The sequence below is a fragment of the Chinchilla lanigera genome, unplaced genomic scaffold (assembly GCF_000276665.1).
Source record: "Chinchilla lanigera isolate Chin_1 unplaced genomic scaffold, ChiLan1.0 scaffold00021, whole genome shotgun sequence".
In the NCBI taxonomy this organism is placed as follows: Eukaryota; Metazoa; Chordata; class Mammalia; order Rodentia; family Chinchillidae; genus Chinchilla; species Chinchilla lanigera.
This window is the reverse complement of record NW_004955422.1, coordinates 65,775-125,918: the sequence shown is the minus strand read 5'-3', so window position 1 is coordinate 125,918 and position 60,144 is coordinate 65,775. Positions and strand designations below refer to the sequence as shown.

Here is a 60,144-nt window from a genome sequence, read left to right as displayed (position 1 = left end):
AAAATGCTGTTTGAGTAATAATATAGTATTTAGCTCACCTTAGACACTCTATAATGTATATATCTTTCAAAATAATGTATTATGTACCATAAGTATATTCAGTTTTCTCACTTTATAAAACATAACATTAAAAATCAAATCATAAAAGAGATTCCTGTTTATCAAATGAAATAACAGAGCAATAAAAGAAAAACAATAGAGATTTTGTGTCATACATACAATAATGAATTAGTGTACAAGATGCATAAACAACACAAGTAATTTCATAATAATAGGAAATCAAATAAACCTAGCAAAAATATAAATTTATACTTCATAGAAGATTGGAAAAATAGTTTCTAGTACATAGAAAAATATGCTCAACTTCAGAGGAAATAAAATGCAAAGTAAAATCACAATGAGTAGGTAGTCTTGTACCCATTACATTCACAAACATATTAAGCATTCCACAGTATCAGGATTTTACCAATGGATGTAGAGTGAAAGATCTACACTACATTGTTCATGAGAGTGTAATTCAGTACATAGCCTTAGTGAAAGCATTCAATGACCTTTAAAAGAGAATGTATAAATATCTGACTTACCAGAATTTCAGTGAGAAAAGGAAATTCTTATAAAGCATACACTATGTTTCATATTGCAAAGAAAATAATTACCTTGTCTTCCCAATTCTTGATGTTTTGAGATCACAGCAGACTGAGGAAACTGTTGTATACGTACACATTTTCCATGCTCGTTTTTCTTTCATGAAAACAGAATAAGAATACCAAAAACACACATGATAAGCAGTGAGGAGAATCACAAAGATAGGTCGATAAGCTGGACTAGAATGTGTCCTTAAAGTATGTACACTGTAATTGAGCACTAGCATGCATCTGTACATGCTGCTGTACTAATAGAATAACTAACATAAAAATAAAAACTCATTCTGTTGGCTAGGTACATTCATCTCAGTACCAGTTAAATTTCTTTCTCATTAATTTGGGTGACATTAAGCTTTCAAAAGTAGCCTCCGCATATTTCAATTCTTATTTTATCCTTTTCCTCTCATTTCCTTTGCTATTCCTTTCATCTCTTGGTCTCATTCCCATTTGCAAAAGACCTGTCTCCCTATCTCCTTTCATCTATATTTTATTTTGCTATTTATTTATTTATTTGCTTATGTTTTGTGTGTTTGTTATAAGAGAAACCATGCAATCTTCAAGCTGCTGTTTCTTGTTTATTTCACTTAAAATTATGGTCTCAAGGTGCATCTGTTTTCTTATAAATAACTCTAATTTAGCTTTATGGCAGAGTAGTTTTCCTTTGTGTGTAAATACTATTAACATTTTCATCCATTTATCTGTTGAAGGCCATATTGGATGCTTCCAAGAGTTAGCTGTTATGAGGAATGGGATTATTGTGTACAGCAATCAAAAATTGAAAAAGGTACTTCTTAAATGGCTATAAGATCTACGACATGATATAATAAATAATTTTTGTTAGACTTCCAGAAAGATGGTAGGGTGGTGGGTAACAGAGAAAGAGCATTTCTGAGATTTGCTGTCCAGGCACTGGCAAACAGCAATGTGAGGAAGAGAAGGAGAGAAGTGGGTCCCTGGGACCCAGGAAGGATCTGAAGTGAGAACTGAAGCCCACAGGGAGAGCAAAGAAAGAACTTTCAACAAAGAAGGAGGTGGCAGGCAGCATTTTCTCCCTGAGCCTGGACTCACTGCATGGAGAGACAACTTCAACCTGTGGATACATCACTGGCAACCCCAGAGGCCTCAACAGAGGACACACCAGTGGAATGGAACAGCAGACACAGTGGACTGCAGAGGTTAGTGAGTTATTTGGGTTCAGACATACCCCAGGAAAGAATAATTGGCTGGGAGCCATCTTGGAGAGGGATCAACTGAGCTCAGAATTCAAAACAGCTGCAGGTCAGGCAGCAGATCTCAGGTCTGCTGAAAGTCAGGGAGCTGAGTTCAAACCAGGAGTGAACTGACTTAAAGCCAGCAGGAGGCTCACACACTGTTGCAGGCTGCACAAATTTTGTTGCAGTTTCACAGTCAGAAACCAGCCTGAACTTCAGTGGAACTAAAAATAGAGGCTTGCTGGGATTTTCCACCACCTGCCTTAAATATATGACTGGCTTGCTGGGATTAATCAGCTCGGATCTGGACTCTGTCTGTCTACTATGTCTACTAAAGACAGCAGAGATACTTCTTGAAGTGGACTTTTGTTTTTGTCTTTGTGAAACAGGGTTTCACTGTGCAGTTCAGGCTGGCCTTGAACTCACAGCAATCTCCTCGCCTCAGCCTGCCAAGTGCTGGGATCATAGGCATGCACGACCATGCCTGGCAGGAGTGGACATTTGTTCTCTCTTTTTACTTTATTTTTATTTTTTGTTGTTTTGGTTTTTCTTGATTGCTCACTCTTGTTTTTATATGAGCACGACCATGGTTTGTAGTTTTTTCTTGTTGTTGTTCTGTTCTTGTTATTTCTTCCTTCTCTCCTTTCCTCCTGTCTTCTTCACCCATTTCCCAAACTTTGCATTATCTTCTTTTGTCCTCCAACTTCGCTTCTAATCGCTTCCTCTCCTTCTATTTCTCTATTCTTCTCCCCTAACCCCTTTAAAATTTTCTCCCCTGAGGGTAAAGTTGCAATATTGAGGGCTTATTTATTGCATACAAATTTCTGGTTTGTTTTAGATTTTGTTACATAACCACAAATCTAGTTCCTATAGTTAAAGGTGGCAAATCAATAGTTACTACATTTTGTCATTTTCTAGGCTGTGTTTGATGCTGTTATTGTTGATTGTACTACTTTAGCCAAGGTTATATAATTGTTCTAATCAATTATTCTTCCTGGTATACTAAGACTGATATGCCTAAGCATGATAAAAAAATACTGTAGGCCAGTGCCAAAGAACCAGGGTCTAGGCCAAGTAGGCAGCAACTTCTCATCCCCAATAAATTGAAGAGGTAGGATCTTGCAAAATCGAAAAGCCAGCTGCACTTGGAAGATACCTCTGAGAAGTTGTCACCTCCTAAGATGTCTAATTACTAGCAGTGAAGTTACTCATTATAAGCACTTAACAAGCATCAACAGAGGAATTACTCTCTGAAGTGGTAACAGCAGAAGTAAGAAACCAGAAGAATGAGGGTTTAGAAAAAAAATCAAATCAGGAATAATTTCTCAGAGAATCACAGATCATGATCATATTGAAAGACATGCTTACTGACTCTAGAGTAGATATAGATAAAAACACTAGAGGAGCTTAGAAAAATGATGGCAAGCGTGACTGCCCAAGAAAGGTAAGAAATGGACTCCATAAAATATTTGAAAAGATATCCAGGAGACTAAAAACTCCACTGCAACTATACACAGTAGAATGAAGTAATGTGAAGATAGAATATTAGTTATAGAAGATAGGATTGTGATTAGTGATCATGAAAAGAAAGATCCCTTAAAAATAGCAAGGGACCCTGAGAAATCAATCCAGCAACTATTAGACGATGCAAACAGGAATAACAAAAGACTGATTGGTATCACCGAAAAAGCAGGAGTTAGAACAAATAACATAAAAAGTGTTCACAGAAGTCATGGCAGAAAACTTCCTAAGCATAGAAAAAGAATTTGACATACAAATAAGTGAGGCATATGATAAACTCAGATAAAAACAATGATAAAGCATTTAAAAATAATGATAAAAACAATCTGATAAAAATCTAAAAAACAATTATTATTATTATTATTGCTTATTATTATTGTTTTTCAATGTTTCATTGTAAGACTTAACCTTTGACAATTTAATCAGAATTATGAACATAGTTCAGGATATAAAGAATAGCACACTTACAAATCATGAATCCCTTTTTGCAGTATAGATTAAAATCCATATGTTTTAGGAATTACCTATGTTATTGTATGTGAGCACTAACAATATTTACCTTCAAAGAAGGTATTGTGGCTAGAAGCAAGAGAATTTTGTGTACACGACTTGAAGTTGGAGAAAGAGTCTGAGGAGTTTTTAGAAGCCAGCTGTGAGAAAGTTTCCACACATGTCACTCCCAGAACTTCCATCTGATTCAAGGTGTGCCACTGTTGAAGCTATGGACCAAAAAAAATCATACCTGTTGAAGAGTAAAAGAGTGTGTCCAGTGGTCTAATTTTCAAAAACGTTTTCTTATTGTTTATAACAAAAATACTACAAATGGTACTTTATAGTAACTGTTTTATAAAACTCTCTAAATGAAAGTAAGTGAATTTCTTCCTTGAGTATGGATGCCTCTATGTATAAGTACTGACATATTTGCTGGGATAATTTGAAGATTCACCCACAAAAGCCCTAAAAGCATCCAGAGCATAACAGATATTTATTCCATTATTTTCTAGCATACTTAATATGACATGTAATTTTATGCTTTATAATTCAAATATATACCTAAAAGAAATTGTACTTCTTTGCTGAAATATTATACAATATATAATATCCTATACACTTAGGTAAAAATTCATTAGTTTATTTGCTGTGCATGCAATATGTATTACTTGTTCTTTGACAAAATGCAAAATAAACACCTATCAAGTATAATACTAAAACTAAATATAGTTTACATGCACTAAAAAATATCTGTGTTTTCCTGGCTTTATTAGTACAATTTAGATACCTGCCATGAGAATATAAGACATTGCTGCATTTCAGTATGACACAGGAATTTCCAGCTAGTATCCACTGTCAGCTGTTTTATGAGTTCACATTTGGGTCTTGTCCTGAGTTTGGAAAATCAAGGCTTCTTTCACTGAAGATAACTGTAGATGTCTCGTGTAGCTCCATGCGAACATAAAACATGAAAATGTGAGGCTGATCAGTGCATCTAGAAATATTCTAACTGGTTACAGCCTTCATATTTCTGAAAAGTCACCTCACTCCCTCAGTTTCTCAGAGAAGTTTTTAATTGTATAAAGCAGATGCCTAGATGTAAAGAGTTAGGTAACATTTACTATGTAATAGTAGTTGAATATTCTCACTCACTGGAAATACTGCTTCATTGAACAACAAACATTCTGTGCTGGCATGACTGTGTAAATGCGATCTAATCAGCTCATTATTTGGTAGAGGAAGTAAACAAAACATTAGGTAGTGGTAAAATTAGTTACATATTTTTCTCAGTCATAATGAAGAAATAAAAATGAACTTCATTGCAGGATTTATGATATTGTTTATATGCCTATTTTTTATGCTCTGAACCAAACAAAGCAGAGGTTGGAATACAACTTCATGACATTTAAAGACATAAAAATATTTAAATGTAATGTCAACATTTATAACATAAAGTGGTTTAAAATTCTCACTTGCTGGGAAAACATCTTCATAGAAAAAATAAAGCTGCATGGTAATATAACTATGTAAAAAATTGACATAATTAGTGGAAAATTTCATGGAAAAATATATTATTTGATAGCACACATAAACAAAATATTTAACAACCAAAAGTCACTTGTAAGAAAGCTTCACTTTTTAGTCAATTACAGTAAAGCAACACCACCTACAAAAAACGTTTTGCTTTCAGGATGTACAAGCACTTTTAATTACCTGGCCAATGAACTATGTATCTAACAAGGCAAAGGATTCAATTTCTTGGAACAGTCAGTAATGGATGAGTCTTACAAGTAGGAGCAAAACTTTTTTGGTGTTTCAGCCATTCAAGGAGCATGTTGTTAAAACCCCTTCCTTCTTCAACACACATATGTTCCTATAACAGTCCATATCATCCCAGGAACTTGAGAACTAAAAAATTATATAAGCAATGATATAATGAAGAAGCATGACATCTCCATGACCTGATACCAATGATGACGCATCCAGCTGGACAAAATTTCAGTGTCCACAAACCTCTTGTGTCATTCTACTAGAGGGGATAAATCCTCCACTTATATGTGCAGATACAATCTATGACTTTTTTGTGTAATCACTACTTTTAGTAGTTTAGTTTGGTAGAATATTCGGAACAAATGCAAATGGAGTAATATCCCCTGAGCATGTTCTTTCCATAAGTAATCCATATAGAAAACATACTTAGATCTTCCCATGAAAATGTATGGCTGACTGCCAAGTCACCTGAAAACCTCTAATGTGAAAAGAAAAGATTCCGAAGTGCAAGGGTTAATACACAATGAGTGGCGCCAGATGAACTGCTTAGTTAAGGGAAGGAACATTCAAAACAGCAAAAAGGAGGAAACAGCCCCGGTTTCCACCCCTATCCACCCTGCAGCGGACACATTTCCTCTGACTGCGACTGAAATGTGCATTGTGGATCTAGAAGCTACAAATGCAAGCCTGAGAATCTGAGTGGAACCTTCTACAGATGCTTTATTCTGAGGGAAAACAAATTAAATTCTGTCTGCCAAGAGACATGTTCTTTGGAAACCAGCAGGCTTTCTCTTGCAAGCATAACATGTTTAAGAAGAATTGGCATTAAATTTCTAAATTTCTTGTACAATTCAGCTGTGAATCCATCAGGACCTGGGATTTTCTTCATTGGCAAGTTTTTAAAATTACATTTTCAATTTAGCTGCCTGATTTTGAATTATTCAGGATTTTTATATCATCTTCATTCAGTTTTGATAATTCATGTGTATCTAGGAATCTGTCCATTTCATCCTATGAGAGTGTTTTCCATCCTATGAGAGTAAAGATTTTTGAAGTAGGTATTGATAATCTTCTGAATTTCTACAGGATCTGTAGTGATTTCATCACTTTCATTCCTTTTTTAAAATTTTAAAGATAAAACATGAAAACATAATAACAGACACACAGACATTTACAAAATAACCAAAAACAATACAAGCAATGCAGAATTTCAGACAAGGAGAACAACTGGAATGAGGGAAAGGAAAAAAGAAAGAAGGGAAAAATATGTATATATGTATATGCAGAATAGCTAAGATAGTTGTACTACTGATTTCTATTGCTTTATTGAAGGGAACAGTTAATGTTTAATTGTTTGATCAATCTTACATCCCTATATTTGTTTATCTGAGTAACTCTTTCATTCATTATTGCATGGACTTCAGTTTTTTCTTTCCTTTTTAAAATGTTTGGCTAGGTGTTAATCAATTTTATTTATTCTTTCAAAGAACGAACTCTTTGATTCATTAATTCTTTGTATTATTTTCTTAGTTTCCACTGAGTTAATTTATATTCAGATTTTTATAATTTCCTGCCTCCTTTGGGCTTTGGGCTTGCCTTGTTCTTCTTTTTCTAGAAGCTTATATTGCAGCATAAGATTGTTTGTTTGTGCTTGTTCTGTTTTCCTGATGTGGGAATTCACTGTTATATATTTCCCTCTGATGACTGCTTTCATTACATCCCACAGGTTCCTGTAAGTTGTATCTGCATTTGTGTTTGATTGTAAATATTGTTTAATTTTTTGTTTAATTTCATCTGTGACCCATTGGTTGGTTCAGGAGGGTGTTATTTAATTTCCATGTGTTTATGGAGTTTTTGTGATTTCTTTTGTCATGAATATCCTGTTTCACTGCACTATGGTCTGATAGTTTGCATGGGAAAATTTTAATTCCTTTGCATTTACTTAAGCATTTTGTATGTGCTATTACATGGTCTATTTTAGAAAACACCCCATGAGCAGCTGAGAAGAATGTTTATTCTGCTGTTGTTGGGTGGAACACTCTGTAAAGGTCTACTAAGTCCATTTGTTCACAAGTTTAGTTCTGTTATTTCTTTACTGATTTTTAGTCTAGTTGATTTATCTCTTTGTGACAATGGGATGTTAAATTCCCCTGTTATGATTGTATTACTGCTCATTTCATTTTTCATGTCTATTAAAATTTGTCTTATATAGTTGGGTGCTCCTGTATTTAGTGCATAGATATCTATGATTGTTATCTCTTCCTCTTGAAGTTTTCCCCTGACAAGTATGTAGTGACCTTCTTTATCTCTTTTACTCATTCTCAAAGTTCACATTGTCTAAAAAGAGAATAGCTACACCCACTTTTTGCTGGGTTTCTGTTGCATGGAGTATTGTTTTCCATCCTTTGATTTTCAGTGTATCAATTTCCTTTTGAGTTAAATGTATTTCTTGGTACAGCATATTATTGGATTTTGTTTCTTGATCCACTCTGCCAGTCTACTTCTTTTGATGTGTGAATTGAGACCATTTACACTGACCATTATAACTGATATGTATTGGCTTATCTTTGTTATGGTATTTTCCTGCTGTTTGTTCCTCCTTTTCCCCTCTGTTTAATTATTTCCTCTACTTGGTGGTTCCCTTCTGTTGTTGTTCTTGAAAGTGTGGTCATTTTTATCTCTAGAAAGTATATCTAGAGATATACATTTTTTCCTCTAGGAGAAATATCTTTTAGTACTCTTTGTAAGATTGGTTTGGTGCTCATGAATTTATTCAGTTGATCTTTATCATGGAAATATTTTATTTCTCTATTAATTTTGAAGGATAGTCCTGCAGGATACATCAATCTGGGTTGGAGTTGTTTCCTTTCAGGGCCTGAAATACTTCACTCCAAGCTCTTCTTGACTTGATAGTTTGTGTTGAGAAATTTGCCATGATTCTCATTGGCTTTCTTTTATAGGTGATCTGTTTCTTTTGTCTAACAGCTTTTAATATGCTGTTCTTTTGCTGAATTTCTGGGATCTTGATCACTATATGTCTGGTTATAGATTTATTTTGGTTATGGCTAATTGGAGTTCTATATGCCTCACTTAATGTATGGCAGATTCTTTTTCTGTTCTTCGGAAATTTTCTGCTATTACTTCTACAAATAGTCTTTTTATGACATTTGTGTTAATGCCTGCTGTTTCATTGCCACCTATTAATCTTACATTGTTTTTCTGTGCTTTGTCTTGCAGCTGTTGAATTGTTACTTACCTTCCTGGTTTTTTGTTATTTATAAGAGATTCTTTCTTTCATGGTTGTTAGCTACAATGCTGTCTTCAAGGTGTGAAATTCTATCTTCAGCTTCATTCAAGCAGTTTTGCCAGCTTTGATGGAATTTTTAATTTCCTAGATATCTGTTTGAATCTGTTTTATATGTTCTAATTCTTTTGTATGCTGTTCATTCAAGGTTTTCATCATTTTTCTATGCTCTATTTTCTTATCTATGTATTCATTAGATGTGCTGAGCAATTTTTTCACTATTGTTGTCATTTCTGATCTGATGTATTTTTATTTTGGTACAAGGAATCGAACTCAGGACCTTGCACTTGCCAGGCAGGCACATGTGCTGCTGAGCAATATCCCCAGCCATGATCTGAGGTCTTCTATAGCCTGATGGAGTTGTTTCTTTACTTCAGTTGCTATCTTTTCAGAAATTTCAGGTGTATGGCTTCCAAGCTCTTCTGTGTTGATGTCTCCTGGACTTGCTCTGAGTGGGGTGGAGGTCTGAGACTGCATTTTCTCCTTTGTTTTGTCATTTTTAAAGATCTGGTGATTCCCTGGAGCTCAGCCTCTCTTCCACAATGGTGTGGGAGTGGTGGGGCAAGGACCTGAAGGTCCCTGGTGGTCAGTGTGGCTCCTACAATGGTGTGTTGGGGCAGGGTGCAGTTGCCAATGCTTCTGAAGCTTTCTGGGGTTCAGTTGGCTCCCACACCAGTGGGGGAGAGTTGGGCTCACAGTCATTGAGGTGCCTGAAGCTGTCTGGGGCTCAGCTTGTCTCCCACATGAGGTTCCCAAAGCTGTGCGGGGATCAGCCCTGCTTCCATGATGGTGCAGGTATGGGCTGGTGATGGTCACCTAGTTTACCAAATCTGTCCGGGGTTCAATTAGGCTTCCATGAGGGTGCAGGAGTGGCTGGGTTGTGGTCACCTATGTTCTTGAAGCTGTCTGAGGTTCAGCCTGGCTTCCACAAGGGTGTAGGGGTGGGCCTTGACCCCTTTTTTTGTTCTTGTTGCTTTCACTGTCTTCTGCTGCCTTGAACGATGGCCCCAATGCCACCCTCCTTGGAGCCAGCTGATAATGGACTGAAACTTCCACAAACTGTGAACTAAATGAACATTTTCTTCCTTAATTTTGGGTATCAGTTATTTTGTCCTAGCAATGAGAGTAAAGGAAATTAACACAATACTATATGTTTTTATTTTATGTAGAATCCAAAAATATTTTGACTTCATAGTAAAAGAGAGTGGAATGATTGTTACAAAGGGCTAGAATGAGAGGATGAGGAATGATTGATCAAAGAATATAAATTTTCAGTTGGACAGGAGGGTTAAGTTCAAGAGCTCCACTGTATACCATGGTAACTGCAATTAATAATAGTTTATGATACTGTATTCTCAAAACTGGCTAAAAAGAGTAGAGTGTGTTCTTCCCACACACAAAAAATTCCAACCATATAAGGTAATCCATATGAAAACTAGCTCAACTGAACCATTCTACTATTAATCCATATTTCAAACCAGTGTATGCATCATAAATATAGACATTTTCTTAGTCAATTGATAAAATACATTAAAAACCATTTATCAGATCAAATTATACAATACATAAAGGAAATACTTTAAATAAAATAAATTTTCCTACTCATAAAATAAATAATAATATAAAAAGGCAAACCACAGAGAAAACTTTGTGATACACAAATACAATAAATAAAGGATACCTATAAATCCCCAGGAAATTAATAATAATAATAGAAAAGCTATATATAGAATAATTGCCAAAGGACACATTTCTTAGAAAATTGCAAAAAACCATGTCTAATAAATAAATGCAAATATGCTCAAGTTTGGTAGCAATGAGAACAACTAAAATCCCCCAAAAATGTGCAGTCTACTACCCATGATATTCACAGAAATGTCAAACATTTTACAATATCAGTAATGGAAAATATGCAGAGCAACAGAACCATTATTTACTACTAACTACAGCACAACTTATGTACACTACAGCATGAGGGAAAATGCAGTCATTTGTGAAAATAAATACCCTACTTAACACCAAATAATTTCTTTCAGGATGTTCATGGGAAGGCTATTTGAAATATAAACATAGGAATCACTGCAGTAGACCATAGGTTGAGTAGTTACATAATGTGCGATAAATTCACTCATGGAGTAATACAGAGCAGGGAAAAAGATACAACTAGAGCTTCATGCAGCAAGATAATCAAATCTTATAAAATTAACATGATGGATAAAAACATTAGAAAACTATGCCTTGTAGAATATAATTATAAGGTAATAAAATCTAAATGAAATATTTCAAGAAAATATATACTTGTACTTAAATTATTTTTAATTTGCTATGAACAAGAATAGATTAGGATTTCCCCTGAGGGCATAAATGATTGGAATCAGTAAGATACACAGAGACATCCTCAATGACCACCATGCCTGGCCTAAAGCTTTTACTTTCTAACCATGTGTTTTTTTGGAGGTTTTGGCTTGTGGCCCTAAAAAGTTGCTTACCTCTGCATATCCATGTTACACAGTCCTGTGGCCAATACCCCCATTCTAAAGAAGGATACATTTGAGTCATTTGTAGGAAAATGGGTGGATCTTGAGACCATACTACTAAGTGATACAAATCAGCTACAAAAGGTTAAATGTCACATGGTTTCTTTAATAGGAGAGACCCAAATAAAAATAATTTACAGACCAAAATAAAATGGCCATATTAGGAAACTGGAAGGTCAGCTGTATGGATCGGAAGTAGGTCAGGGAAGGAGGGAGAAGCCAGAGCAGGAGAAGACAGGGGAAGAAAATGGTTAGGGGAAGAAAAATGGTTAGGATGTGACATTGCATGCATTGGTTCCTTTGCTGAATACAATCATTACGTTTTGTAAACACATACTAGTAATGATTTTTTTTTTTTTTAGTACTAGGAATCAAACTCAGGACCATGTGCTTGCCAGGCAGGCACTGTACCATGGAGTTATATTGCCAGCCATGATTTTTTTTTAAGTAGAATTTTGTTCATTTTATATTGAGTTAGTACTACAGACAGTTAAATTTTTTATCTATGCTGGAAGCAAAAGCTTTTTCAGCTTTATGATTTGCACATATTTTACCCCATCAGTGACTTGTTTTTATCTTCTCTTCAAAGCATCTGAACAGCAGAATTTGTCCATTTTTATGCAGAAAAATGAAAAATTTCATTCTTTTATCAATCATAGTTTCATTGCAATGTTTCATTGCCAGATAATTTCTGTGGAACACAACAATCACAACAATTTTCTCTGATGTTCCCTTTAGATCTTTTATAACTTTAGGTTTTACATTTAGGTTTACAGGTCATTTTGGTTTAACTTTGCTGATGGTGTGAATTACTGATCAAAGTTCATGTTGTGCAATGGATATCCAATCACTTCAGCACCATTTCCTAAAAAGACTTACTATTCCTCATTAAACTGCCTCTGCATCTTTGAAAAAAATTCATCCAGGATTTGAGTCTTTTCTGGACTGCTTCATGGATCTATACGAATATCCCTTCTCCAGTACTACACTTACTGTTCTGTGTAGAAATCCTCTAATGTGAAATAATCAACTTTGTTCTTTTTCAAAATTGTTGTGTGAATATTCTAGTTATTTTATCTTTTCACAGAATCTTTGGGACAGCTTGTCAATTTGCACAAAAAATCGATGGGTTGTTGTTTCAGATTTCTTTGAATTTATAGATCATTTGTCATGATTTGACATCTAAATGATAGTGAATTTTCACGTGCATGTCTGTGGTATATCTCATATTTTGATTTCCTTTGATTTCCTTCCATGTGTTATTTCTGCACACTACAGTTCATAGTCCTATACAACATCTCCTCCTGGACTTTTTCTCTGAGGTTTTTGACTATAATAATCTTATATTTTATTGATTTACTTAAGCCACCTATTTTATCAGGATTCAGGCTTGTTAGTTGTGATATTTCTAGTGCTGGGTTATTCACTGAATATTTGCATACATGTCAGTTTCTTGCTACATAATTGTAACAGATAACGCCTGGTGATATTTATCTTTTTTGAATGATAACTGTTGTAATGTGTATTCTTGCTGTCCTGAATTTAGTTCTTCAAAACTTTTTTCCTTTTTTTCTTAATTTGCCTAGTATTTGTCCATTTTGTTTGTCCTTTTAAAAAACATTTTGTTTTATTGATTTTTTTCTGTTGTTTTTGTACTAGCTAGTACTATTTTTGTCATTGTAATAATCTGTATTATTTCCTTCTTTCTGTGATGGGCTGATTTTACTATATACTTTGGTTATTTATTTTTTATTTTTTTATTTTTTTATTTTTTGGTTTTGGTTTTTCTCCGGTACCAGGAACTGAACTCACGACCTTGCGCTTGCCAGGCAGGCGCTTTGCCGCTGAGCTAAATCCCCAGCCCCCATACTTTGGTTATTTATATGAATTGTTTTACTACACATTTTTGTTTCAATAAACTTTCCTCTTTATGCTCCTTTTCCTTTGTACTGCTCTGTGTTCATGCTTCATATAGTGTGAATATAAAAAATCAGCAACTTGATAGCAAGAAAAAAGAAATAAATAATAACAAAAGGAAGTGAGTAAAGTATGTCCATAAAAACTTTTGAAAAAAACCATGCAATGGCCATTAGATGTGTGAAAAGGTACACAATATCACTAATTGTCAAGGAAGTCCAAATCAAAAGCACAGGGAGATATTACCTGGCATCTATTGAAATGTGTATTATCAAAAAGACAGAAATAATAAACATTGATGAGAATGGAGAGAAAGAAGGCCTTCTACACTGTTGTAGGAAATCTAAATTCATGCAGTTATTATAGAAGACACAGTGGAGGGTCCCCTCAAAAGTAAAAGTAGAACTACCACCTCAGCCACCAAACCTACCCCTGGGTATTTGTCCAAAAGAGATAAAAATGGATCTCAAAGAGACCTCATTTCCAATCTTGCTGCAGCATTACTCACAATAACCAACAAAAACCCCCAAAGTGTCTATCACTTAATGAATAAATAAAATGTGACACAAGCAATATATAATTATAAATCCATTATCATACAGAATGCATGTCTTATTATATGTAGTTATATTAATTCTGATAATTAATGTATATGTTGTAAAATATAATGTATCAAAAACAAATATTATTTTTCATTAAATAAAAATGATATACCATCTTTTAGGACAAAATAAGTGAATCTGGAGAGTATTATTATGTTATACAAGTCAAAAGCAGCAAGAGGAATAATACCTTATTGCACATATGGAGTAGAAAGTAGTCAAAGTCACAGAAGCAAAGAAGAAAAGGTGCTTGTCACATTCTGAAGAGTGAGGGAAAAGGCAAAGGCTATGAGTAGCCTCAGAACTTTCTGGGTGCTTTTAAAGTCTACAAAGTTTGGATACACAAGATAAAATGATTTCTGTATTCTAATGTTTAGTATGGTCTCTATAGTGATTATGATCAGATAGTGCACCTCAAATTTGCTCAAATAACTGTATTGGACACTTGAAATTTGCTAAAATGATGAAATTTAAATGTTTTAAGCACAAAAATAAGTGACAGAAGAAAATATTCATTATCTGAGGTGATGGATGCACTAATTATTTTAATTGTTATAGTCATTCAGTAATGTATACATATATCAAAACATCAAGTGGTATGCCTCAAGTAGGCGTGGCTCCTATTTTTCAATTATACATCAATAAGGCCAAAGAAAAATTAAAAACAGAAAAAAATTTAATGGTGCTACTCAAATATGATTACTTGTCAATGCAGCTTAACATTTCTTTGTAGCTGTTTTTACCTGCAGAATATATTCTAGTAGAGACTGGCCATTCGATTATTGTGTTTCAAATTCAGGTAAGTTAGTTAATTTGCAAATAATTTGAAAAATTAAGCTCTATTTTTGTTGTAAACTTTTAGTTGAGTTCCTTACTATTGGATATATGTTCCCTGTGATTGAAGTCTTTTGAGATGTATAGCAATATATGTTATAGCCCCTGCACTGTCTACCTTAGTGAATATTTCAGGAACACTTACAGATATGTAGAACAATCTCACATCTGTTTGTTCTTTTCCTTTTCCTGTTCTACTTTACATTCTAATAACTGACCTCTTTGAAATTATGTTAGATACAAGACTTTGTTTTTTGGCGGCAAACCAGGCTTTATCTGTATTTGACTTACATTCTCCTCCTTATTTACAAAGCTTTGTTTCCGTTTCATCCTTCTTTTCTCATTTTTTCTTTTCCATTTCTTCCTCTCCCCCTCGCCCTCTAGGAACTAAATTGCTCTTTTTGAGCATTTTTTCCCATTTCACCATATCTATTGTATGATTTGGTTCTCATTTCCACTTTTAGTTTCTCACACCAGTGAGACAATATGATATTTACATGTGTGTGTCCAATTTATTTCACTTGAGAGTATGGACAAGGTTCATCCATTTAGTAAAAAGCTGTCTCAAGTTTATCCTTTGTGATGGCTGAGTAGTACTCCATTATATAAATACCCACATCTTTATCCATTCATCAGTTGATGAGCATTTAGGCTATTTCCAAGATTTAGCTCTTACAAACTGTGCTGCTATAAACATGAGTGCACATATGTCAGTGGTATGCTATTTTCAATTCTTTTGGGAAGATATTGAAAAGGTGAATATCTGGGTCAAATAGGACCTCTAGTCCTATAGAGATTATGGTCCTCTAGACCTGTACTTTTAATATACCTACTGTGATAAAAACAGCACATTACTGGCAAAGAAACTGACAAGAGGATCAATGGAACAGATTAGAAGATGCAGAAACAACTTCAACACGCTCACCTACCTTATCTTTGACAGAGAAAACAAGCATATTCACTGGGAAAATAAATAGTGCTGGGAAAACTGGATTTCCACATGTTGAAGACTACACGTTTTCATGACTTGTTCTGAAATCAGTGTCTTCATCTCTGATTGTGAGATCAAATGTCAGATGAAAAGGCACAGGTTAAAACTTTTACTCACCAAATTCACTTATATGTAGGGCATGAGTTTTTAAACAATATAATTCTTTTAGAAGTTCTTATTTTTATGTACTATTGGGATTTTCTTAAATATAGTACTATTAGAAATTTTTCTTATTTTTACAAAATATTGGGATTTTTCTTACATGTACACAATATAATTTGATCATTTCATCTTCCTTATAGTTTCTCTTACACTCATAGGTTATGATTTTAGGAGGAACATTTTTTACAGATTTCATTACTGCCAAGACATGGTGATTTGACTTTAAGTTGTTCAATTATGATATTTCCCCAAGAGAGTGTGTCACTACAAAACTTATCCTCTGGCACCTCTGGAGGTGGAGTCTTCCCTCAGCATTGTGAGTAGGGTCCCAAAGAGTTTAATTAAGGAAACTCAGCCTTTGAGATGCAGTGACTGAATGATTCAACAACATGTGTTGTGGTTCCAATACAGATAAAGTGTCCACAGAGCTTTGACCTTGCCTCAGAGAGCCTGTCTACACTGGTACTCATGTGACTGTTTTCTTAGGAATTGTAATGACAGTTGCAAAGCGTGGTAGGATAGGGACTAAATCTTCCCCTGCCCTTCAGTCAACATTAAATGTAAGCCTGTTCTCTGTAGCCAGGCCAGTATACCTGACTGAGAGTCATAATATTTTAAAGGCCCTTTCATTATTTCAGTGTCAGTGAATAAAACATAAATTGCAAATATGCATCTTAACAATTCATGATTCCCCCCCCCAATTTCAGGGTTATTAACCCTAAAAATGCTGTGTTAAACTTTGTTTATTGTTAGGTCAAATTTTGCCAATGGCATCGATTTGGGATTTCGTTGTTTATAATCAAGATTCATATTTCTTGATATTATAGGGCATTCTTGGTATTGATTTTAAAAATTGAAAAAAAATAAGAATAACATTTTTTGGAAAGTTTGATGAAGCCACCTTTCTGAAAGCATGGGAAAAAATGGAACGGAAACATCTCAAGGTGCAGGGGTGGTGCATGTATGATTTTGTCTCTTGTATTCCTAGAGATGCTATGGGTGCATGATGCTGTGATCATTCAGGACCAAGGAGAAAGCACCAAAATCTACAACTTGGAGAGAATGACTGCCCCTTTATGCAGGTAACTCAGAAGGAGTATTTCTTTGTAAGATTCTGAACTAGGCTTTACATTATGAAAGTACAGTACTTTGGTGACATAAAAATTCATAAACATAACAGCTCTATGTGGTTCTGATAATGAATTACATCAGGAGGTCTTTTGTGATAGCTAAAATATATTTACCTTAGCTCCAAACTTTAATACTTTTCTTGGATATTTTGATATTATAAAAATCCCTGGAGGAGTATTTTTCTGTAAGACTTGGAAGCAGGCTTTATGTTGGATATGCACATAAGTATATCTTGATAAGTTTACTTTCTGTAGCATCAGTATTCTTACAAACTAATTTAATGTGTAACTATTTGAGAGATCTTTGGTGTGCAAGTGTTTGTTAATCTCTAGATAGAATCAACAGACTTACCGTCTAAGAATTATTTAGATTGTTAAAAATTAAGTGGTGCAGCAAGTGTAGAAGTTGAATGCATGGCTTTAGAGAACCTAGTTTAGTATTTAAGTGAGCAAGCTGTTCTTTTAGTGAATCCTAACATTGGATCACAGCAGAAGACGCCAGTTGACTAAGGACTTAATAAATAGAAGGATATTATGCAACTGAGTGGGAATGATTGCTTGAAGGCAGTGTAGAGTCAAAGGATAGACCATTTTAACATGGAGAAATACTACATACATGTGCTGACAGAATGGTGTGTGCGAAGGAGGAAAATTGTTGGCATAGGAAATGGAAGGGAAAATTGGAGGAGCTGTGTTCTTAAGAGTTATAAAGAGGATGAAATCTACAGCATGAGCGTAGACATGGGATAGAGCTAGGAAGACAGATGATCCATGTTTATGAAAGGAACCGGGGCAGAATTTATAAAGTCAGAGTGAAGTAATTAACAGAGACTCAGAAAGCGACTGGCATTACTAGGATCACTTTAACAGGAAATGGGGCTAGTGAATGCTGATCCTTCCTATGGTGATGTTTTCTTTGTCTGTTAAATCTTCTTCTCCATTGCCTGTTACTGCTCTGCTCCCAGTCCCTCTTTTTCCCCCGCCTTTTGCTTTTACACCCCTCCTCTCCCCTCTTTCACCCCTCCCTCTCCCTTCCCCTCTCTCTTCTCTTTCCCTTCCCTCCTTTTTGCTCTCCTTCCCTCCCTCCCACTCCCCTCCTCCTCTTCCATGCCTTTTCTATTCTTTTTTCTTCTCTCCTCTCTCATCCTCCTCTCCTGTCATTTCAGTCTTTTGCATAAAACCCCCTGGCTTCTCCCTGCATAAATACCAGTAATGTCATCCATGGTCACAGCAAAACACATATCCTTCCATATTCTCCATGCTTATCTGACCACATATGAGTGGATACATATAGGTTTTAAAATTTTTTTTCTGATAATATCATGTTGTATGTAGTTTTGTGATTATTTATTATTTTACAGTAACTTGTGGAAGTTCTCAGAATAGAGTACTGATATTATTTTTTTTTTTTTTTTTTTTTTTTTTTTTTGGTACTGGGAATCGGGCTCAGGACCTTGTGCTTGCCAGGCAGGCGCTTATGCCACTGAGCTAAATCCCTGGCCCAAGTACTGATATTACTGTAATTAGTTCTTTTAAATATTTATTTGCAATTTCATAGATTTTTGTATTCCATTCAACAATTTCTCTGTTAGCTTCCACCTTAAATTTATTTTTATGTTTTGGTCTAAGGGCATTATAAATAATGCCACAAAACCTGCTGCACATATGTCCTTGTGTATTAGGGCTTTAATATCTGTTTTTTATTTTTGTACCAGGAATCAAACCCAGGGCCTTGTGCTTGCCAGGCAGGCCCCATGCCACTGAGCTACATCCCCGGCTCTAGGGCTTTAATAGCTATGCAATAGATTCCCAAGAGTGAAACAGTTGTGATAAAAAGTATATGTAATTTTACTTCCAAAAGAGATAAAAAAAATTATGTTCCAAAAAATTATAAAGTCTCAGTGGAAGTTAGGATTCTGGTCATTTTTACTAACACTTTTAAATTCATCAGTTTTAAATTATGACATATGTGAAATATCTGTTTTTTTTCATTTTGCTTTTCCTGTTTACAGGTGAACTTGAGCATCCTATCCTATATTTATGGTCATTTTGGGTACACTTTTCCTTTAGTTCCTTGTTTGCGTTATTTTCTCAATTTGCTATTGGCTTGTCTTTTAATTACTAACTTCTTTTTTTTTGGTTTTTCTCCGGTACCTGGAACCGAACTCACGACCTTGCGCATGCCAGGCAGGCGCTTTTGCCGCTGAGCTAAACCCCCAGCCCCAATTACTAACTTCTTAAGAGGCTTTTTCATACTTTAGGTACTAACTCTTTTTATGCCATTTGATTTTAAGTTCTTTCCTTAACTATATTTTTTTATTTTAAAAAGAGTAATAAATGAGAAACAAATAAACAAAAAAATAGAACAGTAGCAGCATACCAGTGTCATGAACATAAACAACCCTTAACTATTTCTGCTATTTAAGGAAACATTATCTACAGTCTTACAAACTGTTGATATTGCAAATGTGGTTGAGAGTTTTATCATTAGTTGATGATATTCTTCTGTCTCAGGTGCAGAGCCATTTCTCCTTATCAGTTGAAGTGTATATAAGTAACTTGTTTTACATAAAGTTTTTAATGTGGGTTCATTTTATGGTACTATGCATGTGTGCAGTATTATAAGCTTGCAGATAAGAAATCAGTCGGGGTAGAGTCATTTTTTCTTAATCAGTCCTTGTTCCAAGTTTCTAGTTTCTTTTTTCAGACCCTAACTCTCTACAAAATCCCTAGGTTGAGCACCATGCTTTTGTCAGTCTTATGTTGTTACAATCTTAGATAGTTCCAGAACATAATAAATCATATTGCCTATTTATAAAATAAAGAAATTCTCCTAAAATTTAATGAGGTCATGGCTAATAATTCTATGTGCAGATAACTTTGTCCTGAGCAGTGACAGAAGAACACACACCAAAGGACGGATGGAACAAAGGAACAATGTGACCGAGTTTGTGCTCTTGGGGCTCACTCAGAGCCTCCAGGGTCGGAAAATACTATTCGCTGTGTTCTTGCTGATCTACCTGGTAACGATGGCAGGCAACCTGCTCATCGTCCTAACTGTGGTGCTCAGCCCAGCCTTGGATGCCCCGATGTTCTTCTTTCTTGGCTACTTATCATTTATGGATGCTGTTTATTCTAACACAGTTATCCCAAATATGATGATAGACTTACTCCATGAAAGGAAAACCATTTCGTTTGAAGCTTGTATGATGCAGCTTTTTTTTGAACACTTCTTTGGTGGTGCTGAGATTTTGCTCCTGGTCATCATGGCCTATGACCGCTATGTAGCCATCTGCAAACCCTTGCATTATTTGACCATCATGAACCAGCGGCTCTGTGTTCAGCTGTTGGTATTGGCCTGGGCTGGAGGTTTTGTGCATGCTCTGTCTCACATTCTTTTTGTTTACAACCTTCCTTTCTGTGGCCCCAATATCATTGACCACTTCATCTGTGACATGTACCCCTTATTAAAACTCGCCTGCACTGACACCTACATTATTGGCCTCACAGTGTTGGCCAATGATGGTGCCATGTGTGTGGTCATCTTTTCACTCTTACTAATCTCCTACGGGGTCATTCTGTGCTCCCTGAAGAACCTGAGTCAGGAAGGGAGGCACAAGGCCTTATCCACCTGTGGCTCCCACATCACGGTGGTCGTCCTCTTCTTTGTTCCTTGCATTTTTGGGTATGTGAGACCTCCCTCTACCTTGCCCATTGATAAATCCTTGACTGTGTTTAACACGGCTATCACTCCTATGTTGAACCCCCTCATCTATACTCTAAGAAATGCAGACATGAAAAATGCCATGAAAAAGCTCTGGATTAGGAAACAACACAAATAGCAGGGAAATGTATTATTTATGTTCCATGAATGGTTGGTTCTTTAGGGGAAGCCACAAATGATTATTTTATTATATTTAATTTTCCTTCAGGTTTAATATCTGTGCACAATGGAAAATATTTATTATGTGGATTCTTTCAATGATCAACATACATTTTACAACGAGCATTTTTAAGGGAAATGTATGACTTTTAGTGTAAAATGTTGCTGTTGAGTCTATAGATTTATGTGTCATAATTAATATTATAATTCTTTATTTAATGAGAAATTTCCTTGTTTCTTACATAAAGCTATTCTTTTTTTCAGAATTCCCAATTGTCACGACAGATATTGAAATAATAAAATAAGAAATAATATATAAATGTATGGTTCCTTCTTTTCTCCACAAGCTCAGAAAAATATTAATATGTATAGCACATTCAAATTTGAACTATATAGTTTTGCTAAGATGCTTTAAATGTATTAATTTGTTCATATTATTTAGCGTGTTATGACTGAATAGAAAGAATGCTTCATTTTAATATTAATCATAGAGAGGCAAGTATAAAGGGAGAGACTAAATGACCAAGGTGATACACAGAAACATACCTAAACATTCCTTATTTTACCAAATAGAAAGCCTATGAGCATCTCAGGTAGACTAACATTGTGTCATATTTTCATAAAAAGATGATATGGAGGAAAGCCATCTGTTATGTTTTTGGTGTTTTTTTTTTGTTTTGGTCTTTTTGAGACAGAGTCTCACAGTGCAGTTCAGGCTGGCCTTCAGCTCACTTTGTAGTCCAGGCTGGCCTCAAACTTGCAATGATCCTCCTGCCTCAGCCTCCTGAGTGCTGGGATTACAGGCCTGCACCACCATGCTGGGCTATTATGGTTGATACATTGTATTAACTTGGGAAGTCTAGAGGTTTGGCTAAGTGACTCAGCAGTTTTGCATCTTGGGGTAAAAAGGACATGTCTTTACCTTTTTGGGATGTTGTTTATTGTGTCAATTTGAGAAGTTTAAAAGGTTAACTATGTGACTCAGCAGGGAGCCAGGGTGCTTATTTTGTATTCATCCTGAGCCTGTGAAAGAGGAAGGCATGCAGAGGGTGTGGTTGTAGAAGACAACCGTCCCCCCCCCCCCGGGGGTCGGGGGCAGCAAGTAGGCTGCATAAAAAAAGGGAATTGAGAAAAGACAGGCTGGTGGTTCTTCGGAGGAGCTCCAGTCTTCCCCTCCAGCTTGGTCATCTCCTGGCTTCCGGTGCAGACTGTTTGGCTTCTGCCTGGGACTCTTCAGCCTTCTGGTGTAGGCTCTCTGATCTTCATCATGGATTCTTCAGTGTTCTGTTGCAGACCCACCAGTCTCCTGATACGGACTTGCACGGACACTGCAGTGAGCTCCAGGCCTTGGACTGGGCTCTTCAATCTCCAGCGTGCAGACATCTTCTGCAGGCTTCTCCATTCAACTCTGTGGCTGACCATTGTAAGCCAAACTTGTAATTTCTTGTACATTTGTATATCTTGTGTTTTATCTGCTTCTCTAGTAAACCCTGACTGATACACCGTCAGAGCAGAGTAGAGCTAACAGTGCACTGGAGACATTGGAGGATGCTCGCCTGGATATGCAGGGACTCAGGAAGAGGAAGAATAAAATGCCCTAATACCGGAAGGCAGCGTGCTGGAGAAGCCCACTGGATGCTAGCACTATCAGCAGCACTTGAAGAGGGAAGCAGGGATGGGCATGCAGTGACTTTGACAGGTGTGACCTGGGGGTAGAGAAGAAAAAAAGGAGGCTCACAGGGTGGGGCCAACATCACCCCCACACTATTACCCCAAGCTCTGCTCCTGCTCCTGCTCTGTCCCAACCTCTGTCTTCCATATCACAAAGTCCAAAGTTCTTTAAGATCCTTTCTACTGTCCATTAAAGCCCGCTCAGCTAGAAGCCCAGTGAGCTCCCTCCTCCTGACTTCTGGATGCTCCCGAGGTCCAGGCAGAAATGCCCTCTCCTTCTGAACTCTAGACACCACTGAATTTGTGGGCTGGAGAGCCTATGACAGGCGTGGACAGAGAGATAAGAATGTGCAGTGTCAGAGAGAAACAGTTGGATCAGTGAGAGTCATGTGGGGTCTCACCTGAGGTAGTGTGTAGAGAATAGATGCAAACAGCTTCAAGCATTACCCTGGGAGGACGAGGACAGGGCTCAAAGAAGCCCCAGCCCAGAGATGAGTGGAGGTTCAAGTGCTTCACCAATCCCATGCTGCCTGACCAACTTTGAAAGAAATGACTGAAGGTGTCAGACAGGAGAAACACCCAGCTTGTGATGCCTACTGGACACAGCTGAAACATAACAGGGCTCTGCCTGTAGAGGGAACCAGAAATCTGTTCAGTCGTTCTTATGGAGAAGGGCCTTTATTTTTGTGTCTTTGTGAGTTTTTCTGGTTGTCTTTTTTCTTTTTCCTTTCACTTTTCATTTGGTATATATATGCAAGTTGATTGTATATGGGAGATGCAGTGTAAGAATTATCAAGTGCTTTATTTTATTTGTTTTGTTTTTGCTCTTCCAGTACCAAGAATCGAACTCACGACCTTGGGCTTGCCAGGCAGGCGCTGTGCCTCTGAGCTAAATCCTCAGCCCCTAGTGCTTTATTTTAAATTCACAAAAACAATAGGCACTAGAGGAAACATAGTAACAAGATGCAGCCCAACACATCTATCACCCCGAAAGCTGATCTCACAGGCACTGGAATAAAGAAGTTACAGGCAAAGAACTCATAAACCAAATGGTTAAGATGTTTGAACAGATCAAAGAAAAAAATAAGCATATCTATAAGATGTCTAGTGAGCTTAAGAGGATGTAACTAAACAGACAAAGATATTAAATAATAAAATATTTAGTGAGCTTAAATAGGTAGGATACAAAAAGTAGACTTGAATCTAACAAGACTATCCAAGTTATAAATGACCAGAAATTATGAAAAGAAACAAGCAGAAATCCACGATACAAAAATCTAATTGAAAATACGGATAGAAGATACAACCAATGTGGCCAGGCATGGTGGTGCACACTTGTAATACTGGCACTTGGAAGGCTGAGGGAGGAAAGATCGCCATGGGTTCGAGGCCAGCCTGGGCTACATATTGAGTTTAGGGCCAGTTTGAACTAGATAGCAAGACCCCATCTCAAAGGGAAAAAAAGATACAATCAATGTGAGGAAATCAGATCTGAGTATCAGATCTTGAAGTAAAGTTTGAGGGAATAAATCACCCTCAAAAATTATTGTACTCAATAGTAGCCTAAAAAGAACAAGATAGCATGAAAGCTCGATTCAACAGCAGATAGATGCCAAAGAAAGAAAAAAAAGAACTGTTGTATGAAAGGAAAGTTCCCAAAGGACTCGAAAGGTATAAGGAAATCATTCACAAAAATTTTAGCAAAATTTCCAAATGTTGGGACAGAATTCAAGTTTCAGGCTTATAAAACCCCACATGCCATGACCAGAAAAGAGTTCCATGACACATCACATTCAAAATTCTAGATTAAGCACAAATAAAAAAATAGAAAAATCTGTTAGAGAAAAAGGGCAAGGAACTTAAAACACAAACCTATCAGAATAATGGAGAATTTCTCACCACAAACCTCAAAAGCCAGAAGACTTGGAGTAACATTTTTCAGGCCAAAAAAGAAAACAATTGGGAATGAACACTTTTATATGCTAAGTGCTGGAGAAATAAAAAACTTCCCATGCCAAAATATTCTAAAAAATTGATAACCACAAAACCCATATTGCAGAAAATACTTTAGAAACACCTAGACAGAGCAAGGGAGGGTTCCACTACCAAAGAACCCAAAGGAAAATAAAAAAATCTAAGTTGGAGAAAAGCTAAGAAAACAGGAAAAAGTGAAGAAACGAGCACTGGAAAAATATTTCAGTGGCAAGATTCAGTAAAAACCTTAAAATAATAGCTGTGTTAGTGGTCTTAACTCCACAATAAAAAAACACACAGGGAGTTTGGGTTAAGAAAACAAGCCCCATCCGAAGATTATTTGCAAGAGACAAAACTCGTCAGAAAGGAAACATACAGACCGCAAGTGAAAGTATAGGATGTAACATACCATGGAACTGAGGTTAAAGTAAGCAGAAGCTGCTATGCTACTTCCTGGAAAAGATTTCAAGCCAAAGCTGATCAGAAGAGACAATGAAGGTCAGTACACACCAGTAAAAGGGAGCAGTGCGACAAGACAATAAAGTAATTAATATACATGAACCAAATATCAGGGCAACTCCTTTCATAAAAGAAAAGCTATTAAAAAGGACAGATAAATACCAGACAACCACACTCCATCTCATAAATAGATCACCTAGACAAAAGTCAACAAATAAATATTATAGAAGGAACATAGTATCGAATAAATGTATTTAACATATATCCAAAGGTGTTTCATTTAAGAATAGAATAAACACTTCTCAGAAGTACATGGAACCTGTTCCAAATAGACTATTTCTTAGGCCATCAACATGTTTAAATAAGTGGCAATTAAAATACCATCCCTTGCACATTATTGGATCAAAGAGAAATAAAATTAGAAATACATAGCCAATGAAATCATAAAAACTATACAAACACATGGAGATTAAATAATATACTCTTTATTAGTCATTGGGTCACAGATAATCAGAGAACTGTAAAAAAATTTCCTTGGAAGACACATCTTTATATTCTCAGTATTGTTCATAGGATAAAAGCTGTTTGGGAGAGACTACTTCACTTGAATTTGTCCCAAATATTTTTTTTTATTTTAAGAAATAAAAGAAGGAAAACATATTAACAAACAGACATCCATTTACAAAACAGCATAAGAACAATACAAACAAAACAGAGTTACAGACAAAGTTGTAGGAAATTAACAATGGTTGTTGTATTACTTATTGATATCTTCAAAGTGATTTCTCAAGAAAACAAATAGAGACATACTAGATTGATGTCCCAAATATTGTAACAAATTAATAATACAATAACACATTAGCACACTCTTCCAGGTGACACCTAGTGGATCAGCCACTCTGTCCAAGCCCTGTATCTTAACATATGAGGGTTCTTTTGTTTTTTTGTTTGTTTTTGTGGACTGCATGAGTCCCCAAGGGTAAATTTCATTTCATTAAGTGTATTTAGTCCATCTTTGTTATTTCAGCATTGCTGACCAAATCCAAAATTTCTTCTGAGACTCATGGCAAACTGTTATCTATAAATCCCTGAAGAAACATCTAGAGGAAAATAAAGTCCTTCTAGCATGCAGTGGCCCAGAGCCAACAGCCACATTCCAAATGATAGGAATAGGAAGAATGAAATGAATCTGACCAAAACAGAACTGAAATCTAGCAGAAAAAAAATTAAGTTCTACACTCCGACATGCAGCATCTGGGTGCATGCTGGTGAGAGAGGACCTCTGCAGCATTTAGGCATCGCTACTCCTGTGGCCTTGTTGCTTGCTCCCAGATGAGCTCTCTTTTGGGCTATTAGCTTGCAGCTTTCTTGTAAGATATTCCATGTTCCTGGTATGTCCTGCTATCTGGATTCTCCTCCACACTTCTATCAGGGGTTTGGCCGGGCTCCTGATCTCCTATGATGAGTATACAGCAAAGGCTTAAACAAAAGAGACAAGTAATATGGTCTGTGGGCAGTCCAGGAAGATGAGAACTCTCTTGGACCTAAAACCAAGACTCCTCTGGATGGATTGGAAGTATTTACTGGCTGCTTCACAATCCAGGGGATGCAATGTTGGGACAGTGGGGTCTGACCTGGAAGCTGCCTCTCCTGCACTGGCTCCTCCCTTCAGCACCTGATTCCTAGGTGCCATGAAGTGAGCAGCTTTCCTCTGTTCAGGGCCTTCCACAGTGCCGTTTCTACCTTTATCCTCATCACTCTGTGTAACTGTGCAAATTTGAAAATCAGTTGCATATCCAAACATGTAAGACATAGTTGTGTACACACTCATACAAACAGAAACTTGACACAATCCAGTGAATCTATGTTTATGTTTGGAAAGAGTTTAAATGACATATGTACTCAGTTTCTATGAAATCATTATAAAGAATAGCAATAAGGATACAGAGTTATTCAGATAGCACGATTTAGCAATGAAAAACACTCATTTTCTCATGGCCTTCGACTTTGATAATGCCAGACTCTTCAGGAGAGCAAGAAGAAGGGTTGCTGGTCATATATTTTCTACTACTTTAGACACAGACAATATTTAACTTTAAGTCTGAGTCGCAGAGACTTTGTCACAAAGATTTTATGACGGAGGTTACAGTCTAATAAAACCATATATTTTGGCAACTTTATTACCAAAAAAATCTTCATTTTTACTAATAGGTTTAAAGTTTCCAAACATAAAATGATGAAAAGCAGTTGAAATCATTAATTCCAATGATTTGATCAGTGCCCACTGTATATTCATACGAAAATATCATGCGGATTACCATAGCTATGCATACCATGTACTTGTTAAAGTTTTGAAGGTCTCAAAAGATAGAAGCATTATCCACACTAATTTGATCAGTACACATTCTATAATAGTAGAGAATGATCATGCTGTACTATGTGCAATTAAAATAATTAAATGTAAATATACATAACTCAAAAATAATGAGATAAGAATGAAAAGAGCATTATTGTCAAAATCTTTGTTAACTGTCTACTCTGCAGGTCTGTATTGCATATTTGTAGTGTATGGATTAAAGATTAGGTTAACTTGATATATGAAAAGCAGAGCCTGGTCCCTTTCAGGAGAACATAAACACTTAAGGATATAACGAAGAACATAATGGAAAATAGCAGAGTCATTATCAGGTGCTCTTTTTTGTTTGTTTGTTTTTTTCCAGTACCGGGAATTGAACTCACAACCTTGTGCTTGCCAGGCAGGTGCTGTGCCACTGAGCTAAAACCCTAGACCCTTTTACCAGGTACTCTAAACTAGAGAAGAAAACTAAGGGATCATCTTTATTTGTAGGAAAACGTGACACCAAACAAAGCTTTTCCCCCAAAACACTCAAAGGATTTCCAGTTGGAAAGAGTAACATTTAGCTGTGTTCCTGCACATCTCCCCTAGTTATTAACATCATTCTTGTGCATTTAACTCCTTGTGATTATATTAAAAAAGATATATTTACCTCTTTAAGCATAAACAGTTAAACAGTGTGAATAAAATTATGTAATGTATCTCACAAAACAAATATATATATTTCAAATATGAATAGGCTCTATTAATACTTTTAATCTGTGATAGAAAAAAGGTATTTACATATTGTTTCATATTTTATTATTTCCAATTTATGATGAGTATTATTAATTTTGAAAAAGGATATATTTACTTATATATGAATTATGAAGAAACCTTAATGTACAATATTAATTGTGGCACATTCAAGTGTAACCTTGACGAACCATTTTGCACTAAAAAGTTTTTCAAAAATATTCTTATAGTCTTAACACTCTATGGATCAGATATTTTCCATTATGTACAGTTATCAAACTTGAGAGAAATTTTATTAACGAAATAATCCGATGTGACTACTTTCAAACTAAAAGCTCTCAGTAAGAAACACATATGATGATTCTCTGTTTTTCATTTCCCTTTTCCAGTCCAAAGTTTCTTCATGGCAGTTTTCATCTCAGCATTCCTCAGAGTATAGATGAGGGGGTTCAACAAAGGTGTAATGACAGTGTAAAAGACAGCCAAGGATTTATCAATGGGCAAAGTAGAGGGGGGCCTCACATACAGAAAAATGCAAGGAACAAAGAAGAGGACGACCACCGTGATGTGGGAGCCACAGGTGGATAAGGCCTTGAGCCTCCCTTCCTGACTCAGGTTCTTCAGGGAGCGCAGAATGACCCCATAGGAGACCAGCAAGAGTGAAAAGATGACCACACAGATGACACCATCATTGGCCACCACTGTGAGGCCAATAACATAGGTGTCAGTGCAGGCGAGTTTTAACAAGGGGTACATGTCACAGATGAAGTGGTCAATGACATTGGGGCCACAGAAGGGAAGGTTGTGAACAGAAAAGATGTGCAGTATAGCGTGCACAAAACCCCCAACCCAGGCCACTACCAACAACAGAACACACACTCGTTGGTTCATGATGGTCGAATAATTCAGGGGCTTGCAGATGGCCACGTAGCGGTCATAGGCCATGGCAACCAGGAGTAAAATCTCAGCACCACCAAAGAAGTGTTCTAAGAACAGTTGTGTCATACAAGCTTTGAAGGAAATGGTTTTCTTCACATGGAGTAAGTCTATCATCATATTTGGGGTAACTGTGTTAGAATAAATAGCATCCATAAGTGATAAATAACCAAGAAAGAAGTACATTGGGGCATCCAAGGCTGGGCTGAGCACCACAGTCAGGACGATGAGAAGGTTGCCTGCCATTGTCACCAGGTAGATCATCAAGAACACAGCGAATAGTATTTTCTGACCCTGGGGGCTCTGAGTGAGCCCCAAGAGCACAAATTCGGTCACATTGTTCCCGTGTTCCATGCGTCCTTCTGTGTGTCCTTGTGTCACAGCTCAGAATAAAATTATCTGCACATAGTATTATTAGCAGTGACTTCATCAAATTTTAAGAAAACTTATTTTTCATCCCATCAATAGCCATTATGATTTATTATATTCCAGATAATGATGCAATTTGGAAACATATCCATAATTTCAATGATCTTACAGGCCAAGGCAACAGAGATAAGTAATCAGAGACATACAGAACAAGGACTTTTCCTAAAAGAAAGATGAATCTCCCAGAACTAACTTTTCATCTGGTTGTTAATAATATCCTGCATATAGATAATTCCAAAATAAAAAATAAAAATATAGCAAAGATTTAAGGTGAAATGACAGGAAAACTTACTTTGTACACACCACAAGGTCATGAAATAGAGATGATTTTCTACTTTGGGTTTAGAAGAACCTTTTCAACTAATAAGATGAATCTCAAATTAGCATATTTGACAACTTTGAAATAATTTAACAGTGTAAGAAACAGTGCCATAACTGATTACACAAAATTAATTTGGATGAAAGATTTGCACTTTAGAGAAGATAAGCAGAGATTGCACCTGAAATAGCCAACAAACTTTAAGAAATTAATTTAAGAAATACAAGGCAATAGCAAAGCAGACAAGGAATATAAACAAGTAACTTAAAAAGTACAGTCAGTGATCAAAAAGCATATGGTACAATGCTAAATTCATCAACAAACACAAATAAAAAGACATCATTTTATGAACATCACATTATAAATGTGACAAAGCTTTAAAGATAGTTAAAATGAAAGAATATTTTCTTGCAGTTTGAATTGTATAAATTTTCAAATAAATATTGGAATCAACTTATATATAGTTTAGCAATTACCATGGACACTATAGTGCAACAGAGTATGAGAATCTTGTAGAAGCTTGAAAAGATTATGAGATCTATTGGAATAAATCTACTACACTTGCAAAATTTAAACTCTCCATTAGAATCTGACACATGAGTGTCCCTCTTGAGTTACCTGCACATAAGCAGACAGTGCTTCAGTCCAGGGGCTGCACTGGTGATTTCTCCTGGTCCTAAATGACAACAGCTTCACACACCGATACAGTCTCTCAGAATACAGAGAGCAAAATACCATACACACCATCGCTGCACCTGGGAATGTTTACCACTGACCAAACCTTTGCCGATTTCATCATGTTTTGAGTGTATTGTTTTGATGGCTAAGAACACAGTCGAGTGAATACTCCTTTAGCCAAACACTCGTTGATGGAAGGACAGTAGTCTGTGGACACTTAATGTGTGTTGTTGGAATCATAGCATTTATGGTTGAATCTTTCACTTGCTACATGCTCAAGGGTGACGTATTCCTTAATTAAACTCACTGGGACCCCAGTCCTCAGCGTGAGGGCAGGGTATGCACCTCCAGAGATGCCAGAAGAAGAATAACAATCTAGAATATGATTTCCAGAGACATATTCTCCAGGGGAAATAGCAGTTTTGGACAAATTTAGGTCAAATCTCCATATGGAAACTATCCAGGGTGAGCAGAAATAAAATATCTATAACCTTTAATTAAAAATCATGGCCATGGGTTAAAGGAAGGGTAATAGCAGAGATAGTTACGGTCCAAATATATGAGTGTTATATGCATATTTGTACACAGCATGTTGAATCCCAGCATTTTGTACAATTAAGAGGCTCTAATAAATGGAATATTATTCAAAACTCATGCCCTACAATCTAAGCAAATTTGGTAATATACAGCTTAACAATTTTCAGTTGACATCTGAACTCAAGCAGAGATGAGGCAAACTTATTTTGGAAGAAGTCATTGAAAACTTGATTCAAATGCAGATAAAGCCTATTTCACCCATATGAAGTTTGTGTATCACAGTTTCAAACAGCCCGATCATTAGGATGTGTATTGGAACAGGAATTGGAAAAGAGAAAACAGATGTGGGGCTGTCCTATGTATCTGCAAGTATTCAGGAAATCATTAAATTACATAGCACATGGACCATGGCACACACGCTTGTGTATCTCAAAGGATTTAAGTCCTATGGCTTCTATATATGATCATAAGGAACTCAACTAGAATTAGTGACAGAATATCTAACACATTTCCCAAGTATTTACAATTATGCAATCTATGTGAATTTGAAATACAGTAATCTATCTTTATTGCACTGTATCTTATTGGAAAAACAAATGCAAAGAAATGCTAAATTTCACAGAAAACAAGTCATTTTAATATCACCATGCGTACTCTTTTCTCATGTATAAATTTACAACTTCTTTCTGATTCTATGAAAAATAATTATTACTCTTCAAGCATAACATGCTAAGCAGTACTACAAAATGACATATTTAAAGTCTTACAATACAAAATAATAAGATAGATATTTCAAACATGTATGCAATCCCCCATTCTTTTCTGAAGTTCTGAAAAAAAGAATAAACTGTATATTTATCTATGATTTTATTCTTGCAAAGTATAACAAACATTGGCATTTCCTTTTTTATGCTTTTTAGATCTCGTTACTGCTACACATTTGCAGTACATAGCGCTTACAATCCTTGAGTGGAGTTAGTGCCTGTACGGCACATGTCTTCATTTTTGTCATCATGCCCTCCCCCGGCCCTCCCTCTAAGTCTTGATCCCCCTCCTACTTGATAATGATCTGTCTCACACTTCTGGTCATTTATCTCCTATTTGGATTTTTATTTGTAGTTTGTTTTTCACATATAATTCTGAAAAAGACTGACCTTTTGCTTTATAACAACCAGGAAAAATCTGTCATTAAGTAGAATTACTTTATGGCATTAATTGTGGCACATAAGTTGATAGTCTCAACTGAAATATTTCAACAAAAAGAGAATATATATTTTCTAACAAATTCGAATAGTCTTAAAAATATATGTGATTTGTTAGAAGATTTCACATCATACAAGTTTTCTATGGTTCAGTTATTAGATCTGAAGGAAATTTCAGCGCACTGAAAGAATCACGCATGACTTTCCTGGAAGAACCAACTCTTCCTTGAACATAAGTGAAACAAACTCATTTTTGTTTCCTAGACCAGAGCTTCTTCATGGCACTTTTCATCTCTGCATTTCTCAGAGTATAGATGAGGGGGTTCAACATGGGGGTGATAACCGTGTAGAACAAAGTCAAGGATTTATCGACGGGCAAGGTAGAGGGAGGTCTCACATAAATAAAAATGCAAGGAACAAAGAAGAGGACGACCACCATGATGTGGGAGCCACAGGTGGATAAGGCCTTGTGCCTCCCTTCCTGACTCAGGTTCTTCAGGGAGCGCAGAATGACACTGTAGGAGACCAGCAAGAGTGAAAAGATGACCATACAGATGACACCATCATTGGCCACCACTGTGAGGCCAATAACATGGGTGTCAATGCAGGCGAGTTTTATTAAGGGGTACATGTCACAAATGAAGTGATCGATGACATTGGGGCCACAGAAGGGAAGATTGTAAACAAAAAGAACATGAGGAGCAGCATGCAGAAACCCCCCCACCCAGGTGAGCAGCAGCAGCAGAGCACACCGCTGTTGGTTCATGATGGCCAGATAATGCAGGGGTTTGCAGATGGCCACATAGCGGTCATAGGCCATGACCACCAGGAGTATTATGTCAACGCCACCAAATAAGTGACCGACAAAAAGCTGAGTCATGCAAGCTTTGAAGGAAATGGTGCTCTTCTCATACAGTAAGTCTTTAACCATTTTGGGGGTAACTGTAGTGGTATAAATGGCATCTATAAATGATAAGTAGCCAAGAAAGATGAACATTGGGGCATTCAAGGCTGGGCTGAGCACCACAGTCAGGACGATGAGAAGGTTGCCTGCCATTGTCACCAGGTAGATCAGCAAGAACACAGCGAATAGTATTTTCTGACCCTGGCGGCTCTGAGTGAGCCCCAAGAGCACAAACTCGGTCACATTGTTCCTTTGTTCCATGCGTCCTTCTGTGTGTCCTTGTGTTTCTGCTCAGAATAAAATTATCTGCAAAGAGAATTGTTAGCATGAGTTTAGAAATTTAAGATCATAGGTTTATTCATTTCATTTGTAGGCACTGTCATTTATTATGTTCCAGTCTTGTCAGAGGTTATAAGATTTCAAGTGATGGAAGCTGGTGTCATTTTGAGGAGGCATGGTGTTGGAAATAAGTGATTAGAGGTAGAAATAACTGGGTACGAAAGAAAAATGCATCTGCCACAGCCAGCTTTCTATTAGGAAACAAATATTTGCACATATAATTAACTGTACATACAAAAATAAGGATTTATTAGCTTTAATGTAAAAACAGAAAGACATATATTTACTTCAAGGTGATAAAAGAGAGGCAACTTTACATTCCTGTGATAGAAAAATTTTCTCATTTAATAATAAACATCTCAAACCGACACATTGCTATTTTCAATTTGTTATTAAAAATTAGTAATTCATACCCTAAATAAATAGACGCAAGTATTTGGAGAATGGAATTACATCTTAGGAAATGTAAAATGTTACTATCTAAAATTTACAAAGGCTGTTAAGAAATTCATAAATAAAATGAAAACCAATAGCAAAGTGGATGGATAATATAAACAGATAATGAAAGAAATGATACATCCACATGACCAGTAAACATAGGATGCTGCCATTCATATGTAAAGAGAAAATGACAAAAGAAAACATAAATGTCAGTTCATAGAGATTAGATTTTAAATGTGATATAGCTCTAAAGGGGAATGGTATAATTTTAAAACATTGTTTTCTCTACTTTGAAGTTTACAATTTTTGGAACACAATTTGACAGTCTCTCTCTAAATATAAATATACATACCATTCATCACAATTACATTCTTTGCAATATATTGCATGGAAATGAAAGCCTTAGTATATAAGGATGTATACATATCAAGCTTTGTTTGTTATTTTAATAGGACTTCTAAATTTCACAATTTGAGTTCAATAATAGTGAAGAAATTGTTGAATAGATTATAAAATCTCTTAAAAGGAAAAGATGTCATTTATAAAAGTTAATTACAATTATGTCAGTTCCCTTAGAGAAATTTCACAAATTACTATTCAATAAGAAGTAGAAATCTACAAATGACAGGGCATTATTATGAAACAAATATGAAGTTACCATATACCTACCCAATTATAAATGTATATTTCCCTTATGAGCATGGGGAATATGGAAGTACATGGGTACATTGTGAACCCAGTGTATGTTTATGCTATTCAGGCAGGCACTACTGCAGTTTGTGATTTATGTCCCAATTGTGCTCTTGATGGTTTGTACATGAAGGATCAAAATGACAGGAGAGGCATAAGTGAGGAGAGAGAGAGAGAAGGAAGAGCAGAAGGTGAAGAGGAAGAGGAAGAGGAAGAGGAAGAGGAGGTGGAGAAGGGAACAAGAAGAGAGAGAGAAGAAGGAACTGAGAGTTAGCCAGAAGGCAGAGGAAATTTTCACACTGAGAATGCAAATGTACTATAGGTAGGATCAGTGTGCACGAGCCCACTTACATTTTAAAGTAATCCTAGTACCAGCAGTTACTCCTAAGTGTCTGTTGACTTTTGCTTCAATCTGACTTCATAAACTCTGTCCTGCTTCCTCTCCATAAACACGGATTTTTTGCCGCCCTCACTATGGCCCATAACTCTGCTCTTGCCGATTTCATTCTTTCCACTACTCTCAGTAATACCGCTCCTCTCATGCCCTCTCCATTTCCTATGTCATCAATTTTTCCCCCGTGTTGCATCATTCTGTCCACATATTTATACCATCTGTTTGCAAGCAGCACCCTACCTCACTTCTCAGCTCTTCTTAGACAAAGCTCTCTACTTTGTTGAGTCCACCGGTGCATCTGAGTCCTGCTTGACACCCCCCACCCCGCCCACTCCGACGGATTGAAGTAACAGCTTCCTTGGTCAAGACTTCCTGGCAGCTCTTGGAAGTCACACATTCACCTTCTACAGAGATAACCTTGCCCTTTAATGTTCAACATCTAAACAATCCCTAGAAGAAGCCTTGCCTGGTCCTATGAGGAGATTTACAAAGAACTGGACTCTAAAAATTTATAATATCCAATTTATAATTGGATATTATAAATATCCAAGAATAGTATTAATGATTGGAATATACACGTATTTTTGCAATGACAGAAGATCCCCTAATTATCAAAATCACGTAGAATTTTAAAAAGAAGCCGAGTTCCTGTATAATCACTACAGTATAATAGCGTACAGAAAACCTAGTCCAGAATCTCACAAGTAAATACAGCTCCTGAGTACCTGCATGAAGAGATGGTCACTGATTCCCAGTTCTGGATTTGTAGCTTTCCCTGAGGTCCTCTGTGATGACAGCTTCAGGCATGGGTGTCATCAATGAAAATACGGAGAGCAAAGAGCACACACCCATCATTGTGCCTTGAGATGTTCCCTTTCTTTCCTTATTTACTGAAAGATTGATTCATGTCTTCCAGAAGGGAAATGTTATTTTTATAATTGTTGAGATTTAAAAAATTAATATCAAAAATGTCCTATAATGGCAAGAAACCTGGATCTGGATTATAAACAAAGAAACCACAACTATGCATTTTGAGACAATGTGGCCTAAATATAAAACAATAGTAAATAAGCATTTTGAGGTAAAATAATAAATTTTTAATGGAAAAAAAGATTCATGAAACACATTTGTGTTTCCAAGTTTTGCTTTAGATTTGTAAAAGCGGAATAATGAAATTATTGTTACTATCATCCCAATGTTCTGGTGGGGCTTCACCTACCATACTTGAATTTAAGGTTGACTAAGTATGCAGATTTCATTTAATCTGTATTCTGTCATGATTTGAATTTATCAGCTCTTAAGAAAACAACTGCATGAATGCTGGTATAAACTAACATTTCCCAAGGTTAGGGCAAAAGTCTGTGGATACTTTATGTGTTCCATAACATGTGTCATTGAGCCACTCATTTGCTGAATCTCCAAGGTAGTTTTTTCTGTAATTAAACTCAGTGGGACCTCAGTCATAATTCTAAGTGTACAGTAGCTCCAGAGATGCCTGAAGAAGAATAACCATCTAAAACACGATTTCCAGAGACATCCTCTGGGGACTGTCGTAACTGAACAACTTGAAGTCAAGTCATCATCAAGGAAATAGCCAGTTTGGGCAGACATGAAAGACATAAAAACTCTTTTATTAAAATCATGACTTATGGCTTTAAAATAGGATAGTAAGGTGGCTGAATATGATCAAAATATGAGTAATATATGCATGTATGAAACCACTTCTTTGAATCCAAGTACTTTTAAAAATTGATAGTAACTAAAGAAAACTATAGTTTTAAAAGATCATGCCCTAACAAAATATATGAATTTCATGAATACATCCTTTAACCAATGCATTTTCACTTGACATCAGAACCACCACCAGAGAGGAGGAAAATTGATTTCAGGACAGGCCACTGAAAAGCTGATTCAAATACCAGTATAGTCAGCTGACCAGTATGTGAAAAAATCTGAATATACCATAGTTTTAAACAGATCATTGATTAGAATGTTTATTAGAAGAGGAACGGGGAAAGACAAAATAGATGAGATTATTCATATCTAAGGATTCATGGAACACTCACAAATATCGACAATAGATGAGACCATAACACACAGCTATAAGTGTCAAAGGACATAAATCATAAGGCATATGTATCTGATAATAAGAAACTCAACTAGAAACTGGAGACAATAATATAAGTACATTTCCCAAATTACAAATGTAACTATGTGAATCAGAGACATAATCATCTGCCAGTCAGATTGGTGGAGTAACAATTAGTGAATTGTATAAAAGGGTGAAAGCAATCAAAAGCAGGAACGTTTGGTTTTTTATATTTATTTTTGTTTACTTAGTATATGTTTGCAATGCATGCAGTTTTCAAACATATCAGGCAGAAGGTGCATGTGCACAGCTCAGTTTGTTTCTCTTTTTCAATCCTCTTCTGTCTCTCCCCCTGGCTCCATCTCTAACTCCCTTTTCACCAGTTTTATTCTGATTGTTATTATATGAGGACTAACAAATCTGACAAACACTTAGCAAGACTAATTCAGGAAAAAGTAGATAAAGTTCAAATAAATAAAATTAGAATGGTAAAAAAGAAAGAGTATAGTAAAAATCTTCCAAATGATAAAGATCACGTGGGATTATCTAAATCAAAGTGTATGCCAAGAACACCACATATATCTGAAACACCAAAGAAAGTGGTACAGTGTTAGAAACATGCTAGCTAACATACTGAGTCCAAATGGCAGAGGAGTGCTAGGCAGACCTATAATGCGAAAGAAGACAGAATAAACTGTCAACAGTCTCACAAGAAAGAGAAGTTAAGGAACCTGTGCGTTACAGGACTGTTGTGTACTGTGGAAATCACATCGTACTTGGAAATGAAAGTGAGTCATAATTTTCCTACATTCAAACAAAAGCTGCCTGCAAATGGAGGATCTCATTTTAGAAAAAGAAGACAAAAGGCAAATTTCAAAAGACTAATATTTTAAAAATTACAGCTACACATAAATATATCATAGTGGACTGTTAACCATAAAAAGAATTGTTGAATGAAAAGACCCATTCAACCCAGCTATTGCTGTTTAGGGTATTTTTCTAGAAGATTTAAAACCATTATACCGCAGCGATATACGTGCACCCATGTTTATAGCAGCACAATTTAGAATAGCTACATCTTGGAAACAACCCAAATGCCCATCAAACAAAGAATGGATAAAAAGATGTGTGCTTTTTTTTGTTTTGTTTTTACAGTGCAGTACTACTTAGTTATAAAAGAGGATATACTTGAGGTTTTTATAGGTTAATGGATGCAACATGAGACCATACTCAAGTGAAATAGATCAGACCCACATGTGTAAACATCATACTGCCTCCCTCATGTAAGCAATTGGAAGAGTAAACAAAATCCAAAAAGTACAATAGATATTGTGAAAATGAAAGAAACTGCTTAAAAGGAAATAACAACCGGGATGAGGAACAGAGAAAAGATGGAAGAGAAAAGAAAAAAAAAAATATACACATACAAGGTAGCTAACATAATTATACTACTAATTTCTGTTAGTTCATTAAAAGAATGATTTGTGCTTATATTATGTTTTCATGCCTATATCTTGTAAGCTGTGCAACTAATTTAAAATAACAATATGCAAGATATTAACCATTCTTAATCTCCTACTATCATGTTTTGAAATTCTGTATTATTTTCATTGTCTTTTTTCTGAAAAATTAAAATAAAGGACTGACTTTGTCAGGTAAATCACAATAAATATAACCTCTTACTAAATAATTTTTTCTAAATGAAATCTCATTGAATATAATATTGAAATAATTTTTATGAAACTAGCTCCACTTTAATTAAATTTAAAATAAATATGCAAGAATGAGGTTTATTTAAGACAAATGAGAAGTACTGGGCATATTAAACCTGAAAATATATTTTATATCAAAAGCAGTCTTATGCATTGTGTATTAATTAGCAGTACAAAATATGTCTGTGGAAGCCAATGGAGTCATGAAATGGATTCAAACGTATGTGTGATTTTAGAATCCTATAAAATCGGGATTTCAAAACAGTGGAAGAAATAATTATGCCCTGTGAAAGTGTCCACCAAGAAAAAAATTGATGTCCAATTGATATCTCTAAACCTCTGATTTCAAGAAAAACTGTAGATGGATCAAAATTATAAAACTATAAAAATACTAAACTTACATGCTAAAATATGTGGAAGAATGTTAGGCTAACAGCGAATTACAAAAATCCTTTCCAGCACACTTTCCAAAATGAAGAAATATTAACAGATTTAACCAAGGAAATATAGAAATATTGCTATACAGTCAAAAACTACCTCATAAATAAAACATCAAAAGCAAATCAAATCTGGGAAATTAAATTTACATAATGTTAAAAGGGATAATTTTACTGTCTATAACTTAAATCATGAAAATCAGTACCTAAAATCTCAGCAATCACAGAAAATATGTAAAGGTCTTTAATAGACAACTCACAGAAAATAAATAGCAATACATATTAGGTTAAACAGAGAAATAATTCTTACACTAAACTTACTCAATTTCAATTAGACCAGACCAGTGCATTATTTAATCAGATTGCCATTTAATCAGCTTGTCATTATCAAGTGTTGTTTGTTGAGAAGTAGATGGGAAAATTCTCATCAAGGGTGTGCAGTGGTGGCCGGCACTAAGTTCATGAGTGGTCTTTTTTCAGTAGCTGAATATCAGCATTTTAACTATGTACACCACAGGATTCTACAAACAGCTTTTAAGAACTCACACTTAGACACATTCCAAGTGTTTCTTCTTACACTTAGAGAAAAAGAATTTGTTGGGGAATTATTTGTGATAGACAATGTTCAGAAAACTTTTGAAAGTTATATCGAATTTAGTACATCTTTATAAGGGAGATTTAGGTGGCAATGGGAAGATTGAAAATGGGGTAGACATTTGTGAACTAGTTTCTAAAGATCTTTAGGAGCCTGAGGAATAGCTGCAAAGTTCTACACACAGAATCAAAACCACTCATGTGTATGTGGAAATATGCTTGTATCTGCCAAGAATAAATATGAGGTGTGCTCAAAAACAGACAAATGTTTAAATAAAATGTTTTAAAATTATTACATGAAAGGCACGTTTATATTAATGATCCTCCTCTCAAAAAATAAACTCCTCCTTACTTTGAACACACTTTTCTACTCTGGAGCAGTTCTGGAAGTCCTCTTTCCTGAGTGTCTTTATGATATATACTGAAAATTATGATGAATGCTGCTGCTAATTGCCATGCATGGGAAAGGAAGGCTCCTAAAATCATTCAGCTGTGTCTTCATTCAGTCTGACTCCCTGGATCTGGCACCATTCACCTCTGTCTCTTTACTAAAGTCGAGATGACCATGCAAGGTAGAGTCAACTTGGATAAAGCAGCAGTGGCATAAGCAGCATCCATGAGTGATAGATTAGCCAGGAAGAGGTACACCTGGGAACCCAAAGGCAGGCAGGCAGAGCAGCACCACTGTCACAATGGAGATGAGTAGAAACTTGACTAATGCCTTTTGCCCATGGGGATCTAGAGTAAGATCCAGCAGAACAAATTCTATGACACTCTTATGTGTCTCATTCACTCTGCTTAATATTTGTTTTAGGAATTTGGACCCAATATTTTTATCAGCATCACTATATTCCATTCTTGTGAATGTTGGTGGTAAGAAATTGTCAAAAGTAGTTTGTTTCTTCTACTTTGAAAAGAATACACAAAAAAAATTGAAAAGAATACACCAAATGACATTGTCAAATTTTAACCCAAATGGAGAAAAAAATAGTTACAGGGTAAGCTTAGTTTTATTTTTATCTTCACTTGCTAGAGGAGAAAACTGACTCTCCCACAAAATCTCAGCTAGGTTGATTCCCATCTGAAATAGTTTATTCTGCTTGTTTTATGGCTTATATAAAGAAATGCATTCCTGTGTAATCCCCTGGGATAAATGCACTGCTAACTGAATATTAGATTTACTTTCTGTTTCTTACTCTAGAATTAGAAAGAGGACCTGCTTAGGGTTATTCCCCAACCCTAGGCAAGAGCTCCCCAGACTAGAGTCATGGTTAGAATGCAGACAGTAAAGACAACGTTCATGAGCTTTCAATTGGGATCATGATTCTATTGGAAACTGGGTGTGAGCCTATGTGTGTTTCTTTCTGGCAATGAATTTCTGTATATTTCCTCCAAGTTCTAAATTCTGTGTGAGGTTAAATTTCTTGCAGATGTAATTTCAAAGCAACCCAGTGTTCAAATTGTGGCACAGATAATGCTAGCAGATTTTAGCAAAATATATAGTGTGTGTTATCAGCAAATACTGGAACTGAAAGCTGTGAAAAACAAATTGGCAGCTTGGCCAGAAGCAAAGCCATTATAAGATTGGGCCACTGAGGCTCCTGCCCTGATTTCAAAAGAAATCTTAGATGACTATGCAATGTGCACCATAAAGGGTGATGGAGAAAGCTGTGTCAGTTCAGCTGAAAGTACAGTGAAGACCGCAGAAAGCTAGACCTCCCAAGAACGTGGAATGTCCTCCAAAAAGCTGCAGACTATGGGTAGATCAGCCTAAGAGACAGGGCATGTGGGTGGAGACCACCAAGGACATAAAAGCAGAGCTGCTCAGCCTTAAGAAACATCTCACCAACATGTGTCCCAGATGTTAATTTTGGAGGTAGAGGACTTAGTGTTTCTCCTGCCGGATTCTAGTCTTATTTTGCTTTTATCCTTTCATTCTGCCTATTCCTACCTTTTGGATTGGGAATAGGAAGTACTAAATGTCTTTTTTATTTTACAGGGGTTCACAGCTAAGAGTTTGTGTTGAGTCTCAGAAGAGATTTTGAGCTTGGAATTTTTGGCAATGGTAAAACTGTTAAAACTTGCCACTCTCACAGATGAACTAAATACCCATAATGAGATGAGCATAAACTTTATGGAGATTGGAGCAGAGTTTTATGGTTTAAATCTATAATGCCTTCTCCAAAATTTCATGTGTTCAGAGGTACTGGGTGAAACCTGGATGAGTGTGTTTTCGTCCTTTGCCCTCTCATCCCTCATTCTGCTTCTTGGCAGCCAGGATTGAGAAAATTACTTCCGCCATGCCCTTTCATCACGCCTCTTCTGCCTGGAATCAGCTAACCATAAAATGAATAGCCCAAAATCATAAGTGGCTGCAACTTCTATGTTCAACATTGTGAATGTTAGTTATTTTGTCCAAGTGACAGCAAACTTAACCAGTACAACATGATACCTTAATGATGGTCCCTGGCTGGAGTATACTCAAGGTTTGGCAGTATTTCAGTTCTTTGAAATTCATTTGGTAATTCTAACAGGAAATAAACCCTTCCAATGCAATGCAGATTCACTTTATAGCTTTTTTGTATTATAATTGTTTTCATAGATTGTTTTGTTACAGTATTTGTGATAAATTCAAATGAAGTCATATCCTCTGAACAATTTTCATTCTATGAACAATCCCTGAAGGATGAAGATGTGGGTCTTATAAGGAAATTTTTAATGTTTTTCTAACTTTGTTTGTGACCTAATAATTATTCTAGAGAGTAATATTTTTAACTTTATGTATTGCCATAGATTTTGCAATTTATTTTGCCATTAATTTCTACTTTCATTTCTCTATAGCCAATATTACTTAGGGGATTATTTTTTATATTTCTTTCAGTATGCTTCATGGCCTAGTATATGGTGTATTTTTGGAAATTTTCTGTATTCTACTCAAAAATATTTGTTTTCTGCTCTTGATGGATGAAACTGTAGATCTTTGTTAAATCCATTTGTTCAGTGAAGTGCCCCAACACTGATACTTCTTTGATGATTTATCATCTAAAGGACCTGTTTATTTATGAAATGGATAGAGAAGTCCCCTGCTCTGGTTGTTTGGCACAAATGCTTTTTTTTTTAACCCAATGGATTTGTTTTGACAAGTTGGTTGCACTGACATTTGGTGCATATATCTTTACTACTGTTGTTTTATCCTGCTGAATTGTTGCATTTACCATTGTATAATGACATTCTTAGTCTCTAAATCAGTCTTGGCTTGAAGTCTACCTCGTCTGAAATAGGTTTTTTTCAGGCTTCAGATCCATGGTATACTATATTCAATATTTTTATTTGCAGTTTTTTTGTTTCTTATTTGATTAATTGTGTCTTTGCAGACAACATATGGCTGGAGTTTGTCTCTTAAATACAATTTGCCACTTTTTAATTGGGAAACTAACACCATTAACACTGAGTTAGAATTTTAAGGATTCACTGAATCCTGCTATTGCAGTATTTTTCCAGTGTTGATTCCTTTATTATTTTTTCTCTTATTTCACTCATCTCAGTGTAAGATACATTACTGTACTTTTCTTAAATAATAAAATATTCAGGGAGTTTAAATATGATTCAAAAATAAACTGACTGAACGAAACAAGACTACCCAAATTATAGATGACCAGAAATTATAAAAAGAACCAAGCAGAAATCCAGGATATAAAAATTTCAATTGAAAGTATGTATAGAAGATACAACCAATGTAGCCAGATTTGGTGATGCACATCTGTAATGACAGCACTTGAAATGTTGAGACAGGAAGATTGCCATAATTTCGAGGCCATACTGGTCTTCACAATGAATTTAGGGCCAGTTTGAACTACACAGCAAGACCCTGTCTCAGAAAAAAGGGATACAACCAATGTAAGGAAAGAATATCAGATCTTGAAGTAAAGTTTGAAGCAATAGATCACCCTTAACAATTATTGTATTCAATTATTGTACTCAATAGCCTAAAAAGAATGAGACAACATGAAAGCTGGATTAAACAGCAGCTAGATGACAAAAAACAAAACAAAAGTGTTATTGTAGTGAAGGAAAGATTATAAGGCACTGAAAATGTATAAGGAAATCATTCACCAAAATGATAGCAGGAATTTCCAAATGTAGGGACAGAACTCATTTTTCAGGCTTACAAAACCCCAAATACCTTGACCGACAAAGAGCTCCCTGACACATCATATTCAAAATTTTAGAAATTCAGGACGAAATTAACAGAAAAAAACTGAGAAAAAGGCCAAGTAGTTTAAAACACAAGCATAACTGAATAATGACACACTTCTTATGACAGCCCTCAATGGCTATAAAATCTTGGGATAACATTTTTCAGGTCAAACAGAAAAAATAAATTGTTAATGAACACTTTTATATTTCGATTGCTGGGAAAATAAAAAGATTTCATGCCAAAGAAATCCTAAAAAAAGTCATGCACAAAACCCACATTGCAGAAAATTCTTTAGAAACACCTAGACAGAGAAAGGGATGTCACAGTACCACAGGGCCCAAAGGAAAACGAAAAATCAAAGTTGGAGAAGAGCTGAAAAAACACATTATATTGTCTCCCTAGTATAAGAATCTGAAAGAGTAAATGGAATTTAAAAGGTACAATAGATAATGTGAAAGGGAAAGAAACTGCTCAAAAGGAAAGAATGACTTGGATGAGGAAAAGGAGAAAATAAGGCAGGGATAATTGTACTATTAATTTCTATTGCTTTCTTGAAAGGAACAGTTTATGTTTAATTATTTGATCATTCTTAAATGTCTATATTTATTTATCTGCATAACCAATGTGAAGATAACAGTCTATAATATAACCATTGTTAATTTCTTATTGCCTTGTCTGAAATTCTGTATTGTTTATATTGTTTTTATGTTGTTTCATTTATGTCTGTTTGTTACTACGTTTTGGTTCTTTTATTTTTAAAAGTAAAATTTCAAAAAAGCAAAAATTTAAGAAATCAGTACTGGAAAAATATTTCAATGAAAAGATTCAGTAAACCTTAAAATAACATGTGTGTTAGTGGTTTTAATTCTACAATAAAAAAAACATATTGGCAGTTGGGGTTAAACAAACTTAAAGAAACTGAAACAAGCCCCATCCATAGATTATGAGCAAGAGATAAAATTCATAAAAAAGAAACTTATAGACTGAAATTGAAAGTACAGGACATAACATACCATGGAAATGAGACTAAGAAGAAGCAGAAGATACTATGATATTTTCGGAGAAGAATGCAAGCCAAAGCTCATCAGAAGAGACAATGAAGTTCACTGCACACCAGTAAAAGGGAACAATTCAACAAGATAACAATTAATATATATGAACCAAATATCAATGCAACTCCATTCACAAAACAAAAGCTATTGAAAAAGACAGATAAATACCAAACAATCACAGCAAGGGACTCATGTATTCTGTCTCACAGATAGATCATCTAGACAAAAATCAACAAAGAAATATTATAGAAGAAACACAGTATTTAATAAATGTATTTAACAGAAATCTACAGGTGTTTCATCTCAGAATAGAATACATATTTCTCAAGTATGTGGAACTTTTTCCAAATAGACTACATGTTAGGCCATAAACATGTTCAAATAAATAACAAAAAATTGAAATATGATCCCTTGCTTATTATTGTATCCAAGAGAAATGAAATTAGACACAAATAGTAAACAAAATCACAAAAAGTATACAAATACATGGAGATTAAATAATATGCTCTTGATTGGTCATTGGGACACAGACAAAATCAGAAAACCATGAAAAAATTTTCCTAGAGTATACATGTCTCGATATTGTTCATAGCATAAAAGCTGCTTGGGAGAGACTATTTCACTTGTATTTGCCCCAAATATTGTAACAAATTAATAATACAATAACACAATAGCACACTCTTCCAGATTACACCCGGTGAACCACTCACTCTATTCAAGTCCTATATCTTAATACGTGAATGTTATACTGATTTTTGTTTTTATTTTTGTGTGTGTGTGCAACTCTAAGGAGCTGAACCATAACACTTTGCATGAATTCCCAAGGGGTAAGGTTCATTTCATCAAGTGTATTTAGTCCATATCTTGTTATTTTAAAAAATAAAAGAAGGAAAATATATTAACAAACAGACATCCATTTATAAAATAGCATAAGAACAATACAAACAAAACAGAGTTACAGACAAAGTTGCAGGAAATTAACCATGGTTGCTGAATTACTTACTGGTATCTTCAAAGTGGTTTCTCAGGAAAACAAATAAGACATACAAGATTGATCAAACAAGTAATCATTAACTATTCCTTTCAGTAAAGCAATAGAAGACAGTAGTATAACTGTTAGCTATTTTGTATATACATACTTACATAATTTCCCCTTCTTTCCCTTCTCTTTTCCCACATCCCAGTTGCCCTTTACTTTTGAGCATTTTCCTTTCATTTCACAATGTCTATCATACCTCCTAGTTTTTATTTACTCTTTCAGGTTTTACACTAGTGAGACAATACATTGCTTACACATGCAGGTCTGATTTATTTCACTTATGAATATGGTCTCTAGCTGTGACCATTTACCTATAAAAGCCTGGAGTTTATCTTTGTTTATAGTTGAGTAATATTCCATTATATAAAAGTACCACAATTTTTTTATGCAAGCCTCAGTGGATGGATTTAGCAATTAGAAATTGTGCTGCTATGAACAGGGGTGCACATATATCACTGTTATATGATATCTTCAGATCTTCTGGGAAAATACTCAGAAGGGGAATAGCTGGGTTGAATGGGACCTCTAGACCTAGTTTGCTGAGGAATCTCCAAACTGATTTACACAGTGGCTTCACCAGTCTGCATTCCCACCAGCAGTGGAGAAGAGTTCCTATTTCTCCACAGCCTTGCTAGCATTTGTTATTGGTTGATTTCTTAATGCTAGCCATTCTTACTGGGGTAAGGTGGAATCTCAGTGTTGTTTTAATTTGCATATCTTGAATGACTAATGATGTTGAACATTTTCTCATGCATTTGCCATTTGTATTTATCTGAGAAGTGTGTATTCATCTCAGCTGCTCATTTTGGGTCTTTGAATTTGGGGGGACTGATGTTTTTTAATTCTATGTTCTAGATAGAAGACTTTTGTCCAAGGGACAGTCGGCTAAAAATTTTTCCCAATTTGTGGGTTTTCTTTTTACTCTGCTGCTAATTTCTTTAGATGTGCAGAAACTTTTCAGTAGGATGAGGTCCCAGTTGTTGATTCTTTGAAACATTTCATGGGCAGTTTGGTTTTTGTTCATGAACTCTCTGCCTACCCGTATGTCTTTAAGGTTTTTACCTACTTTCTCTTCCAATAGATTTAGTGTTTCTGTTTTAATATTGAGATCTGTGAACCATTTTGACTTGAGTTTGGTGCACGGTGATTGACTTGGGTTTATTTTCAGTCTTTGGCAGGTAGCAAGCCAATTTTTCCAGCCCCATTTATTAAAGAGGCCATCGTACTTCCAGTGAGTTTGTTTGGCCCCTTTACTAATGATTAGGTGGCTGAGTGTTTGTGGTTGTGTCTGTGTCCTCCAGTCTGTTCCATTGATCTTCCAGTGTGTTTTTTAGCCTAGTCCATATCTAAATGTCAGTTTCACCTATTTAAACATTGCTAACCACATCCAAAATTTCTTCTGAGACTCAGGGAAAACTGTTATCTATGAACCTCTGCAAAAAGTCAAAAGTAAAATAAAGTTCTTCTAGCATACAGTGGCTAGAGCCAACATCCCCATGTTCCTGGTACGTCTGTATATCAGGAGTCTCCTTCACACTTCTACTGGGGGCTTGGCCAGGTTTTCAATTTCCTATGACCACTGCATGTCAAGGATTAAAAAAAAGATACAAGTGATATCATTTGTGAGGAGTCCAGGAGGGTCAGAACTGTGTTGTACCTAAGACAAAGACTTTTCTGGATTACCCGTATTTACTGGTTCCTTAGCAATTCAGTGTGGTGCTGGAAGTGGAGGGGAGATCTGAGGCAAAAGCCAATGAAAATGAGCAGTGTCTTGAGAAGTTAGAAGAAAGACATTCAAAGCAGTAAATCTTACAAACTTAGAGAACTGTTTGATTTCTAAGGCTGGTGGCATATAGCTCTGGAATAGGAAGAGTCAGCCCCTCAGCTTCAGTCTGATTTTGCCTTCAGAGACCGTGAATATGAGATTTTCCAACACAGCAAGAGAGCACTGTGTTCAGCAACTTCTCCCTTGCACAGCCTGTCCCCAACATACTTTCAGCTGTCTGTCAAGCTCTGCACATCACTCACTATGCTGCGCATGGTTTGGCTTGCACAGGATAACTTTTGAAATCTGAGCAGAAACCTCAGTGGTCTCAGTTTTATAAGAACTGCCAATTTCTTTTTTTACATTGTTCAGTTCTGGCATTTACTCACATCACTTACTCTATGTTTTGTTAAAAGTAGTCAGAATTGCTCACACCACAGCTTGAATGTCAGATTGCTTTTGGAATCTTTGACAACTGTCTACTCTGCAGGTCTGTACTGCATATTTGTAGTGTATGGATTAAGGATTATGCTAACTTGGTATATGAAAAGCAGAGCCTGTCCCTTTCAGAAGAACACAAACACTTACGGATATAATGAAGAACATAATGGAAAATAGCAGAGTCATTATCAGATACTCTAAACTATATAGGAAGACTAAGGGATCATCTTTATTTGTAGGAAAATGTGACACCAAACAAAGCTTCTCCCCCAAGACACTCAAAGGATCTCCAGCCGGGAAGTAGAGTAACATGCAGCTGTGTTCCTGCGCATCTCCCCTAGTCATTTACTTCTTCCTTGTGCATGTAACTCCTTATGATGACATTACAAATAAAGTATTATTCCTCTTCACGCATAATGAGCTACGCAATGTGAAAAGAATTTGTGAAAGTATCTCACAAAGCAAATATATATGTTTCACATATGAATATGATCTATTAATATTTTCATAGTGTGACTGAAGAAACCAGCTATTTACATATTATTACTTATTTTATTATTTATCATGAACATTATAATTTCATGAACATTATCAACTCTGAAAAATGATGGATTAATGTATATAAACATTGGGAAGAAACCATTCCTTAATAAAGCCGCAATATTAATTGTGGCACATTCAACTGTAATCTTGGCAGAACCATAAGTTTTTAAAAAGCATTCTTATAGACTTAAAATTCTAAGGACAATATATTTTCCATTATGCACAGTTGTTAAACTTGAGGGAAAATTTGCGTTAGTGAAATCAGATGTGACTACTTTGGAGGTAGCCACTCTCATCAGGAAACACATGTGACACAATTCTCTGTGACTTCACTTCCCTTTTCCAGTCCATAGTTTCTTCATGGCAGTTTTCATCTCAGCATTCCTCAGAGTATAGATGAGGGGGTTCAACATAGGAGTGATAGTCGTGTTAAACACGGTCAAGGATTTATCAATGGGCAAAGTAGAGGGGGGCCTCACATACAGAAAAATGCAAGGAACAAAGAAGAGGATGACCACCATGATGTGGGAGCCACAGGTGGATAAGGCCTTGAGCCTCCCTTCCTGACTCAGGTTCTTCAGGGAGTGCAGAATGACCCCGTAGGAGATGAGCAAGAGTGAGAAGATGACCATACAGATGACACCATCATTGGCCACCACTGTGAGGCCAATAACATAGGTGTCAGTGCAGGTGAGTTTTAACAAGGGGTACATGTCACAGATGAAGTGGTCAATGACATTGGGGCCACAGAAGGGAAGGTTGTAAACAGAAAGGATGTGCAGTATAGCGTGCACAAACCCCCCAACCCAGGCCAGTAGCAACAGCAGAACACACACTCGTTGGTTCATGATGGTCGAATAATGCAGGGGCTTGCAGATGGCCATGTAGCGGTCATAGGCCATGGCAACCAGGAGCAAAATCTCAGCACCACCAAAGAAGTGTTCTAAGAAAAGCTGTGTCATACAAGCTTTGAAGGAAATGGTTTTCTTCACATGGAGTAAGTCTATCATCATATTTGGGATAACTGTTGTAGAATAAACAGCATCCATAAGTGATAGATAACCAAGAAAGAAGAACATCGGAGCATCCAAGGCTGGGCTGAGCACCACAGTCAGGACGATGAGAAGGTTGCCTGCCATTGTCACCAGGTAGATCAGCAAGAACACAGCAAATAGTATTTTCTGACCCTGGTGGCTCTGAGTGAGCCCCAAGAGCACAAACTCAGTCACATTGTTCCTTTGTTCCATGCGTCCTTCTGTGTGTCCTTGTGTCACAGCTCAGAATAAAATTATATACAAACAGAATTATTACTAGTGAGTTCATGAAATTTAATATGACTTGTTTTTCATTTCATAAATAGCCATTATGATTTATTATATCCCATCACTGAAAGTGATAATGAGGCAAACTGGAAACATGTCTATAACTTTAGTGATCTTACAGACCAAGCAACAGAGATTAACAATCAGAGACATACAGAAAAATGACTTTTCATAAAAGAAAAGTAAATCTCAGAAAATTATCTTTTCCAGTGGTTGTTACTAGTATTGTGCATATGGATAATTCCAAAATCAAAACTAAAAATATATGAAAGATTGAAAATAAAATGAAAAGAAAACTTACTTTTTATATACCACAAGGTCATGAAATAGAGATGATTTTCTACTTATGGGTTTAGAAGAGTCTTTTCAGCTAATAAGAGGAATCTCAAGTTACACATTTGACAACTTCAAAATAATTTTGCAAAGCAAGAAAGTTTTCCATAAATAATTACATAAAATCAGTTTAGATAAAGGATTTGAATTTTAGAGAACATAAGCAGAGATAGCACCTGAAATAGACAACAAATTTTAAGAAATTAATTTGAAAAGAACAAGGCAATAGCAAATTGGACAAAGGATACAAACAACTTAAAATATACAGTCAGTTATCAAAAATCATATGGTAAAATGCTTAATTCATCAACAAGCAGATATAAAAAGATGTTTTATAATCATCACATTTTAAACATGATAAAGCTTTAAAATATTTAAAATGAAAAGAATTTTTACTTGCCATTTGAATTTTATAATTTTTGGAATAGAATTTCTCAATCTCTATGGATTAAAAGTACACATAGTTTTCCTCACAGCAATTAGACACTTTGGAACATATGCCATGGAAAGTTAGACTCTAGTACATAAAAACTTGTGCGCATTGTGGTTTTACATCATTATTTTAATGGTATTAAAGAAAAAAGTAAAAAAAATATAAAGATCAATGCTAAAGGAAGATATGGCTGGATGGAATATTAAATCCTTTAAATAGAAAACAGCCATTTAAGTAATTACAGGTACATAAGTACCCTAGGAGTAATTTCCACAATTACAGTGGAATAAGAAAGAATCAAACCTAAAAGTATGTATAACATTATAAAACAAATATATAAGACTATCTATATCCAATTGTGAATGCTTGTGTGTGGGTCCATGGGCATTGGGACTATGGAAGTCCACATGCTTGGCTAAAGCAGGTCTACATCTGTGGTGTCAGAGCCGGAAGAAGCAAGTGTGATGTGTGAACGTGAAAGGAACAGGAGGGACATCCAAGCTGAGGAGGAAAACAGCAGGGGAAATGAAGGGGAAGGAGGAGAGAAGAGAGGAAAGAGAAGGAGAGGGGGCAAGGGAAACAAACAAAATGATATCTTCACAGAGTCCATTTTCACTACTTCAGTTTCCAGGGAAAATAATCATAGAAATAAGTCACTCTCTAAGACTTTTTGACATATTCTTCAATCACAGTTCACACATTCTGCCCCCTTGCTCTACTCAAATTTGAATTATCATTTCTTAATTCCACCCCCTGTCTCTGCGCAGGCAGTAGGTTTCATCCTTTTAAGGGCACTGCTCTTCCAACTTCCCCCACCATTTCCCACATCATCAGTTTTCCCACCTAAGATTAAGCACTTTGTGGTTCTATTCAGGCAGCATATCTGCATGCTGGATGAAATTTATCCTTAGATCCACATCTCTTTTGTGCAAGATCCCACCTCAGTTCTCTCTTCTTAGAAAAACCTCTTCCTGTATTAAGGCCAAAGGTCAATTTGAGTCCTCTTCCTACTTGATCCACCATTTCTAAGAATTTATATAAAATTTTGTTTGCTTAAGTATTCCACTCTGTGATCTAAAGTTATTCAACTCCTACAAATATGACATCACCTTTTAATTTGTAATATTGTAAATGATGTTTAGAGGATAATTGATTTGGTTCTACCAAGAGATGTATAAACACCTGCACACCAAACATCTTCCAAATACTTATAACTTAAAATAGTTACAGGAACACTGATGTTAGAGAAAGCAAATTCATTCTAGGTTTTTATAGTGCTAAGAGATCCTAAAAGAGTTAAAGACTGGCATCAATTTATATATAGTTTAGCAGTGACAAAGGACATTGTAGTGTAACTGAGTATCAGGTTCCTACAGAAGCTTGAAAAGATTGAGTTCTACTGTGATGAATCCTCTGTACTTGCATTATGAAAACCCTCCCTCAGAGCCTGACACACGAGTGTCCCTCCCGAGTTACCTGTACATAAGCAGACAGTCCTTCAGTCCAGGAGCTGGATTGGTGATTTCTCCTGGTCCTAAATGGTCCTAAATTTTACACAGTGATGCCATCTCTGGGAATACAGAGAGCAAAATACCATGCACACAATTGCTGCACCTGGGAATGTTTCCACTGACCGGTCTTGCTATACTTGCAGCAGATACTTTATCCAATTTATTTAAAAAGTTACTTTATTAAATTTTTGTGATTGTAAATACCATGAATGTCATATAAACTCAAGTCTGATTCTTGATTATAAAAGAGAAATACCCAAAGTTCAGTTTTGGCAATATTTTGACTCAGAAACAATATTAAGTAGCATTTTAATGTATAATAGGCAAATTTATTGGATTACTAAGGCATATATTTGCAATTTGTGTTTTATAAAATAAGAGAGAAATAATGAAATAGCCCTCAAAATATTTTGATTCCTGAACAGTTCTATCACCCTGCCTTCAAATGGCTTTGGGAGGGTGTAAAGGATGGAGAAAAACCTGTAACCCCTACTTCATCAGGCTTTGAGTCTATTGTTTTGAAGGCTAAGAACACAGTCCAGTGAAAGCTCATTTAGCCAAATACTCCCTGAGGGAAGGAAAAAATTTGTGGACACTTTATCACACCACCTATGGTTGAATCCCTCACTAGCTACATGTGCAAGGGTTATTCCTTAATTAAACTCACTGGGACCTCAGTCATAACTCTGAGGGCAGGGTATTCACCTCCAGAGATGCCAGAAGAAGGATAACAATCGAGAACACGATTTCCAGAGACATATCCTCTGGGGTAAATAGCATGATTGAACAACTTGTGGTCAAATTTCCAAAAGGAAACAAACCAGGATGGACAGAAATAAAATATCTAAAAACTTTCTAATTAAAAATCATGGCCATGGGTTTAAGGGAGGATGATAGGAGAGATAGATATGGTCCAAACATATGAGTGTTATGTGCATGTTAGTACACAGCATGTTGAATCCCAGTATTTTGGACAAATAAGAGGCACTAATAAAAAGAATAGTTTTTAAAACTCATGCCCTACAATGTAGGCAAATTTGATAATAGTTTAACAATTTTCAGTTGACATCTGAACTCTCAAGCAGATATGAGGCAAACTGATTTTAGAAGAAGTCATTGAAAACTTGATTCAAATACAGATAAAGCCTAGTTCACCTGTATGAAAAAGTTTGTGTATCACAGTTTCAAACAGTCTGATCATTAGGATTTTTAGTAGAACATGCCCTGGAAAAGAGAAAACAGATATGGGGCTGTCTTATGTATCTACAAGTATTCATGAAGTATTCACCAAAATACACAGCACCCGGACCATGACACACAGTGGTGTATACCTCAAAAGATTTAAATCATATGGATTCTATTTACGATCATAAGGAATTCAACTAGGAATTGTTGACAATATCAAACACAATGTTCCCCAAGTATTTAAAATTAAGCAATTTATGTGAATTGGAAATACAATAATCTGTGTATCTCTATAGGATTATATGTTATGGGAAAAAAACTGCAAAGAAATGCTAAAGTCCATGGAAAATAAGTCATTTTCATATTTCCATTAGTACTGTTTTCTGCTGTTTAAGTTTACAGCTTCTTTCTGAATATATTAAAAATATTCTTCTTCAAGCATTACATGCTAAGCAATACTACAAAATTACATCATGTCTTGCAAAACAAATTAAGACAGACATTTCAAGTATATATGTGATTCAGCATTATTTCCTGAAATTCTGAAAAAAGAATGTATATTTAGATATGATTTTTTTTTTGCAAATTGTATCTTAAACATTAGTAATTCCTTTTTGATGCTTTTTAAATCTATTAGCATACATTTGTGATACATGGTGCTTACATTCCTTGCATGGATTTGGTGTGTACGGAACATATCTTCATTCTTTTATTCAGCCCCTCCCCTATCCCTCCCTCCAAGTCTTTTTTCCCTTCCTATTTGACAATCCTCTCTCTCCCTGCTTCCTATCATTTATCTTACTTATTTCTGAAAAACTGACTTTTTTGTTACATCCATGAAAAAACTCTCATTCAGTAAATAACTTTATGTCATTAATTATGGTGCACAAATTGATAGTCTCTACTGAAAATTTAAGAATATATATTTTCCTAACAAATTCTAATAGTCTTGAAATTACATAGACTATTACAAGAATTCACATCATACATGTCTTCTATTGTTATTAGACTTGAATGAAGTTTCAGCATACTAAAATAATAACACATGACTTTCCTAGGAGAACCAACTCTTCACTGAACATAAGTGAAACAAACTCAATTTTGTTTCCTAGACCAGAGCTTCTTTATGGCACTTTTCATCTCTGTATTTCTCAGAGTATAGATGAGGGGGTTCAGCATAGGTGTGATAATGGTGTAAAATAAAGTTATGGATTTATCAATAGGTAAGGTAGAGGGAGGTCTCACATAAATAAAAATGCAAGGAACAAAGAAGAGGATGACCACCGTGATGTGGGAGCCACAGGTGGATAAGGCCTTGCGCCTCCCTTCCTGACTCAGGTTCTTCAGGGAGCATAAAATGACCCCATAGGAGACCAGCAAGAGTAAAAAGATAACCACACACATGGCACCATCATTGGCCACCACTGTGAGGCTAACAACATGGGTGTCAGTGCAGGCAAGTTTTAATAGGGGATACATGTCACAGATGAAGTGGTCCATGACATTGGGGCCACAGAAGGGAAGATTGTATACAAAAAGTACATGTGGAGCAGCATGCACAAACGCACCAGCCCAGGTGAGCAGCAGCAGCAGAGCACACCGCTGTTGGTTCATGGTGGCCAGATAATGCAGGGGTTTATAGATGGCCACATAGCGGTCATAGGCCATGACAACCAGGAGTATTATGTCAACGCCACCAAATAAGTGAACTGCAAAAAGCTGTGTCATGCAAGCTTTGAAGGAAATGCTTGTCTTCTTGTAGAGTAAGTCTTTAATCACCTTTGGGGTAACTGTAGTGGTATAAACAACATCCATTAATGATAAGTAGCCAAGAAAGATGAACATTGGGGCATTTAAGGCTGGGCTGAGCACCACAGTCAGGACGATGAGTAGGTTGCCTGCCATTGTCACCACGTAGATCGGCAAGAACACAGCAAACAGTATTTTCTGACCCTGGCGGCTCTGAGTGAGCCCCAAGAGCACAAACTCGGTCACATTGTTCCTTTGTTCCATGCGTCCTTCTGTGTGTCCTTGTGTCTCTGCTCAGAATAAAATTATCTGCAAAGATAATTGTTAGCATGAGTTTAGAAATGTAAGATAATAGGTTTATTCATTTCCTTTATAGACACTGTCATTTATTATGTTCCAGTCTTGTCAGAGATTGCAAGATTTCAAATTTGATGGAAGCTGGTGCCGTTTTGAGGAGGAATGGTGTCAGAAAATAAATAGACACAAGTATTTGGAGAATGGAATTACACCTTAGGAAATACAAAATGTTACTATCTAAAATTTACAAAAGCTTTTAAGTAATAATAAATAAAAACCAATAGCAAAGTGGATGGATGATATAAGTAGATAATGAAAGAAACACTACATCCACATGACCAGTAAACATAAGATGCTGCCATTCATGTGTAAAGAGAAAATGACAAAAGAAAACATATAAATGTCAGTTCATTGAGATCAGATTTTAAATGTAATAAAGCTCTAAAGGGGACTGATATAATTTTAAAACAATGTTTTCTCAACTTTGAATTTTACAATTTTTGGAACACAGTTTGACACTAAGTATAAATACACATACCATCAACCACAATTACGCTCTTTGTAATGTATTCCATGGAAATTAAAGCCTTAGTATATAAGGACATATGTACAACATGTTTTATTTGTTAGTTTAGTAGAACGTCTAAATTTCACTATTTAAATTGAATAATAATAAATCATTAACAGATTATAAAATCTCTTAAAAGCTGTCACTTATAAAAGTCAATTACAATTATGACAGTTCCCTTAGAACTGTTCCCTTAGACAGTTTCCCTTACAAAATTATGTAATTTTGTAATTATGTAATTATAAAAATTTCACAAGTTACTATTGAATAAGCAGAAACCTATGTATGGCCAGATATTATTATAAAACAAATATAAAGTACCATATACCTACCCACTTATATAAATGTCTATTTCCCTTATGAGTATGGAGAATATGGAAGTACATCGGTACGTTGTGAACCTGGTGTATGTTTATGCTATTCAGGCAGGCACTACCACAGTCTGTGATTCATGCCCCAATTGTGCTCCTGATGGTTTGTACATGAAGGATCAAAATGACAGGAGGGGCACAAGTGAGGAGAGGGAGAGAGGGAAAAGCAGGAGGTGAAGAGGAGGAAGAGGAGGAGAAAAGAGGGGAACAAGGTACTGACAGGCAGCCAGAGATGCAGAGGAAATTTTCACACTGACTATGAAAACTCTACTATAGGTAGGATTAATATTCACGAGTCCCTTTGTATTCTAAAGTAATCCTAGTACCAACAGTTACTCCTAAATAACTGTTGACCTTTACTTCAATCTGACTTCATAAATTCTGCCCCGTTTCCTCTTCATGAACCTGGATTTTCTTCCTTCCTCACCATGGCCCATAACTCTGCTCTTGCAATTTCATTCTTTCCATTACTCTTAATAATACTGCTCTTCTCATTTCCCCTCCATTTCCTACATCATCAATTTTTCACCCCATATTGCACCATTCTGTCAACATATTTATACAACATGTCTGCATGTTGAAAAAGTCTATCCTTTGATCCAACATCTGGTTGAAACAAGCACCCTACCTCACTTCTCAGCTCTTCTTAGAAAAAGATCTCCACTTTGTTGAGTCCACTGGTGCATCTGAGTCCTGCTTGACTCCTCCCACCACTCCTATGGATTGAAGTAACAGCTTCCTTGGTCAAGACTTCCTAGCTCCTCTTGGAAGTCACACATTCACCTTCTAACAGAGATAAACTCACCCTTTGATGTTCAACATCTAAACAATCTCTAGAAGAAAACTTGGCTCGTCCTATAAAGAGATTTAAAAGTAACCTGGCTCTTTACATCTCCCAAATGGTTACACTTCAAAATACTTTGTAAGATCACTGATGTTAGAGGAATACATTTAAGCTGGATATTTATGATATTAAAATATCCAAGAAGTGTATTAAGGATTGGAATCAATATACACATATTTTAGCAATGACAGAAGACCCTCTACCAAAATCATGTAGAATTTTAAAAAGAGTATGAGTTCCTATGCAACCTCTACGCTAGCATACATAAACTTTAGTCCAGAATCTCATAAGTAAACCTCTCCCAAGTTACCTGAAAAGGATATGTTCCATCATTTGAAGTTTTGGACTTTGGAGCTTTCCCCGTGGTCCTCTGTGATAACAGGTTCATGCAACGATGTCATCCCTGAAAATACAGAGAGCAAAAGAGCACACACTCACCACTGCACACTGAGATGTTCCCACTTTTTCTATTTACAGAGATTGATTCATCAGACTTCCAGAAAAGAAATGTTATTTAATTGTTGTGATTTTAAAAATTAATATAAAGAATGCCTGTAATGACAAGAAATCTGAATCATGGTTAAAACAAAGAAACCCCAGGTATTCAATGTTGGACAATTTGGCCTAAATACAAACCAACATTAAACAAGCACTTTGAGGTAAAATAATACTTTTTTTTTGGGAAAAAAAGATTCATGCAACACATTTGTATTTCCAATTTGTGTTTTAGACCTGCAAAAGTGAAATCATGAAATTATTGTTAATACTAGCCCAGTACACTGGTCTGGCTTCACACATCATACTTGAATTTAAGTTTGACTAAATATGGAGATGACATTCAATCCCTACTCTGTCATGATTTGAGTTTATCAATTCCTAGGAAAACAACCTTATGAATACTGGCATAAACTAACACTCCCTGAAGTTAGGGTAAAAGTCTGTGGACACTTTATCTGTACCATAACACATATCATTGAATCACTCATTTGCTGAATCTCCAAGGTGGTTTTTTTTGTAATTAAACTCAGTGGGACCTCAGTTATAATTCTGAGAGTACAGTGTGCAGCTCCAGAGATGCCAGAAGAATAACTGTCTAAAACATGATTTCCAGAGACATATTCTCTGAGGGAATGTCATAATTGAACAATCTGAGGTCATATTCATCAAAAAGGGAATAGACAGTTTGGGCAGAAATGAAGATATAAAATCTCTTTTATTAAAATCATGACCTATGGCTTTAAAGTAGGATAGTAAGGAGACCGAATAGAATCAAAATACAATAATAGACGCATGGGTGAAACCACTTTTTTGAATTCCAGTATTTTGTAAAATGGGTAGTAACAAATGAAATGTATATTTGTAATAGATCATGCCTTAGCAAAATATATGAATTTGATGAGCACATCCTTTAAGCTATGCATTTTCACTTGACATCAGAACTCACAACCAGAGAGGAAGAAAATTGATTTTAGAACAAGCTATTGAAAACTTGATTCAAATGCTGGTAGAGTCTGCTTCACCAATAAGTCAAAAAGTCTCAGTATGCCATAGTTTTACACAGATCATTGGGTAAAATATGTATTAGAAGAGGAACAGGGAAAGAGAAAACAGATGAGAGATTATTCATACCTAAGGATTTATGGAACATTCACAATAATTAACAATAAAGAAGACCATAAGGCACATAACTATATGTGTCAAAGGAACTAAATCATGAGGAATATACATTTGACAATAAGAAACTTAACTAGAAACTGGTGACAAAAAATAAGTCAATTTCCCCAGTGACTAACAAATGTAACTATGTGAAACAGAGACACAATCATCTGTCCATCAGATTGGTGCTATAACATTTAGTGAATTTTATAAAAAGGTGAAAGCAATCAAAAACAAAAATTTTGTTTTTTATTTTTATTTTCATTTAATTACTATATGTTTGCAGTACATGTAGTTTTCAAATACATGGCTGAGAAGGTACATGGGCACAGTGCAGCTTGTGTTTCTTTTTTAATCCTCTTCTCTCGCCTCTCTCCATTTCTCACTCACTTTTCCTCCTTTTCATTCTCATTGTTATTACATGAGGACTAACTAAACTGACAAACCATTAGCTAAACTAGGGAAAAAGTAGAGAAAATTCAAATTAAAACTAGAATGCTAAAAAGAGAGATTACAGTAAAAATTACAAATGATAAAGATCACATAGGATTATCTGAATAGAAGTGTATGCCAACAAAATGGCATATATCTAAGACACTGAAGAAATGGATATATTATTAGACACATACTAGCTAACACACTGAATCAGCAATCACAGAAAATATGCAGAGGTCTTTACTAGACAATTCATAGAAAAAAATACCAATACATATTAGTTTAAACAGAGGAGAATTGCCATACTCCCAAAATTGAAAATGGCCATGACTCCCAAAATTGAAAATGGCCATGGCTCCAAACATTGTTATACAGATTCAATGCAATCCCAATTAAAATGCCATTAGAATACCTCACAGATTTAGACAAAACATTCCTAAAATTGATCTGGAACCAGAAGAGGCCCAGAATAGCAAAAGCCATCCTGGGCAACAAAGGAAAGGCAGAA

The 60,144-nt window shown here is 35.7% G+C and overlaps 5 protein-coding genes across 5 annotated transcripts; 1 reads left to right on the top strand and 4 right to left on the bottom strand.

Moving 5' to 3' along the window:
• Window positions 1-20,036: 20,036 nt before the first annotated feature.
• LOC102029305 (olfactory receptor 4A47-like) lies at window positions 20,037-26,586 on the top strand. Its single transcript, XM_005384929.2, has 3 exons — window positions 20,037-20,936; window positions 23,941-23,993; window positions 26,535-26,586. The coding sequence occupies exons 1-3, from the start codon at window positions 20,037-20,039 to the stop codon at window positions 26,584-26,586; spliced, it is 1,005 nt and encodes a 334-aa protein (XP_005384986.2).
• A 1,979-nt stretch (window positions 26,587-28,565) lies between these two features.
• Window positions 28,566-29,483, bottom strand: LOC102028983 (olfactory receptor 4A47-like). Its single transcript, XM_005384928.1, has one exon. It carries the CDS (start codon window positions 29,481-29,483, stop codon window positions 28,566-28,568), a length of 918 nt encoding a protein of 305 aa, XP_005384985.1.
• A 3,058-nt stretch (window positions 29,484-32,541) lies between these two features.
• Window positions 32,542-33,459, bottom strand: LOC102028649 (olfactory receptor 4A47-like). The gene has a single exon (XM_005384927.1). The coding sequence runs from the start codon at window positions 33,457-33,459 to the stop codon at window positions 32,542-32,544; it is 918 nt and encodes a 305-aa protein (XP_005384984.1).
• A 15,802-nt stretch (window positions 33,460-49,261) lies between these two features.
• On the bottom strand, window positions 49,262-50,179 carry LOC102028309 (olfactory receptor 4A15-like). Its single transcript, XM_005384926.1, has one exon. It carries the CDS (start codon window positions 50,177-50,179, stop codon window positions 49,262-49,264), a length of 918 nt encoding a protein of 305 aa, XP_005384983.1.
• Window positions 50,180-54,811: 4,632 nt separating this feature from the next.
• Window positions 54,812-55,729, bottom strand: LOC102027993 (olfactory receptor 4A47-like). Its single transcript, XM_005384925.1, has one exon. It carries the CDS (start codon window positions 55,727-55,729, stop codon window positions 54,812-54,814), a length of 918 nt encoding a protein of 305 aa, XP_005384982.1.
• Between the last annotated feature and the right edge of the window lie 4,415 nt (window positions 55,730-60,144).

What these genes read in the sequence shown, in the direction of transcription:
- LOC102028983 (XM_005384928.1), bottom strand. Translation starts at nt 29,483, where the DNA reads ATGGAACACGGGAACAATGTGACCGAATTTGTGCTCTTGGGGCTCACT.
- LOC102028309 (XM_005384926.1), bottom strand. Translation starts at nt 50,179, where the DNA reads ATGGAACAAAGGAACAATGTGACTGAGTTTGTGCTCTTGGGGCTCACT.
- LOC102028649 (XM_005384927.1), bottom strand. Translation starts at nt 33,459, where the DNA reads ATGGAACAAAGGAACAATGTGACCGAGTTTGTGCTCTTGGGGCTCACT.
- LOC102029305 (XM_005384929.2), top strand. Translation starts at nt 20,037, where the DNA reads ATGGAACAAAGGAACAATGTGACCGAGTTTGTGCTCTTGGGGCTCACT. An exon ending in ATGCCATGAAAAAGCTCTGG is followed by an intron (nt 20,937 to 23,940) that starts ATTAGGAAACAA and finishes AATCCACGATAC; the next exon opens with AAAAATCTAATTGAAAATAC. An exon ending in AACCAATGTGGCCAGGCATG is followed by an intron (nt 23,994 to 26,534) that starts GTGGTGCACACT and finishes CACTTCTATCAG; the next exon opens with GGGTTTGGCCGGGCTCCTGA.
- LOC102027993 (XM_005384925.1), bottom strand. Translation starts at nt 55,729, where the DNA reads ATGGAACAAAGGAACAATGTGACCGAGTTTGTGCTCTTGGGGCTCACT.